The following is a 72089-nucleotide window of genomic DNA, read 5'->3' on the forward strand; positions in this document are numbered from 1 at the left end:
ATGCACATGTATGTTTACTGCAGCACTATTTACAATAGCAAAGTCACAGAACCAACCCAAATGCCCATCAATGATAGACTGAATAAAGAAAATGTGGTACATATACGCCATGGAATACTATACAGCCATAAAAAGGAATGAGATCATGTCCTTTGCAGGGACATGGATGAACTTGGAAGCTACCCTCAGCAAACTAGCACAGGAACAGAAAACCAAACACCTCATGTTTTCACTTATAAATGAGAGTTGAGCAATGAGAACACATGGACACAGGGAGGGGAACAACATGCACCAGGGCCTGTTAGTGGGTGGGGGGCAGGCGCAGGGAACTTAGAGGACAGGTCAATAGGTGCAAAAATTACATGTTTTTTAAAAAAGGAAAAAATTATATATGCACTCACATATTTTAAAAAAGGAAAGAATAGTACTCTGTGTTATATTTTCAGTATAGCTTGTCACATAATTGTTCCTTGGATACTGGCCATTCATGTATAATATTTCTCTAGTAACCAGGTTATCTAACCAAAATGTTTAATTCCCTCACCATAATTGAGTAACAGTTTAGTTTACAAGTTATGATAGTATCATTTTTTAAAATTTCAATATCTACCACAGGGGAAACCTGCAATCATTCTTTTCTACAGTTAATGGCTAATTTATTTTATCCCACTTTTTCATTTTTTGATCCCTTCCAATTTCCAGGAATTTAGGGGTTCCTTCTGATTTTAGAATGGAGAAACAGAGTTCATTTCCATGTGGTACTGATTTTTCACATAGGTAGTAGCAACATTTTACTACAATAAAAAGAGCAAAAGTCAGCAATAGATTCACGTAAGTGTTTAGCTAGAAAAATGAGACACAGCTAATGGGTATGTGTCGAAGCAATATTAGATAAAAGCAATTACAGAATAAAATGGTTCAAATCATAATTCCTAATGAAAAAATAGATTACTTCATCATAAATGTATCTCCACGAAATTTATTAGATGCACATCTCTTGGAGTATACATATCACTAGAAATTCTCTCTCCAGTGGACTTCTAAAATCACTGAAATGTTACTAATCCCTTATCTGCCGGTGTTGTTCAAGAAGGCATCTCACCCCTTTTCCTTTTCACATTCCTTAAAAAGCTGGAAACAGTCCCAGTCCTCTGTGTGACAGTGAACCCTAAGGCTGCGAGTGTTTTCATTTATGGGGCTTGAATACCTGTTTTTAACTCCCTAGAGATAGTTGCCACAAAATTCACCCTCAAACACACAACCTCTTTCTACCTGGTTTCTTTATGCGTTTCGAGCTGGACTTGGAATGAATTGTCTGCAAGCCACCATCTGACAGCCTAACACACCATCTTAGGGTTTCCTCGGCTCTCCAGACTGCTGTCTTGCATCCTCAGAGATGGCTTGGGGATAAAAATGAGTTTAAAACAAAACTTTCTTTAGCTGGTCCAGCGGCTAAGGGCAGCTCTGATGCATCCAAGCACGGTGCCCCCTTCTTTCCCAGTTCTGCTCTGTGCCCATGGAAAAGGGGGCGGAGGCGAGAGAGAAGACGAAGAGGCGGAGGTCACTCGCGCGCCCCATCCCTCCCAGGCTGCCAGCGCAGCTAGGTACAGAGGGATCCCAGGAGCGGAGCGCACCCGGCAGGTTCCGCGCTAAGGGAACGAGTGCGCGGAGGGGACGAGCTGCAGGACCACAGCCGGCGCCCGAGCAGGATCTCCGCGCTGGGCTCGGTGGAACTTGAGGTGGCGGCGGCCCAAGGCGCCATGGCTCACCGAGCGGCTCGGTCTTCTCCTCTGCAGAGAGCCTGGTTGGCGGCCTGGGATGACAAGGTACCACCCCTCCAGAGGCTGATCCCAACGCATGGGCCTCCGTATGCTATCCAGACCCAGGTTTAACCAACTCACCCCCTGGGACACCCGGCCGCAGCTTCTGCCAGCTGCGCCTGACACTGAGTTTGGACCAAATTCCCCAAGCTAGGGAGACGCGTAGAAAAAGAAGGGTACTCGGGCTAACCCATCCCCATTCTGAGCTGCTCGGGTGGGGACCGGGTAGAAAGGGTCTCAGAAGAGGGAAATCGGCAGAGATCCCGCTTCTTGCCGCTGCAGGGTTCCCTGCGGGCGGCACTTCGAGTTTGTCAGCCGGGGACCTTCTCACGCCCCGTGCCGGGATGAGGGAGAAAACAGCCCTTTGGCGTTTGAGTAATTGCAGAAAGTTTCAGCGAGTGTGTCAGTTTGGAGAGGATGTTGTGAGACCAGGCCAAAGGGCGGCGGGGGTAGTAACGGGCGAAAGTCGAACTGTGCGTAAGACCTGGAGGAGGTGACCGTCCTGGGGGCAGCCTAGGCAGTCCCACTCCGGCTGGGCGCAGGAAAGGCTGGTTCCGGAATTCCCAGCCTCCGGGAAAGCTAGCTGCTCGGGAAACGCCAATTGAATTAGCTCGGAGCAGAGTGGCTGTGGCCTTCTGTATCCAGTGTCTGTGACTCAGGCTTCAGCCCCCTAGGGGAAAGAGTGACAAATAAATACTTCGCCTTGGATGTTGCTACTTTGAAGCTGTAATTGGACAGTATCTTGGCGGAGGTGCACAGTGAGCGTGGCCCGCCCCCTTCCCTATGGCGAATCAGAATTTCTGCACAGGGGCAGCTAGACCAGAAAACCTTCCTAGAGACTCACCACTCTGCTTTTCATGGGTTCAACGTGTGTGTGGTTTGCTATTCTTTGATTTAGGCTTAGGAACATATTCAGAAAATCTGCATTTAACATCAATGAACTTGCTAGTCTCCTTCCAAAGTTTGGAGATTGTTATGTCTGCCTGACAAGGAGGTCATTCAACTGAGGAATAATCTGCAGTTTGGGGACAAAGGTTTTTTTTGTTTTGTTTTGTTTTGTTTTGTTTTAAAATAGACTTATGATTTTAAAAACCTTATTGGGTTTAAATCTAATATTGGTAGCAATTTTGTAAAACCTGAAAATTATAAGGTGTCAGTGATGTGTCAGGGGGACATACAGGAGGAGGTGCTCATTTGCAGAGGGGCCACAGAAGTTAACCAAGGGGTCTCAATTTCGACAGTTTCTTCACCTTGAAAATGAAATGTGGAACCGCAGGCAGATATGAGCTGCTTTCAGTATGATGCAACCTTGCTTGTGATAGGCCAGATAAAACCTACCCCACCACAGGGTGCTGGGGCACGTCAGTCATAAACGTCAGATGAGCAGTAATGCGTTGTTCATGATTCCTCTCTCTTTTACCTACAGATGTCTGGACTGCAAGCTTGCACAGTTTTGAGAGGGAGATGACTTGAGTGGTTGACTTTTATCTCCACAACAATGTCCATGAACAATTCTAAACAGCCAGTCTCTCCTGCAGCTGGGCTTCTTTCAAACACAACCTGCCAGACGGAAAATCGGCTTTCCGTATTTTTTTCAGTAATCTTCATGACAGTGGGAATCTTGTCAAACAGCCTTGCCATTGCCATTCTCATGAAGGCATATCAGAGATTTAGACAGAAGTCCAAGGCATCGTTTCTGCTTTTGGCTAGTGGCCTGGTAATCACGGACTTCTTTGGCCATCTCATCAATGGAGCGATAGCAGTATTTGTATATGCTTCTGATAAAGACTGGATCCGCTTTGACCAATCAAATGTCCTTTGCAGCATTTTTGGTATCTGCATGGTGTTTTCCGGTCTGTGCCCACTTCTTCTAGGCAGTGTGATGGCCATTGAGCGGTGTATTGGAGTCACAAAACCAATATTTCATTCTACGAAAATTACATCCAAACATGTGAAAATGATGTTAAGTGGTGTGTGCTTGTTTGCTGTTTTTATAGCTTTGCTGCCCATCCTTGGACATCGAGACTATAAAATTCAGGCGTCGAGGACCTGGTGTTTCTACAACACAGAAGACATCAAAGACTGGGAAGATAGATTTTATCTTCTACTGTTTTCTTTTCTGGGGCTCTTAGCCCTTGGTGTTTCATTGTTGTGCAATGCAATCACAGGAATTACACTTTTAAGAGTTAAATTTAAAAGTCAGCAGCACAGACAAGGCAGATCTCATCATTTGGAAATGGTGATCCAGCTCCTGGCAATAATGTGTGTCTCCTGTATTTGTTGGAGTCCATTTCTGGTAAGAGCCTGAAATTTTGACCTCTGCTTTCTTGTGTTAATCCATATTCAATTCAAGGTTATCTTTTTCAAAGTTGTTAGTCTGGAAGTTCGGTCTTTTAAATGCTGAGAATGACCCCTACTCAAAATTTATTTCAGCACTCAGCTCTGGCATAGAATTACATGGGATATGACACATATGGTTATTTTCCCACAAGCCCTGAAGTGAAAGAAATGTATTGCTAAACAATTCTAACCATAGTGTTAGCTGCTTCAAAGCAGTGTAGTTCTAACAGAAGTTACATATTTTTAATATACTGAATATGATTATTTCTAAAATGTGAACAAAATGACCAACTATAAAACAACATTTGAACAGATTGCAGTAAGTCTTGATAGAAAATTACATGGACTTTTAACTTGTAAACAGGGCATATTAGCTACTGGGTTCTCCTAAGCATGTAATGACCAGAACTGCAAAGGGTGGTGCTGAATTGAGATAGCTGGATAGTTCAGGTGCACTGCATGGATAGTTCAAGTGAAGAAATCAGTAGTTCACTAACACAGGGACAATGCCATTAGTCCAGGGAGTGGTACGTTTGGCAGGAAGGCCAGAGATTCCTCCCTTATTGTTTCATTCATTTAACATTTTAATTTAACCAGCATCTATATGTGATAGCTTAATAGTTTAATTTGGAAATGAAAGCTAAAGTGAAGCTATTAGAAACAAACATAAATCATGTCATTTTCCAGATAGAAGACAAAAATCATATTTATCATAGATAAGTAAGACCTTAACTCTTTCTAACATTTTGCTTTATAATGTAAGAAGTGACAACATGCCATGAAAGAAAACAAAAACAAAACCCTCTGTAGCGAGCAAGCGAGGCAAAGATTTTCTTTTTTCCCTCGTCTCTAACAATGGGGAAGTGGGAGGGCATCCAGAGATAGCAATACAGGTGGGGTGGAAGTGAGGCAAAGGTAGAGGTAAGACAAAGGTAGTGGTTGTGTCTTACCCAGTAGAATGAAGGTGCTTGTTACTAATGCAGTTTTCCAAGGCTCCAAACAGGCTGATTTCCCAAGAATTGATGCTAGTGCAATTTTTTTTTTCTTTTTTGAGACAGAGTCTTGCTGTGTCACCCAGACTGGAGTGCAGTGATGTGATTTTGGCTCACTGCAATGTCCGCCTCCTGGGTTCAAGCAATTCTCCTGCCTCAACCTCCTGAGTAGCTGGGATTACAGGCGTGCGCCACCACACTCGGCTAATTTTTGTATTTTTAGTAGAGATGGGGTTTCACCATGTTGGTCAGGCTAGTGTCAAACGCCTGACCTCGTGATCCACCTGCCTCAGCCTCCCAAAGTGCTGGGATTACAGCCGTGAGCCACCGTGCCCAGCCCACTAGTACAGTTTTAATTAATGATCCAGATGATTTTGATACACATAAAAGTTTGTGATAGCTGCTACTGCAGACAGATTCTATGACAGAGTTGAGTTTATTTTACAAAGGGAGTTCTACTTTTCTAATATTTAAAAAATTGCTATTCATATTATTGCCTCACAACCTGAATTTGGCTTCTTGAATTGTTAAGTCATTTAAATATTTTTTGTGTTGTTCCTGAGTTGGCCAGGTCATAAGAGCTTACCCAACGGGAGAGTGGGTCTATCAATGGCAAGTCAACCTTTGGAGACCTGCTTATTGTCAATTGACAATTACTTGGGTGAACCCAGTAAGAATCTGATCTGTGATTAGAGTATAGTTGTGTGAATTGAATAACAGAAACCATTTCTAACAACACTGGAACCACTTCATTGTTTATTTTTGAGGAGGTTAATGTATGTCACGTGACTAAAGAAATTTCCTGAGTATAATGCTTTTTTAGTTTTCTGTAGTTAAGCTTTGAAGTAAAGTAGCTTTTAAAACTAAAAAATGAGTCTGAATGAGTTGAAATGAATTTGGGGGTGGTGAAAGAAACACAAAGAAAGTGAGAAAAGAAGTGGCTAAAAATGTTTAAATAAACTTTTACAATGAAGGTTGTGTCTCTGGAGAATACCTCAGAACAGTGAAATAGTGAAGCATTAATAAATGAGAGACATAATCTGGACAACTGAGGTAATCACTTGTATTTTGTTTTTTGTTTATTCTGAGGCAACTTAAAAATTCTGTTTAGTTACTGGATTTCGACTTTGAGGAATAGGAATCATAGACTTACTCCTGCAAGACTATGGAAGGAAGCAACATTTCAGACTCTTGGCATGGATGTTTTCCCCTAATTTCTCCATTCCTGGATTTTTGGTTCGGTTTGGAATAAATATCACAATGTAATTCATATTTTGAACATATTTCCTAGTGGAAATAAAGTTTCATTTTTTACAGAACATTTTCTGAGGTCCACTTTCTCTTTAACTATGAATTACTGATATATCTATGTCACAACGTATGAATGCTTTTGGCATGAAAATTATTTCTGTGTTAGATGGGTAGTAGATACACCACGGGTATTACTTAATGGGCTGATATTTTGAGTTATTTTAAGCATTCTTGGCTTCCTGGCTTCTTTTGTGGGGATTTGAGTCTTCATGAAAATTTCTGACTAAAAGATTTCATCAGAACTTTGGTGTTCTGGACACAAGTGCCTTGGGGATTAAGTTAAGGTCCTCAGACAGGTATAAATAACCTTATAAAAATACAGGCTTGAGAATCTCAAAATAACATTCAGTACTAATACTTCAGTTGAAAATTTTCTCTTTTTCTGTCTCACACATCTAGGAGGATTTTAATAGATATTAATTACTGAGCCATCATTTTCCTGTCCATCTTGTATTTTAAAAGCTTCTGATTTTTAAAAATACCTCTGAAACCAAGCTTCTGGATTCCCACAGATGCACTGTAATAGTGACAGCTTCCAGGTCAATGCCCCATTTCATACCATGTGCCTTTTCTCTCTGATTGTGAATTGTTGGATTTTGAATGAAAATCTGAATGATTTTTTCAGATTTTGAATGAAATGAAAATCTGAATGAAAATCTGCACACACTCTTTGATCAGTGTTCACAGTCATTTTCAAGTCTCAAGCTGGAACAAAGGTAGAGGTACATACACTAAAAGGAGGAAAGGAGTAAGGTGGAGATGATGGTGTTTGTGCTTGACAGGAACTACTGCATCAAAACTTATCAATAGTGGCATAATTTCTAAAATCATTGAAATTTATAAATTGAAATTTATATTTAAGTTAGTGTCAAAGGTGATACTTTATGAATTTGTTGAGTTTTAATCAATACAAAGGTAAAATGATCATAATGTTTGAATTCTCTCTCATGTTAATAGACTATTTTACTTTTTTGAGTAGTTTTGGGTCTACAGAAAATGAGTAGAAAGTAGAGAGAATTTACAAATACTCCCTTCCCCTCCTCCCACCCATCATCTTTATTATTAACATCTTGCTTTGGTGTGGCATATTCGTTACAATCGATGAGTCAACACTGCTATATTATTATTAACTAAAGTTTGTAGTTTACATTAGGGCTATCTCTTTGTGTTGTACATTCTACGGGTTTTGAAAATCTAGAATGACATGTGTCCACCATTACAGTATCATGCAGAATAGTTTTCTTACCCTAAAAATGCCCTGTGGCATTATAATGTGTTTTCATTTTTCCAAAAGGGGAAAATGTGCTTTCCTCCTCCTAGTAATTGAAATGTAGAAATGTAGTACAAACATAACATTTATTTAAAATATAACTTGTCATTTACTTAAATTTTCACAATATCTGGGTTTTGTAGTTTTTAAACACAGTTAATTCATTCACTTTCATTTAATTATAATGCTAACCAAAAAATACAGGAAACTACAACCGATGCTTATTATATTACAGTTCCATTTAGCAACAAGTTAATTCTAAACATCTTTGAAAGTGAAACAGCAATTATAAAATTGTCTCGTGTTCTTCCTAGATGAATCACTTTTCCTTAATAAATAAATCTTGAACACATTCTCCTGATGTCTCTATTGTGAAGGGGAAAAAAGAGATTTACCAGCACTTTTGAGAAACATTTTCTCAATATTGTTTTGTTTCTACTTTTATATGGGTAATGATTCTTTGTAATGCTCTACTTCTAGAATATGCAACCCTAAAAGGAATTAATTATTAGTGCTATGTGTAGTTCACCTATTTGGCAGAGCAACAAATACTTGTTGACTGGTTGACTGTAACTTAAGTAGTATGAATGTCAAAAGATTGGAAATGATTGACCAGTATATGGATTCTGAGTTTTGTAGGTTAACAACCAAGCAAACTCTGAAACCAAATGGTAATTTTAATCTGTTCCCTAATCACCAACGGTAGACCTGGGACTCTATTAAACTTCAGCTGTCTTTTACTGGAAGGCCATATGTTTGTTTTACCTTCTCTTCAGGGATACAGAATAATTTTCAATGGGAAAGAGAAATATAAAGTACATGAAGAGCAAAGTGATTTCTTATGTAGGTGAGTTTACCCAAGAAATGTGTTCTCTTGCAAATGTAGAGTTGGAGCTTGATTTTCCTAAGATTACTCTTATGCTAATATTTCTAGTCAACATAGTTAAACATTGTTTGGTCACTAAGGTGTTTGTCAGATATAGATCAAAGAACAGGGTGGCTAATTGAACTTTGCCTGAAATTACTAAAGGTATTGACTTCATAATGACCAGGTCTTAAAGGGCTAATGACAAATGATGGAGTAGCATGACACATTTTGACTATTAGTGAAGAATATTTTCTTTGAAAGGCTGACCCCCATCATCGTATTTAAGAATGGTGTAATGGAAATCTATGTATGTGTCTTGAGCACTTGCCTCAATACCCAAAGGATGGTGAGTGGATGTACGTTTATATGTTTTAAGTGAAGAGATAATGTGGAAAATTGCACATGTACAATATAAATGTGTACATGTGTATATGTAGTGTGTATATTGCTTATGTATTTAGGTACATACATAAAAGTGTAGATGTGTACATACATACCTGTGTGTGTATGTATATATACAAATACACACATAAATGTTAAATTACTTCCCAAATTTAAAAAATTAACCAATTGCCATTGGATCAAATAAGAGAGATTCTAGTGGGTGGCATAGCTATCAGATACTGTGTTCACTACTTGGGTGATATTAGAAGCCTAAACCTCAGTATTGTGCAATATACACATGCAACAAACCTGTACAGGTATCCCCTGACTCTAAAAACAAACAAACAAACAAACAAACAAACAAAATGGACTGTTCTATAGTCTTATATTAGATCTTGGAATGTAGGTCTTTCAGGTTTAACCTTGGATTTCTGCTGATTTCAGAGGCAATATTTTCATAAATCGTTTTAGCTAGTTTTCTTTGTGAAGAGGGAGTGTCCCTCTGTTTGGAATGTGGAAGCAGCAGTGAAGTTGTCTGGATACAGGACTGATGACACCTGGGTTCTACTCCTGCGAAGTTTGTAACTTAGACCTAAATGACTCAAAATTCGTATCTAGCAGAAAAGACATATTTTAGAGATATGTTAATGTACTTTAATCATTGGAATTCAGATGGCTTTCTCACATTGGGGAAAGCATGAAGTAAGTGCCATGGGGTGAATGACCAACCATAGCTAGCAGAGGAGCTGTTCTGGGAGATCAGGGAGCACGTTCCTGTCCCTGAGCCTTGGTGTTCTCCTGCCTGGAACACTCTCCTCTTGACATCCATGTGACTCTCTCCCTCTTTCTTCTCTGTTTTCTCAAATATTCCCTCCTCTAGCCAGGCTATCTTAAAAAGTTCCTGTTCTCTTTTCCTGTCTTCCTTTCCTCTGCTTTATCTCCCTCATAGGACCTAGCAGGATGTGATAACATAATACACATTTCTCTGTTTATCTGGTTGTTGCTGGGCTTTTGCCCCTAGCACACAAGCTCCTGAGGGAAGGGCCTTGCTGATTGTTCTGTGTTCAGCTCCTAGACCAGTGCCTGGCATATAGTTGGGGTCAGTAAGGGTCTGTTAAATGAATCCTACGTAAAGGAGGGCCCAGTTGTTGACTACACTCATTTCCACTTTGGATTAGCTCTGCTGAGGAGGTCAGGACCTGGTTGATAGGCCCTGGGAATACTTCTAGTACTTCGAATTGTGATTTGAGCTGGAGAGGTCTGAGAGGGAGAATCTTGGACTTTCTGAAGTTTGAGTCCAGAATAAGAATTTAGGAATTGTGTCGGCTTCTAGAGGAATTTCATGGATATACTAGGCTTGGTATTTTATTTTATGATATTACAATGATTTATTTATGTGTTTTCTCTGTTATTCCAAATGGTGCTGGGTGGCTTTACTCTACCTTATTAGTTTATGTTTTAATTTCAAATATAATGAGCCATTAATCAATGTTTGTTGAATGAATAAGATAATGAATCAAGTATTGAATGGGAAGTATCAAAGGCAAAGGAAAATATTAGGTAATAGAAATTTGGATTATTTTCACCCCAGAGTCTGTAACACTGTTATTTTCTCTACAGCCACACATTTTTTTCATAATGTATTTTTTTATTAGTATTTTATCTCTGAGAGAATCATGTCAGGGGACAAGAGGAGAACTTACTTTGAGTAAAGACCTCCAGATATTGCATGTGCCTTGCCATAAAATGAAAGCTCTGTGGTAAATGTGGAAATTTGAAATGGGCTTGCTTACATCATGTCTTTACCAGCTGATTAAGTGAATGTATGTGCCTTAATTTGTACTGTTATCAGACTAAAAGATTAGGTAGGTTTTATATTCACAGCGGATTAATTCTCAAAAAATTCTGACAGACCTTTTTAGTGGACACTGTGGTACTCCTCCCTGATCTTCCTTTTCTCAAGGAAATTTCCTTTAGCTGAAAGTGGCTGCTTTGTCCAAGATTGTGTCCCTATCTCTTGGGGTCAGTCTATGTGCAGTGACTGGTGGATGTGGGGATACAGGGAACTTGTTCCTTTGCCTTGTTGGGATATTTCTGAAGGTCCATTCATGTTTCAGGACTTGCTGAGGCATCTGCTGAGGAGTTTCCTTGCAACTGCATTGCAGCTCCTCTCCTGCCCAATCCTGCTTCCTTCCCCACTTCACTCTTCCCCTGGGAAGCTTCCTGCATGCAGATCTCTGCCCCGAAGTCTATTGCCTCCACAGTCTACCTTAGGACAACTTTTCAGAAATCTATTTGTGTTCATGTACTATCTGCATATAAAGTGCATTACACATTGATTTACAGTATTATTTGATAAATATATGAGCTATGTATAGGCTATGTATATGGAATTGAGCTCATTTAAGTATAAAACTATCTCCCTCCATAAAAGTGTATAGTGTAAAATTGGCAAATGTCAGTCCAGTTTTAAAAGACATTGCCAGGATGAGAATCTACACAAGAATTTGTTGCTTTGGATGAGCACAGTGATCTGGAATACTTTGTTATTTTAAATTTACTTACTCTTGGAAAAACATGACCTTTTTTTTTTTTTAAGAAGAAAGACTTATAAAAATGCCCAAAGATATCATAGACATCGAGACGACACTTACAAAACATTACTTGAATGACTTAAGTGTAAACGAATAAGAAACGTGTATTAAATTTATACCCTCATGGATATAAAAATCTTCTGGCTTAAAGGGTTTTGGGCTTTTTATTAAGCTCCAAAACATTTGAAGAACAATTCAAGATGTTGATGTGTCCCAAAGCTCTTTGGGTTGCCAGTTTTAGCTTTATTTGCTTAAGACTTATCTTTATAGGAAGTATATAAAATGCATTCCGTTTGTTTTGGAAGGCATGTATAGCCACCCCAATTTTACCTGATACATCAGTGTCATTTATCTGTACTCAGAGAGGACTTCATCCAATAGGATAAATTTGTCTTGTGATACTTGTATCAGAGCTTGTGTAAACCTGTCTCCTGTCTCTCCTCTTTTCTGGGTGTAATACAGCTAATGCCATAGAAGAGTGAATATAGTTGTGGTTTTACATAGGTAGGGAGGTGTTTTTTCTCACTCCTCCTCAGCTATTGTATCCCAAATGAAATTCAGACTGTGGAATGCTGAAATGGAGTGTGGCTGTGGTGTGATGGTGAAGGAGACAGAGACAATTGGATTACGTAAAATGAATTATTTTAGGGTTTTGTGCATAGTCCCAAATCAAGGCTTCCTTTGAGAACAGTGTAGTTATTCAGAGTACAGGCGGGGAACATGAATCTCAGCCTCACCACTCCTTAGCTATGACCTTAGAGTTACTCTAAGACAATTGTGCCTATCTGTGATTAAAATCATAGTATACTCAGATGTACTGTCAGATTAAGTAACTTGACTTCCCTAAAATCTCATCACAGAGTGATTGGTGCATAGTAAATATACAAGAAAATCCATAAATACTCAAAAAGTTTATTGGTATTAATGCTGCCCACCATCTCAATGAAAAATAATCATCTGTGTTAGTTCAGATGTTTTCCATTTTCTCTTCCATTAAGAAAGATTGGTTGCAGTAGAAAGGAAGAGAGGAAGAAGCTCATAGCTTCAGAAAACTTGAATGTTTCCACTCCAAGTTTCAAATTATAGGTCCTTATTTCACTATCTCATCAGAAGTGAAGATTTTGCCTGCTAACCTCCTAAATATTCTAATAATTTGTAAGATATTAATTATTAGATCAGAGTTGTGAGTGGTACCAGGGAGTAAAGGATACAGATCTTTCCTCAAGGAACTTATAATTTAGTTGAAGCAAAAGATGTAAGATATTGGCCTTTGAAGAAGCAATATAGTGTAGTGGTTTAAGAATCTGGGTTCAAGTCCTGTTTCTTTCACTTCCTGACCATGTGACTGTAGCCACTCTGTGCCTCTGTTTCCTCATAATTAAGTAGTAATAAAGCAAAGTAAAATAAGTAAAATAAACTGAAATAAGTAGTAATAGTACCCACTTTATAGGGTGGTTGTGAGAATTAAATAAATTAATGTATGTAAAGCACTTAAAATAGTGTTTGACATATAACAAGTACCATATGCTTCAGTTATTATACTATTCTCATTGTTGTTTCTGTTACTATTAAATAATAATTTTGCCTGCTAATCATTTTGTCAATGAGATGATCAAAGGCACTTTAAAATTATTTATTAAATGAATAATGAGACTTATAAAAGGGATTTGTCACTTCTAATTTGATGATCCATAAGTTATTATTTGTTTATTGATCTGACAAATATTTATTGGGCATCTAACATGTATCAGGCACTGTTCTAGATTCTAGAATAACAATCTCTGTAATTTAACTGTTTATAATGTCTATGACCTTAAACAATTGTACTTATAAGATAAAAAGAGAAGAGATATGCAGGAAATTGAAATATAACGATTCTGTCTTTTGTTACAACAGAATAGCAGGTATTTTATCATGAATGTTTGTGGATGGGATTATTTGTGACAACTTATGAAAAGGAAAAAATTTCTCTGGGCTATCATTTACAAAGAAAAATTACTGGAAATAAATGTAATTGAAAGTCAGTTAATGTAAGCTATAAGAACCAATGAGAAAATAATGCATATAATTCCCGGAGATACAGAAGTGTGAAAATGAGAAGAGAAACTCTTTAGTATTTGGGCCAGGCTTTAACAGGATTAGAATACAGCAGGTTATAATAAGTTAATATTAAAAGAAAAATTTTTCAAGTAATAAAATATGAGTAGTAGAAAAATTAAGTTAGATAATACAAATTTAATAATTCAAATTAGTATTTTGTACTATCTTTTGATAAGGAGAGTGACTCAGGATATAGAAGAGAAATAAATTTTGGGTGAAATGAAGCATTACAAAAGCTTCTAACACTTTCTAAGAATCCAAGGAAGTTTTAGAAATAAAGAAAAACAATTAAATCATTATATTGCTGTGAACATGAGTAATAGGAAGAAAACCAAAAAGTTCATTTATGCTTTCATTTACTCATGAATAATTTACTCATTGATTTACTCTTTCAGCAGACTTTGCTGAGGAAATGGGTGGGTGTCTCTCCAGGTGGAGGGTAAAGGATAGAGACAGAGACATGACCTGGGAAAATATTCCTGAGACAAATTCTAAGACTCATGCTTTCTGTCTCCTTCATTTTGTCTGTGACCTTGCATTCTCTTCTCCAAACTCCACATGCATCCTCTGCCTACTTTTTCCACTTTTACTATGGGGTAAACATAGCTATTTGTATTTTTCTGGCGTTGCTTTGTAGCAGGTCAGGGAGGTAATGTCTTAGTAATACTGAAGGAACCTCTGATCACAAAGGTGAATTAGTAAGTACTAAATACACAGCAAGAACATTGTTGTAGCAGCAGTGGCAGCAATATTTGTTGTTATTGTTATTGTATCACCCTTTATTTTGCTTCTTGCATTTATGACCGTGGCTGTGGACCAGAAAATAGAAGGAAAAATAAAAGTCACATGAGTGAAGGAGAAACAGAATGCAAGGGTGAAAACAAGGCAATTAGGGCAGCAGAAAGCCGGTAGTGTGAGGGTGAAGAGAGGCACTCTCATGTTTCAGGAACTCTGTTGGAAAGATGAGACCTTCTTTTATTTTCACAGACATCTTCTCCTTTATTGAGGAATATTAAATTTCATGTATTATATTCCCCAAGCTATTTGAAAAAATATAATATTTTCTTTAGCTATAAAATTTCATTGTAAAAAATTATAGCAAACTACCCATTAAGGTTTTAAAAAAAATCTTCCAAATCCCACTATCCAGAGATAACTACTGTTAGTATTCTGGGTACATCTATCCTTTTACCTAGCTAATGGGGAAAATATATTATTTTAATTCTTTGATTAATAGAGTAAACATTTTTTATTACAGTTGTTGGGCATTATCCCTTTTACGCATGTACAGGTATTTGTATTTTTCTAAATGATGTTCAAGAACTCTTTGGATAGCAAAGAACAGATAATTCTGATATATAAAAATACTTATGAAATAAATTGTTATAAAAGCAGTTGCTTTTCCAGGTTTATTGTTTGCCTTTTAATTCAGGATTTGAGTTTACAACAGTAGTGAATTAATAATTTCTTTTGTGGTTACTACTTTGTTTCATGTTTAAAAAATGCTTTTCTCAGGCTGAGATGATATCAGCATTTATCTCTTTTCTTCTTCTAGCAATTTTCCCCATTCATCATTTGTATTTATGTTTTAATACATTTATGACTTACTTTGGTTTGATTTGCAAGTTAATGATCTGAATTTTCTATTGAATGGTTAGCCAGTTGTCCTCAAATTATTTATTGAATGATCTTCCTGCAAACTGTTTTAAATTCCTACATTTAATATATATAACATTCTAACATGTGCTTGGATATTTTTGGATACTTTATCTTATCCTATTGATCTTTACATACAATTAGTATTAGCTTTATGTACAATTATCATCTTTACATTTTATTTAGACTTGGGTTCAATTTATCAATTTTAATATAGAGTGTTTCTTATCTTGATAACAATCTATCTTATTATCAAAGTCACGTTTTGAATACAAATTTTGTAATTTTCCTCATAATAGTGAGGCAAATTAGTTGTGTTAGTTTTATAACACTTTCATTCTAACTTTCTTTTTTTTTGAGGTGGAGTTTTGCTCTTGTTGTCCAGGCTGGACTGCAGTGGTATGACCTTGGCTCACTGCAACCTCCGCTTCCCAGGTTCAAGTGATTCTCCTGCCTCAGCCTCCTGAGTAGCTGGGATTACAGGCACGTACCACCACACCTGTCTAATTTTTGTATTTTTAGTGGAGATGGGGTTTCACCACGTTGGCCAGGCTGTTCTCAAACCCCTGACCTCAGGTGATCCACTCACCTCGGCCTCCCAAACTGCTGGGATTACAGGCATCAGCCATTGCACCTGGCCTATTCTAACTTTTTAAAATTTTTTGTTTCTACTCTAAATATAATCATATTATTTTCTTTTACATATACAAGTATATAAGAAAGCAGTGATCTTGATACATTTGTTGTTTATTGTGGTAAAATTTGCATAATATAAAATTTACCATTTTAACCATTTTAAAGTGTACAATTCATTCACAACATTGTGCAGTTGTCACCACCATCTTGTGCAGAACATTTCTTTTTTACCCGCAAAGAAAACCCCATATCCAACAGTAGTCACTCCCCACACCCCAAAGTCCATGGCAACCACTAATTTCTCTCCTTCTGGGTTTGTTTATTATGGTTATTTTGCATAAACAGAATCTTACAATATGTCATCTTTTGTGTCTGGCTTCTTTTGGTTAGCATAAGGTTTTCAAGGTTCATCTACATTGTAGCGTGTATCAGTATATCTTTCCTTTTTGTAGCTGAGTAAATTCATTTGTATCAATATACCACATTTTGTTTATCTTTTCAGAAGTTGATGAACATTTGGGCTGTTTCCATCTTTTGGCTATTGTGAATAATAATGCCACTATGAACATTTGTGTACAAGTTTTTGAACACCTATTTACAATTCTTTTGGGTATATAACTAGGAGTGGAATTCTTGGTAATATAGTAATTCTGTTTAACTTCTTGAGAAACCACCAAACCTTTTCACAGCAGATGCACCATTTTCCATTCCTGACAGTAATGTGTGAGTGTCCCAATTATTCCACATTTTTTTTTGCCAACACTTTTTATTTTCTCTATTTTTATTTATATTTTATCATAATGGCTCTAGTGGATGTCACAGTAACTCATTGTACTTTGAGTTTCATTTTCTTAACGTTGAGCATCTTTTAATGCACTTGTTGGCTATTTGTATATATTTTTGGAAAAAATCTTTTTATTTTTGTGTGTAAAAAAGTTATATTGGTCTGTAATTTCCCTGTTTTATTTTATTCTTTTACTTTTAATATTAGAATTATTCTAGTTTTAGAAACCAGTAGGGAAATTCTTATTTTTCCAGGTACTAGAATAAGTAAAATAATTTGGATGTTAGTTGCTTTATGATTTGACATTATTTCAGCATTTTTTTTGACAGTTTTAATTTTTTTCCTAGTGATTGGTTTGTTTGATTTCAGTACAAATTTGCTACTAAATTTATACTCTCAAGGATACTGAGTATATTCTAATAAAATATAATAACATAATAAATATAATAGCATATTTGAATAAGATATAATATCTTAATATTCTAAGAATATAAAGTTCTTTTTGGCTAATTCCAGCATTTCTGTATCCTGGAGTCAGTCTCTGTTGATTCTATTTTCTTTTGAGAGCAAGTCACTGTTTCCTGTTTCTTTGTTTATTGAACATTATTGAATTGTATCTTGGGCATTGTGAATGTTATGTTAGGGAGACTCTGCATTCTGTTATATTCCTCTGAAGAGTGTTAATATTTCTGTTTTAACAGGAAATTAACCTGACCAGAATCAAACTTCAAACAGCAGCTCTAATACCAGTTATTTTATCCTTAACTAGGTTACATGGAATCTACCCTAGACATGCATGGTTCAAAGGTCAGCCCAAGATTTGGTCAGAGTTTATATATAATATTTGGGGCTTCCCCTCTCTGGCTCTTTTGTTTCCAGGAGAACTCTGTCCTCTGGTTCTTCAGGCTGGAAAGACTGTGGGTTTAGTATCAGAGTTTAGCTACTCTGCATGGCACAGACTGGGGTGTGTTTTCAGACTGGAAACTGTGGAACAGGAAACTCATCCTTTTTTCCAGAGAATAATTGATTATTCTCTAGAATTTTCCTGCTTTTGGTTATTCTCCAGGGTCTTCAGGTAGTGTGTTTGTTTTTGTTTTTGGCAGAGTTCATAGCTATTGAGTGAGGGTTGATTCCATAGGAGCTTATTTGGCCGTACTGGAATGAAACAGCACATTTAGATTTTAGATTTGAATTGTTATTTTTTAGAAAAATTCTAAAATTTCCATTTTAGAAATTTGGAAAATTCTCCCTTTTCTAAAATTATTTTTGACATTTTTGGAAGTTCCATAGGAACATAGTCTATGTCTGCTTTGCTAATCATTGTATTTGCAGAGCCTAATACAGGACATGTCACACAGTGAGTATTCAAGAAAATTTGTAAAATGTTGAATAAAATAAGTTTCATAACCATACTATAAACAATTGAAAAATTATGTAGAATTTGACTGATATTTTGTTTTATTGGCTTTGTTATTTCTGCAATTTCTTTTTGATCATACTGTCTCCATTCTAATGTTTGGTATTTTGATTGATTTCTAGATTGCTGAAGTATAAAATTAAACTCTTAATGTGAAGAATAAGGATGAGGCGTCAAACTAGAATGTTCGAAAATGTACTTATCTTGGCCAATAGTTTTGCTGATTATTGAGTTGTTATATCAAAATTATTTTCCCTTAAAGACCTTGCTGACCTTATTCCATTTTGTTTTCTTCATTTACTTCTACAAAGAAGGAGTTTGAAACCAATTTAATTCTTTTCCTTCCTGTGTGGTTACTTATCTTTGGAATTTGTTTCAGTGTGGGAATACTTTTATTACATTTTGCTTATACTCAGGATACTTTTTTAACCTGATTTTTTTAACCCCACAGAAATGTTCTATTTTCTTTTTTTCTGTTTGTGCTTCTGAAATACTGAAGCTTCTGAAAAACAAAGTTTTCTGCTTGTTTTTCCTTATGAAATACTTATTACAAGTATATCAGAGCTTCTTGATTTATTACTCATAATACTTATCTTTTCATGCATCATACATATATATATATATTTATTCTTTTCTACAAAAATTGCCTAGACAGATTTGGTATTCCACTTTTATTGCATTCATTATATTTTGAAATTTAATAATAGTATTTTTCTTCTAGTCTGTGGCTGGAAACTTCATGGTTTTGCCGAACAGCTTCTTTTCATGAGCATTACTGTAGTCCAAAGTTACCTGAGGCACTGCTCTCTTTTGAATCATCATGCCCTTCATTAGGAGTGTGCAGCTGTCATGACCCCCTTTACTGCACCAAGTACAGCCTAGAAATGAATGTCACTGTCCCCATAGCAAGTGCTAGTGCCCTGCTGTGTACCTCAGCGAAATTCATGTGGTTCAAACTCTCCCTTGACCTCTATCTCTGACCCACTCTCAACAGTCTGGCCTGCCTTTGCTGGCATTGGTGGGTATATGTGTTGTTTCTGAGTTGTTCAAATGGGAATTTGGGGAGGAAGAATGCAAAATGTAAAGGTAAAATTACCTTCTTAACCCAGAGGGATCATTATTACTTTAAAATGCATATTTCTCATCATATTCTGTATAAATTCTAAAGGCAAGCCTTAAAGTGGAAAATCAATCTAGTATATAATTTTTGTCATTTCAGTCATTTTGGCCACAAGATACTGATATGAATGTTACAGTCAATTCTTTTTACTGAGCTGATTTTCAAAATTGAATTAGTGAGATGTTTAGGTACTTTGGTATAGTCTAAGGAATTTTAGTGCCATTCTTATTAATGGAATATAGGCCATCAAATTCGAACAGACCAAATAGAGATTTTCTTTCATTCTGTCTCATGCTTGCAGTGACTCTTGGCTGGACTCCAGAATTCTGATATTAAAAAAATTTTAACATGGAGAGTAACTTTACTACTTACCTTCTCCTGCCTGTATTCTGGTAGCTGTTTCAGTTCTACTAAATCAGAAAGGAATCAGTGGATGAAAGAGTATAGCTAAATTTCCACTATAGAAGGTAGGCCCATTCTGCCTAGTGCCAGGAATATGATGCTGACAGTGGTGGTCATCAAAACCTGTAATTGGCCTATCCCTCATCCAGACCTGTCTAGTGGTTTGGAATTGCTCAAAACCTGTGCATTCAGAAGAAACTTCTTAGAATACTTCTCCAAACTAGCATATCCTTTGTGTCTGCTTACATTAGAAATGCACCTTTTGGGGAAATGCTGGACTAGAATTGCATATAAAGAACAGTATGAGTGCTGTCTTGTTCTTTATTTCCTAGTATAAAAGCTTATTTTTAAATTGCAACAAAAAGTAGCAACTGATATCTCTGTCATTATGCTTGTATTCATTGCGGTGAAAAGATAGTTTCTGATACATCTTAATTTTTAAATGTTTCTATAATGACACTTTTTTTTTTGTTACTGAAATATAGCTTTCCTGGATAGCAGAGAAGACAGCAATCTATCTAGGAGTAATTTCCATTGTGTGCTATTGACTTTCTGTTAGTTGCCAAATTTAGATTGTCTGTATAAACTAAATGGTCATAATATAAAAGCTAGCCTGCTTATTTATATAGTTTTACATTTATGTGGGTTTCCAATTCATTGATTTAGCAAGCCATTTTATGTTTGGTAGTAAAGGTGACTGAATGACCTGTGTTACCTATATCAACACTCTGATCTTAAACACCTCCCTCAGGTATGAATTGACATTAGAATGTAACCACAGCATTGGTGCCACCTTTCTCTTGGACTTCTTGGGTTGTTTTACATGGTTGCTAAAAATTCAAACTTAAATCAGTTCAACCCATGCAAAGATTACCTGCTAAATGGTATAAAGAGATAAGCAGCAACCAATTACAAATCATGCGTCACAGTGATGCCTCTGAAAGATGTCCTGTTCATTCAGGTACTAACCCAGTAAGTCCTGAGGGATTTCTCTGCTATCCCTCTCTTCTAGAAGGCAAAAGCTCTCTTAAAGTACTGAGCATGCAGGATGAGTGCATTAGTGCATTTTTGTATGATGAGAAGGGAATTATTGAAACTGGGTAATTATGAAGAAAAGAGGTTTAATTGGGTCATGGTTCTGCAGGTTGTAGAGAAAGCATGGTGCTGGCATCTTCTCAGCTTCTGTTGAGGTCCCAGTGAGCTCTAACCCATGGCAGGAGGTGAAGTGGAAACAGGCACATCACATGGCAAGACAGAGAGAGTAAGAAAGAGGAAGGGAGGTGCACACTCTTTTAAATAACCAGATCTCATGAGAACTCAGAGTGAGATCTCATTCATTACCACAAAGAAGGCACGAAGCCATTCATGAGAGATCCACTCCCAGGATGCATTCACCTCCCGCCAGGCCCCACATCCAACACTGGAGATTACATTTCAATATGAGGTTTGGAGGGGACAAACACACAAACTATATCATTCCATCCTTGGCCCCCCAAATCTCATATCCTACTCATACTGCAAAATACAACCATCCCCTCACAGTAGTGCTCAAAAGTCTCAAGGCATTCTAGTGTCAACTCAAAAGACCCAAATTCTTGAATATCATCTGAGACTCAAGTCAGATTCCTTCCACCTATGAGCATGTGAGCGCAAGGAAAAGTTATTTACTTTCATGATACAATGGTGGTATAAGCGTTAGGTAAACATTCTCATTTCAAAAGGGGGAAATAGGTTAAAAAAAAGAGACAACAGGCCCCACACAAGTCCAAAGCCCAAGACGTCAGTCATTGAATTTTAAAGCTTAAATAGTCCTTGACTCCATGTCCCACACTCAGGGCACACTGGTGTAAGAGGTAGGCTCCCAAGGTTGAGGAAAATCCATCCCTTTGGCTTTGCAGGGTGCAGCCACCATGGCTGCTCCCATGGGTTGGAGTTGAGTGCCTGTGGCTTTTTCAGGCTTATGGTGCAAGCTGCAAGTGGCTGTACCATTCCAGGGTCTGGAGAGTGGTAGTCCCCTTCCCACAGCTCTACTAGGCAATGCCCCTTTGGGGACTTGTTATGGGGGCTTCAACCCAAAACTTTTCCTCTGCACTTCCCTAGTAGAGACTCTCTTTGGGGGCCCTCCCGTGAAGCAGCCTTCTGCCTGGGCACCCAACTTTCCCCATATATCCCCTAAAATCCAGGGGGAAGTCACCAAGCCTCCTTCAGTTTTGCATTCTGTGCACCTATAGGTTTAATACCATGTGGAAAATGCCAAGACTTATGGCTCATGCCCTCAGGTGTGATGGCAGGAGATTTATCTGAGGCCCTTTGAGCCATAGCTGGAGCTGAAGCAACCTGAACATGGCGAGTAGCATTGTGAAGCTGCACAGGGCACTGGTGCCCTGGCCCTGGCTCCTGAAACCATTATGTCTTCCTAGGCCTATGGGCCTGTGATGGGAGGGAGATGCCTCAAAGACTTCTGAAATGTCTTTGAGGCTTTTCCCTCATTGTCTTGCATATTAGCACGTGGCTCCCTTTTAGTCATGCAAATCTCTCTAGCAACTGGTTGCTCCCAGCCCACATAAATTCCTCTCCTGAAAAATGCTTTTTTTCTCTATCACGTGGCTAGGTTGTGATTTTTTTCAAACGTTTATCCTCTGCTTCCCTTGTAAATATAAGTTCCAACTTTAAGTCATTTCTTTTTCCCTGTATCTGATCATAGGCTGTTAGAAGCAGCCATGCCACATCTTGAACACTTTACTGCTTGCTTCTTCTGCCAGATATGCCAGGTTATTACCCTTAAATTCAAACTTCCACAGATCCCTAGGACATGAACACAATACAGTCAAGTTATTTGCTAGAGGGTAAAATGTGTGACCTTCACTCCAATTCCTAATAACTTCCTAATTTCCATCTGCTACCTCATCAGCCTGGTCTTCACTGTCCATATTTCCATCAGGTTGTGATTTTGGTCACAACCATTTAATCAGTGTCTAACAAGTTTCTAACTTTCCCTCATCTTCCTGTGTTCTTTTGAGCCCTCCAAACTCTTCCAACCTCTGCCCCTTTCATAGTTCCAAAGCTGCTTCCACATCTTCAGGGATCTTTATAGCAATATGAATTTTCAGTGTTAGCTCATTTTTTATATTGCTATAAAGAAATACCTGAGACTGGGTAATTTTTAAAGAAAAGAGGTTTAATTGGCTCATGGTTCTGCAGGCTGTACAGGAAGTGTGATGCCAGCTGTGCTCAGCTTCTGGGGAGGCCTCAGAGAGCTTTTGCTTATGGTAGAAGGTGAAGCCAGAGCAGGCACGTCACAGGTGAGAGAGGGAGCAGGAAAGGTGAGGGGAGATGCTACACTTTTTTAAAGAATCAGATCTTGCATGGACTCAGAGCAAGAAATTACTCATTACCATCTTGCTTGAACTCAGAGTGATAAATCATTCATTATCATAAGGAGGGCACCAAGTCATTCATGAGGGATCTACCCCTATGACCTAAACACCTTTCTCCAGCCCCTGGTTATGATATCTGGCATGATATCTGGTTGTTTCAAAGTGTGGGACCTCCTCCTTCTCTCTCCTGCTTTTGCCATGTGACATGCCTGCTCCCCCTTTGCCTTCCTTTATAACTATATGCTTCCTAATATCCTCACCAGAAATGGGTGCTGGCAGCATGTTTCCTGTTCAGCCTGTAGAATCTCGAGCTGAAATAAACCACTTTTCTTTATAAATTTCCCAGTCTCGTCTTGGCTATTTTTTATAGCAATGTGAGAAAGGACTAACACAGAAAATTTATACTGGGAGTGGAGTGTTGTTATAAAGATCTCTGAAGATGTGGAAGTGGCTTTGGAACTGTAAAACGGGCAGAGGTTGGAAGAGTTTGGAGGGCTCAGAAGAACACAGGAAGATGAGGGGAAGTTAGAGACTGATTACATGGTTGTGACCAAAATGCTGATAGAAATATGGACAGAGAAGGCCAGCTGATGAGGTTTCAGATGGAAATGAGGAAGTTAATGGGAACCGGTGTGAAAGTCACCATGTTATGCCCTAGCAAATAACTTGACTGCATTGTTTTCATGACCCAGGGATCTGTGGAAATTTGAATTTAAGAGTGATGGCCTAGGGTATCTGGCAGAAGAAATCTCTAAGCAGCAAAGCGTTTAAGAAATGGTGTGGCTACTTCTAACAACTTATGATCAGATAGAGAAGCAAAGGAATGACTTAAAGTTGGAACTCATATTTAAAAGGGAAGCAGAGGGTAAAAGTTTAGAAAATTTGCAGTTTAGTCCTCTGGTAGAGAAAGATTCCAAGCAGTCTGTGGAGTAATCACTTGCTAGAGATATTAGCATGACTAAAAAGTAGCCGTGTGCTAATATCCAAGACAATGGAAAAAGGCCTGAAAGCCGTTTCAGAAGTCTTTGAGGCAGTCCCTCCCATCACAGGCCCAGAGACCTAGGAGGGCCTACACAGCCTTGCAATGCTGTTTCCCACATCCAGGGTGCTCTGGCTTCACCTGTGGCTCAAAGGGCCTCAGGCAGATCTTGGGCTGCCACTGCTAAGTGTGTAAGCTTATGGCCTTGGCATCTTCCATATGGTGTTAAGCCTGTAGGCACACAGAATGCAGAAGTGAAGGCGGCTTGGTGGCTTCTACCTAGATTTTAGAGGATGTAAGGGGACAGCTGGATCCCCAGGCAGAAGCCTGTTGCAGGGGTGGAACCCCCACAGAAAGCCTCTTCTTGGGTAGTGTAGAGGGACAATTTTGGATTGGAGCCCCTACACAGAGTCCCCAGAGAAGCACTGCCTAGTGGAGCTGTAGGAAGGGGGACACCAATCTCTAGACCCCAGAATGGTACAGCCACTGTTTGCTTGCACCCTGTGGCTTAAAAAGGCCACAGGCTCTCAACCACAACCTGTGTGAGCAGCCACAGTGGCTGCACCTTGCAAAGCCACAGGTGGATCTTCCCAAGACCTTGGGAGCTCACTCCTTGCATCAGTGTGTACTCGATGCAGGATGTGGCATTAAGGGAGATTCATTTAGGAGCTTTAAGATTTAATGACTGCCTGCTGGGTTTAGCACTTGTGTGGGGCCTGCTGCCTCTTTATTTTGGCCTATTTTTCCCTTTTGGAATGGGAAAGTAAACCCAATGTCTGTACACCCTCGTATCTTGGAACTAAATAACTTGTCTTTTATTTCGTAATTTTATAGGTGGAAGAAACTCATCTCTAGATGAGACTTTGGACTTGGGACTTTTGAGTTAATGCTTTGGAGGACTATTGCGAAGGCATGACTGTATTTCGAAATGTGAGAAGGACATGAGATTTGGGGCCCAGGGGTGGAATGATATAGTTTGGATATTTCTCCCCTCCAAATTTCATGTTGAAATGTGATTCCTAAGTTGGAGGTGCGGCCTGGTGAAAGGTTATTGAATTATAGGGACGAATCCTTCGTGAATGATTTAGCATCAATACCTTGGTGATAAGTGAGTGCTCACTCAGTTAGTTCATATGAGATCTGGTTGTTTAAAGAGTCTGGGACCTCCCCCTTCTCTTTCTTGTTCCCCTCCTCACCAGGTGATGCACCTGTGCCCCCTTAACCTGCTGCCATGACTGTTAGCTTTCTTAGGCCTTTACCAGACCAGATGCCAGCACCATGCTTCCTGTAGAGCCTAAAAACTGTGAGTCAACTAAACCTCTTTTCTTTATAAATTACCCAGTCTCAGGTATTTTTGTTTTATAGCAGTGTAAAAATGGACTAACACAATGGGGATCACATTGCGATGTAAGATTTTGAGAGGACAAACATCTAAACTATACTGATAAAGTTTTCTCTTTTGGAATTAATCTCATTTTTCTGTCAATTGAAGCACACTGGAATGTGTGGGAAACAGTGAGGAGGCTTCTTTGTGGTGGGTAGAGGGAGAAAACTGGTTTTAGGTTTCTCTTCTCAATGACTGGCCTATACCACCCAACCTGCAGAGGGGAGGGGGATTAATGTGCTATCATGACTTTAAGAACAGGTAAATACCATTTATTAACTGATTATTTTATAATTAAAATCAGAACACTCAAATATGAATACTGGTTAAGTAACTAACATTTTCCCTCCAAATTTTCTTAAAGAAAGTCCAATATTTTGTAAATGAAATGCCAAAATTACATGACTTCACATGAAGTGTAGTCAAATGTATATGTGACTGGTGGCTAAAAATCACCTCTCTAAAAAGAATATGTTACTCTAGCACATTATACTGATTCAAATCTGAGTTTTTTTAATTAGAGAAATTACAGTTCTGGACACTCTTTGTCTTTATTTATACATGTAACATTCTCCAAGAAATCTGCTCTGATTATTCTACCTTATATTTATCTCTCTTTCTGTAGATAAAATATAGCATCTAATTCTATACGATTATAGATTTTGTGCTGTTTGTTTTGTGACTAATCTAATCTGTCAAGTGGCTAGAAAGCTCCTCAGTGACAGAGTGAATTTCATATGTTTCTACTCTGTTTCCTATGCTGCCTCACACACTACTTGGAAAAGTTCAAGAAAAATGCAGCTCATCCTTTAGGATCCTTTAGAATCCTTTCACCACAAATAAAATTGGTGAATGAAACAACATCCTTATAGCTGTGGTTATGAATTGCATTTGAATGTCACATAAGGATTTTATTTTTAAAATGCTATTTCTTGTAAAAAGAGTCAAGATTTTTGAAATGTAACTATAAAACTGTAATTGTGATGATCGTTTTAAATTTAAAGTTCTTGCTTAAGAATTTTTCTGTAAGAACCAATCAATTTTTTTTTTAAAAAAACCACATGCATAACTCCTACTATATGCCAGACAAGATTCTAAGTGCTTTACAGATGTTAACTCACTGAATCTTCAAGACATTTTGTAGAACGTAGATTTCCTTAGATGTGGAAAATATTTATGACTATGTATGTTCAGAGGGTTCACCTAAGGGATGCAATCATATAATACAACATCGTGAGCAGTTGCACAACATTATTGGCCATATATTATATTTGAAATTTTAGTTAAAATTAAAATGTCTTCAGATATAAGTCAATATTCAAGGAGAAAAACTCTGACATGAAGAAAACACAAAGACATGAAGGTGGTTGTGATATGTAGGAAAAGTAAACATTAAAAGGAGGATGATTTTTGTACTCTGTCGTTATGCTGACACAGGGCTGATTGAGAGCAATCTTTAAGCAAATTTGCTAAACAAGGTTGCCTTTAATAGTGTTTTAAAAGTAATTTTTGCCTCTGTTCTCCCTTCCAGAGCATTGACAATGCCCTCAGTCTCATACCCTTTTCTGTCTCCAACCTAAATAGGTATTAATTTATCTGAGTAAATTTTAGAACTCAAAATTTAAAAAATGGACAGCTATGTTAGTTGGCAATGAGTATTAAAAATAACCTAGATTTTGTACAGAATTTTTTTTTTACCTTGGAGAAGTCGTTTTTCTCTCCTATTCTGTCATTGAAAGGTTAAAACCACATCCAGGGGAGAGAGAAGTCACTGCTGAGTGTTGTGAGGAACCAGTCATCAGGCTTTGATTAAAATCAGAGGGTGCAAGAAGGAGCCAGTTCCAGAATGTTGATAACAACCAAACAAACTTTTGTCTTGAAAATGTGTTCATCTCTCACTGAGCAGCCTGTTTATCCTAAGTGTCTTGAAAAATCTGACGTGTTTGCTATCAGAACACTACTGTTTGCAATCCTACCTAAGCATATTTGCAGCTGCAGGATACCATAGTTCTTGATTTTTAAAGAACCAAAGATAAATGTCCTTAGTAAAAATTCACTATATGAAGGCACTTAAAATATTACCATAAATACCATACCTAGGCACTTAAAATATACCATAAAATGTACCATAAATGAGTTTAGAAATACTCATTCAATTATTCAATAAAATTTTTTATCAATGCCTTCCATGTGTAAGATACTGCTCTAGATGCTGGGGCTATGGTGCTGGCTGTGTTGCTGGACAAAGCAATATCCCTTCTCTTATGGGTTACATTCTTCTAAAGGTGGTGGTCAAAGAGGGGTAAGGATGATTTGGAAAGGGGTAGATAATATGTAAACAAATACATTTACAGGATGATTTCAAAGAGTGATAAGTGCTGTGATTGTGGGTGGGAATGGAACTATTTTAGATTAGATATTCAAGGACATCCTCACCATGAGCTTAGTCCTGGGTGACAAAAAGGAGCCAGGCATGGGAAATTATTGGGGCAGGGTGGTTGAGCAGAGGAAAAATCCAGCACAAAAACCCAATAGCAGGGATGAACTTCTTGTAATGAGGAACAAAGCAAAGGTCATTCACTGGAGCAAGGGGAGTATAGATGAAAGTGGTAGAATTTGAGGACACAGAAGAAGGTAGGAGTCAGATTATCTAGGACTTTGGAAGCTATGGTGAGTTTCAATTAAAATTTTTTTGGAAGCCATTAGAAGGGTTTTTAACAAGGGAAAGGTATGATCTAATGCATGATTTAAAAAGATCATTTTGGCTGCTTTGTAGAGAATGGATTATAATGGAGCAGGATATAGCAGAAAGTTTTATTTTGGAAAAATTTTTTGTTAGAAATTTCATTTAATGCATGAGTAATAAGTGATTGCTTTTCTGGAATTTATATTAGGAAGTAAGACAAATAATAAATTACTATTATGCCAAGATTAGTTTGTAAATAACAAAGAAAATGCTTTCAACCTAGATGACGGGTTGATAGGTGCAGGAAACCACTGTGACACATGTACACCTAACAAACCTGCACATTCTGCACATGTATGCCAGAACTTAAAATAAAATAAATTAAAAAAGAAAATACTTTCAAAATAATTTTCCTTATGGCTTAAAACACAATTATGTTTTGTGGAAAAATTTTAATGGAAACATTCAGATATATCTTATCTATTCTACTTGGTTAATAATCTCAATATAACTTCTCTGTTAGTTTAGCAAAGAACATTTTGATAGACATTCATTTGGCTGAGAATATAAAGTTATGTATCTACATTTTTCTTTTTTTGAGGTGGAGTTATTTGACTCTTTTTATTACTCTTTTATTATTTCTTTTTGGCTTTGGTTTTGCACAGCTTTGTACACACAAAAAAAATTAGGCAGCTCCATGTTTTAGCTACAAGTTGTTCTATTTTTTTGACCCTAGAGAAATCAGTTTTGAAGTGTCCTAATAATTATTTTAATACAAAAGAGAAAGGTTCCAACACTACAGCATTTGTAATTACAGTATGAAAGACACACACACACATGCATTTATAGCAGAGCATGTATTCCATGTTAGATGGACAATGAACCAGGAATTTAGACACCCTTATTTGGGATTCAGTTAGGGTTTAATTCTGGAATTTAAAAAAACATTTTTTCACGATTGATTTTAATATCTCATCTCCCATTATTTCAAATGTGTAAAACATGAGCAGGGGTTATCATTTTATTTTGCAGCACTTTTCCATAAGGCCTTAACATATTTTAAAAATTGAGTACCCTGCAGAAGCAAATCTTTCTGGGGAGCAAAAGAGACAGCCCCACTGTAGCTAGCCTCAGTGAATTCTGACTTGTCTGAGTCAAGGTGCTTAACTACTCTTCAGCTTCTGTCACTGGGAAAAAGGATCAGTATTCATTCCCAGTTGAATAGAATTCCTTGACTTGGGAAACTGTTTAGGTTTCCTAATTTGGCTCTGAAATCGCCTATCAAATATTTATAAGGCACTTACTATCTGCAAAGCTATCTTGATTTTTGTCTCTATCAATAAGCATCTTCATCATGGCTACTCCACAATATGTGACTACACTGAAACCATCTCTGAGAGTGAAAAGCTTGTCTCCCAAGTCTATATTTGAACCTCTCCTTCTAATTAAATAAGTTCATATAGCCTATTGTAGCGTGCAGAAATTTCTCACTACCTGAGTTTGAACATAGTAGCCACGTGTCTTTGGCAAATTATTAAGGATATTTGTGAGCTTCAGTAAAATATAGATATTAGATAATAGATAATAACCTCTGTAAAATATAGATGATATTTTTGATTCTATCACTGATTTAGTCAGGTAACAGTTTTCACATGATATCTGGTAAGCATCCAGTGAAAGGTGCTGTGTGATTGTTATTGTTACTGTTATGGCCATGATTCCATTTGGTACTCTAGTAAAACTCAGTAGTAACATATGAAAACGTTCAATGAGTGGCTACCACCGGCCTGTGCACATGTGCTACAGGGTATACAAACATGACTAAAATGGAATACTAACCTCAAAGGAATTTGTAGTTTATTTGGGGAGGCATGAACAGAACCAGTTTTGTTACAAAAGAATTCTGTGAACAAGTGCCCTTGGCCTTCCAAGGAACAGCTTTGCTAAGAAACTTCATTTATGTTTAATCTGTGCCAAGCAACTAAAAGAATTCTGGACCAAAGGGCTCCTGAGTTCATATACATTGTGGTGTCTGGTGGTCCCTGGGCTTAGTGGAGTAGGTTCTTACCTACCAATTATGAGAATGGATTCTCTTCTAAAATTGCAATTCTTCTCTTTTGACTTAATTGGTTTATAAATTTCCTTTTTTCTTTTTTCCATGGGTTAAATTATCTCATCTTTTCTTCACACTGATTTCTTTTCCATAAACTTGTAGTAAATGTCATTTCAGGTCTATACCACTTCCTTTCTTTTCATGCTGTGCTTCCTAATATGAATGTGTTTAATAAGGTCAATTCTCCTCCAAGATGCCAACCAGACACCATTACCTTTTGGGATTTTGGGCTTATGCCATTCTGAGTTAGGGGGTTTTGGATCTTGTGTCTTTCACTGGTTAAACAACCAGAGAAATCTTAAAGTTAGTTCAGCCCATCTTCTTTATGAAACAACTTACCCAAATACAAATATATACTTGTTGGTTATATATATTTATCTCCTCTTATTTCTTTAAAAAGTCCTGTTCTTTTAAGTGAGGACATTTTTGTGGTATTATTTGTAAAACCTCTTAAGAATACAATATCTTCCCTATAACCACAGAGAATGGGTTTGGCTTTCTGGCATTGGAAATAATACCACAAAACTTGGTAGCTTAATGGAAAAAATAAGAGAATTTATATACTGGAAAGAGAATTGTGGAATTGGAACTAAAGTTTTACAGCAGTGCAATAAAGAAATTTCCAGAGCTTTTGCTGACAATCTCCTAAGAGCAGGACAGTCTTTGGTGGTCATTTTCAGATCTACTCTTCGGATGACTTAGAGCTTTCTTAGTTATGTGAGTGAGTCATTAGTGTAATTTGGTGATGATTTGCCATCGGTTTGGGATCGATCATGGTTAAAGTATACAGAGAATATCTCCATTGCTTATCTTGAATGTGTTATAAAGTCAAAATAATTTGACCTAGTAAGCTGTTTTTTATGTTAAAATTCACCTACCACTGTGGTGGACTTTGTCAAGTACTTGTTAGGTAGGTAGATATGTTTTAATTGCTGTTTTTTGTTACTTGGGGTGTGAGAATTAGTTCCGTGAGGGACTTACAACCTTGTCATTTCATAATTTGAAGGCAAGTAATGGCAAGGCCCCCAGCATTCACATGCTTGCAACAACTCTGAGTTCATGCAGGGGAGGAAATCTGAGCTACACTTCTTAATCTTGTCTGCTCAGGTAGGATAGTACTGTCACATGCGGCCGCCAGGCTGGCTCCTCTCTCTTAATTTCCCATTCGCCAGCCCTATAGACACTCCACTCCCTTCTGTACCAGCTGTGATTTTTGCTCACTGCAACCTTTTAAGTAAGCCACCTTGCCTTGTTGCTTTATACACTCCAGAGGAATTACTTTCCTTTTCCCCCGACTATGGGAAAAACAATTATTGAGAGAAATTCTCCTTGGCAAAAGTGGGTAGCTAAAGTTTGCCCTCCCCAGTGATTTCAAAAAGAGAAATATAATAATCACTTGACAATTATAAGAAATGATGCTCTTATTCATCTGGTACATACATATATGGCTGAACTACTTGATTATTGCCTGTGCCATTCTGATTGATCGATAACAATGTTCTAAATATTTTGACAATGACCATTGATAGGGCGTGTACTTACTAACAGTTATATGTGTTCATTATGTAAAATTTGAAAAATACAGAAATAATTGTTTTATTTTATTCTATAGTTGGTATTGTTAGCGTAGATAAGTGATTTTGAGTTTTCTAAGTTGGTTATATATTCAGCAACAGGTTGAACTCATTGGTTTCAATTGTTTATTGAGTCTAATCATTTTTTTAGGTAACAGAAGTTTATCTCTTTTCTCCTGATTCTTATACTTCATTTTTTGTTTCTTATAGCATTGTCAATACTATGTTAGACAGTAGTAGTAATAGTGGGCACCCTTGTCTTGTTCCAGATTTTAAAGTGCATCTACACTTTGTCCATTAAGTGTAGTGGCTGTTGTAGGTTTTTGATCTACTATATAGAAATTTCACTGTTTCCTAACTTTAAATCACTTATAAGTACTGTATTAGTTTTCTATCACTGCATAACAGAGTCCTATAGCTTGGCAGTGTGAAACAGTGCTCCTCTTATCTCACAGTTCTGTAGGTCAGAAGTCTGGGTGCATTCAACTGAGTTCTCTGCTCAGGGTCTCAACAAGTGTCTGAGATGAAGGCAGGAGCAGTGTTGGGCTGTTACCTGGAGGCTTGGGGAAAGAATCATTTTCAGAGTTCATTCAGGCAGAATCCATTTCCTTGTGACTGTAGATCTGAGGTCCTTGTTTCCTGACTGGCCCTCAGGTTGGGGCTGTCTTCTGCTCCTAGAGGCAGCTTGCATTCCTTCTTCTGTGGCCCCTCTATGCACAAATCAGAAAATGTGCAAGGATTCTTCTCCCACTGGGAATCTCTCTGGCTTCTCTTGCTACCAGCTAGAGAAAGTTCTCTGCCTTTAAAGGGACTCATGTGATTAAATTAGGCCCACTTACTCACTATCTTAAGGTTGGCCATGCCATATAATATAACACAAACATGGGGATCATATCTTATTATATTCACAGGTTCCAGAGACTAGGTTGGGCATATTAAGGGGGTCATTTTTGAAATTCTGCCTAACACAAGTACATACCCAACTTTTGTTATCTACTGTTATATTTTTGTTCATATTCTTCTACTCCTTTCTCAAAGCATATACACATGTATTAGAGAGGCTCTATCAAGCTTGCCCAACCAGACTAATTTTGTTATTGTTGTTCTATTTTGTTTTGTTTTAGGCTTTTAGCAGCCTGAAGCCATGGTTTTTAGCTTCTGTCTCTAGTGATAAGCAGAAAAGGGGGATGAGGAAGGGGCTTTACTGGCCCAACAAGAAACAGAAGCTAAGAATCCATGACTATTCTCTCCTGTGGACACCCCTGCAAATCTACTTTTTCTAAAAAAATTGGTTTGGCTTTGTGAACCCAATTTATCTTTACTATCTGTTTGGCCTTACTCAGGTTAATTAACTTCCTTTTGTCTGCTTTTCCTTATCATTGAAATGGGAATATTAGTAGTACCTATCTCAGAAAGTACATAGGAATTTTGCAGTAAGTCTTAGCTATGTAATTATTACTATGTTAACCAAACTAAAACACTTTTACTTCGTAATCTTCTTTATTTTCTTAACTACATTATAATTATTTTCCCTTATATTCAAGCATTCCTAGATGACATAATTTTAATGGCTGCAAAGTATTTCATTGTGTAGGTGTACTGTAATCTCTTTTTAGAAATCCCTGCTTGTTGGAGATTGCTTCTATATTTTTTCATTTTATAAACTACACTGAGATGAACAACTTGTAGGTTGTTGTACACTATTTTTCTTTGATTCCTTAGAATAAATTCATAGACATGGAATTGATTTAAGGAGAACTGGCTTACAAAGGCTTGTGATATATTTTTCCAAATTGCTCAAATTGCTCTATAGAAAGATTGAACTAATTGGCACATTTCCTTCCTCTTAGTCCCAGAAATATCATTTACTTTTAATGACCCTTTTTATATTGTAGAATAATATCTTTAGAGACTGAGTCATAGGTAGTCAGTACCTTGAGACAGTGGAAGAAAAAGGAGAAATAATTCAAGTCAAAACTCATGGGGGAAGTGGTCATGAAAAGAAGTCTGAGTTGAAGAATAAGTTTTGTGGGAAAGGAGAATGTGAAAAACATGTATAAATACTTTTGGACTAACCAGGAAATAGGGAGTCTGGCACAGGTAGGGTGGATAGGATCTACACGTAGCTCTCAGATATGACAAAGGTTTTGGTAAGGATTACTAACACTGCAACAGAATTTTATTTAATTTTTATACATGGCACAATATTTTAAACTAGCTTATATAATAAAGAGATGCCACATTATTATGGTGAACCATATTCTGTGGCTTAAATGATAACTTATAAATGAGTGATGTTTTAAAAGTTTGTTAGGTGGGGTCTGTCTGCATTTCATTGTTTAAAGAAGAGACCCAAAGGGTTTTTCAAGTACTCTGGTGATTACTTAATTTAAATGTTGAATGATACACTCCTACCTTTTGGGAACTATATGCCTAGCATCTAATCCAGCTAATATCTCAGTATCAGATTTCTGAAAATAGAAAAGTGAAATTTCAGCAACTCCTTTGGAATACAAAGATCTAGTGCAACTTACATAATACAACAATGTGTGGATTGCTTAATGTTAATGTTGCCTTTTGGGCAGCTGGTGTAGTTGCTCCTATTGAGTATATCCATTAGCTTACTAGAAAAGAATGACATCACATGATGAGGGCACTTGTTCAAGGGTGTGAACCTGTCTCCATCCCTGTATGCATCCTTCCTCTTTAAACCCCCATCCCTTCCACACCATACTCAACAACTGCACACACATAGGGCTTGATGAGTTGGTTGGCTTCACAATGCACTGGAGCAAGAGTAATCCATTTGGTATCAACAAAATGAGGAAGAGGATAAATACATGTTATCTAGAGGATTACTGGACTTTTATTAGTTCTTGAAGTGACTTCAGAACCAAATATCTAGATTTGATTTATAATAGATGCCTTATAAATGCTTCTGGAATGAATATTTGCATAGGCCAACTGTTCAGTTATGTAAGTCAGCAAAAAAGTTAAAAAGACATTAAAAGTTCTATTTGAATTACCAGTAAAAGAAAGGCAAGACATTTAATTACATCCTGCATGCTTTCTTTCTCACTGGCAATACAACCTGATGAGAATTTATCTACCTTAGCTAGTGAACAATGTCCTAACTAAAGGAGCTTGGGAATCACAGTGTAATTTTAGATGTTATAGATCTGATGTAGTCCCAGCTCTGATACTAAATGGCTATTATCTTGGGCAAATCACTGATCCCTCTTGCTTTGGTTATTTTTTCTCCTGTGAAATGAACAAATTAGACTACACAATTTTTATATTCTTTCCAGTTCTAACCTTTTATATCTTTCTCTAATAAAATATTTGTCTTATACCAATCAGAGGGAAATGTGGAATAACTTCATCTAAAGCTCTACACTTTGGACAAATGCAAGATTTTTTTTTTTTACTGTTAATGTATTTGACCTAAGATAACCACCTTGGCTTAATTAAAGTTCACATAAATCCTCCAACTGCTTCTTAATGGTATGAAAATTGTTACCCCATCCCCAATTCCAACATGCCAGATGAGTATCAGGAAGCCTAAACTGAAGCAGCCCAAGACTATTGTAATACTTCCAGCCTTACTTAACCTCTGTCATACTGCCATGCTCAAAGATGTAACAAGGAACCAGCAGTGCAATTCTGACACTAACTACATGGACTTAGTTCAAATTTCATAGATATACAGCCGAGTCCCCCACAACACTGCCCTGACTTCAGACACCATCTGCAAGCCTGGGAGATTCCCAACCACCTGCACTTCTGACAAACTGGCTACAAATTCAGTTTTCCCACTATCCTCTTGCATTTGATGATTTACTAGAACGACTTGTAGAACTCAGAAAAGTACTATACTTACAATTTTATTATAGAGGATACAAATTAGGACCAGTCAAAAGTAGAGACCCCCATGGCAAGGTCTGGGAGGGTCCCAGACACTGAGCTTCCATGTCCTTAGGATTAATACACCTCCTACTGTATTAATGGGTATCATCAACCAGGGAAGATCATCTGAATTGTGGGTATCCAGGGTTTTTAATTAGGTTTCAGTCTGTAGACATAATTGATTGAATAATTGATCATGTGACTGAACTCAGTCTCTAGAAGGTCAGGCTGATATTATGTAGTTCAAAGCCCTGACCCTCTAATCACATGGTTGGTCTTTCAAGTATGGCCAGTCCCCATCCTGAAATTCTTTAGGGTTCCACAATGAGTCACCTCATTAACAGAAATTGAGACATGGTCCAAGGTGTCCACCAGAACTAATAAAGACACTCTTATCGTTAAGGAAATTCCAAGGGCTTAGAGACTACCTTCCAGGAACCAGGGACGATGACTAGTCAAACTCTATTACACAGGAAGACTTAAAAGTAGTATCAGAATGTTTTGTTTGTTTTAAAATCTTAGAAACTGTTCCAATTGGAAGTAGTCTTCTGGAATTAGCATATTCTTATATTAATAATTCTTCACATAATGATCATACCAAGGAAACACAGTTGATTTTGGTTGATTGCTGAGACTTGTTTATACTAGATTTACAGCATGCCTTTAAAAACAAAAACAAACAAGTGAAAGAAAGGTCCTGCCCAACACTGCAAGAATTATACACAATTTGTGTTATTCACTGGGACTAAAAAATTATTGCTAGATCTTTATTTTAAAGTGGTCTCCTATTCAGCAGCAGAAAATTGAAGATAATTAATGCTTTCTTTATGAGAGGCTGTGGAGTATGGGATTGCTGTGGCATCAAGTTCAACACACTGAGAGCTGAGATTTGATGCATTTCTAGAGATAGTGTTAAATGAGATCACTGGATCCTGCTAAGCATTTTCTAGTGCTCTTTTGCTGTATGTTTGGTGTCATTCGTCAGCAGGGAATGGTTGAAATGTGAGGTATAAATTGGCAGAGTAGAGAGAACCTATGCAGTTTTAACACCATAGCCACAGACATCCAGGGCTCCTAACATTTTCTCCTAGATCTTCCTGAACATGGAGGGCAGGACGAGAACACCAGTGATTTTATTGGAATGAAGCCAAGACAGTAACATTTTTGTATGCTCTTTATAATATAGCTCTGAAGAATGAACAAATAAAAAGAATAAGGTCACCATGTATATCATTGTTTGGCAAGTGAAAAATGAGACAGTAAGCAATCCTCAGTCAGTAGCATGACAAGGAAATACTCAAGACAGACTCTGACCTGTATTGTGAATGAGGTACCTTGATGAAGCAAAGGTTTGGGCCCAATAGTGAGTCAAGGAGCCATTTCAAAGATGGGCTACAGTCACTCATTAAAAGGGATAGAACACAACTGTGCTGATTGTAGAATTAACTGTGACTTGTCCATAAAATAGATGGAGGATACAATCTGTTTTATAGAAGGCATATCTTGAAGGGCCTTGTAGCTTTGTTAAGGACAGATGATAGTCAGCAGGCTGAAATTTTCTCTGTAGTGGACTACTTTGATAAATTCTCAAGGTTTTATTTGTATACATTACCACAAGACATAGACTTCAGTTACAATGGCAGCAAATATAATATGTACTACCGACTATGAATTTTTAGGTAAGATAAAATGCTTCTTAAAAGATTGTTAGTCAGAAATCTGGAGATTGGTACTTTTTTTTCAGAAAGAACGTCAGCTCAGCCTATGGCTGTATACTGCATTGTGACATTTATTTTTATTTAAAAGTTGGATTTTTGTGATTTAAAAAAGTAATGTAAATCTTCAGTTAAAAGTTTAAATGGCATAAAGACAGTCAGTTTTCATATAGTAGTAAAATTGTTTGAATTTTAGACAATGATTGATGGCCTCTCTTGATTGTATCTTAAACAAAAGGACTTACTACACTTTTTTGATTATCAGTATTATGCAAATATACCAGTAAACAACTGCCTTCTGAGATCTTAGGGAAGTAATGATTAATGAAGTATAAAAATGTAATTGTAATTGTATCACCCAAATTATGTCAATGAGATACATTAGTGACATACTTATGCTAAAAAAAAGAGAGAGAGAAAAATACCTCCCTCTCTCCCCAAATCTTACAACACATTAAATCTGTCTTCTGTTGCATGTTGAACATAACAGTATCAGGAACTTGATGAAAGTTGGTTATTCATTTATGATGATGATGAGGCTGCTGAAGCAATTGGTATAGTTTTGCGCATTACAGAGAAGGTTGTATGCCAGTTAACAAATAGATACCCACTATGTGCCCAACACATAGGAAAAGAAGAGTCATGGTTTGTGACCTCCATGGATTCTAACATTTCTTCTCATTAATTAATTCCTTCACTTGATATTTATGGAATGCCAGTATGTACCAAATATTGAGCATGGCACTGGGAATAAGGGTGTCCAGAAGACAAAATCTTTTTCTTGATGGAGTTGACGGTTTAATGGAGTCATGGCATATGCTTCCGAAACAGTAGAAGGGTCAGTAATACACAGAAAATTGTCAGGAGAAAATTATGTGGGATAAAACCATTACACCAGATTGTTTTGTAGAGGAGAGAGATTGGCACTGAACTTTGTGGCTAATATTTTAGGCCATGAGATAGGAAATATATTCAAAGAGCTGAAAATTACATGGGAGAGAGTATGATCAGAGATTTAAGCCATAGGCTATTACCTAGAGAATGCTTGGGTATATATTGACTTATAATGAAGAAAGATGAATTTCAATTTGCTGCTTTGGTATGCTGAAGAAAAATTAAAATTGTAACTCCAGAGAAGTTCAGAAAGTTAACAACAACAACAACAAAAAAGCACAACACTCAAATTGTCTTATCCTCATGACCAAACAACCAGACTGACTCAAGTACCAGCATTACACTGAACTAATTTTAATGAAATTGACTGGATTATCAGGAAGGGCTGACTCTTTTGTCCTGACCAGAAGCATATATGGATTTTATCTTTAAGTAGACTCATATTATGCTTTAGGGTTAAATAGACATTTTTTATTAATTCTGGCTCAGCTCTTTTCTGTGTGTTCCATGTGCCTTAATTTATTGGTCTTTTAGTATCTTTGCATTTGGTCTACAGGTTTAGATTGGCTTTTTCAAAGACTGATTTTCTCTAAAATGTATGGGTATCTTTTATTTTTGAAAGGACACTCTTCTCATTAAAAATTTCCATCAAATAAAATAGGTAGATGCCGAGGCACAGGGAACAAGCACATACATTTCAGTAAAGAGCTAGATCCCCAAACAGTGAAGCAACAAATGCATTTTATACATAGTTAGATGTCCAGGCACAGTAAGCAACACACACAAACTTCAATAAATAAGTAGATGCCAAGGCACAGAAGACCAACACATACATTTCAATAAGTAGCTGGATGCTGAGACCGTGAACTAATACACACAGTTTCAATACGCAGATAGAGGCTGAGGCACAGCGAACCAACACACACATTTCAATAATAGATAGATGCCCAGGCGCAAAAAGCCTATACATATTTCAATAAGTAGATAGATGAGAAAAAACATTCTCATTAAATAATTAATTATTGTACTACAACTTTGAGAATGCTTTGGAAAATCTTTCCAAACTACCGTAACAATAAACTAAATGGGCCAGTTGGAAATTTCTTGCTGGAAAAAACATAATGTGTTATAGGAGGGATGGTTTACTGAAACACCTAACTGGTACAGTCTGCTTTTGCTATTAAAACAACGTTGCCAGCAGTCAAATAAAGTAGTCTTTTATTCCTGAATCATTGTACCTCCAATATTACAACTAACTACTGGACTAGCTTTTTCTTTAATTCATAAATGAGACGCTAATAATTACTTCAGTCGTAATAAACATTTTTTATTAGGATGAAAATGTCTTATGCATCTATTATTACCAACATTTGGAGCATAACTGATATTTTCTTAGTGTAACTATATGTTTGATGTAGGTAATCATATCTGGAATGAGCTAGAGTTTATGATGATACTACAAGCATGAAGTAAAATGCCTCAAATTCCTTTTGTGACAAAGCAAGGCATACATACAAATATAAGATTTCATAGATGTGTTTTCTTCTTCTAAGACTTTGAATTTACCTACTGAGTTTTTAATTTCCACCGCTGCCAAGGAATAGAAATGATAAAATAAGGATAACTCTTGGGTGAATACAAAAGTTTGGATTAAAAAAGTAAAAACAAGGTCCAAAAGGACATCTGAATATTAGTCTAAAGCAGGGGTCTCCAGTCCCCAGGCCCAGGCCTTTTAGGAAATGGGCCGCACAGTAGGAGGTGAGTGGCAGGTGAGCAAACATTACCACCTGAGGTCTGCCTCCTGTCAGATCAGTGGCGGCATTAGATTCTCATAGGAGCACAAACCCTATTGTGAACACATGGGAGGGGTTTAGATTGCACACTCCTTATGAGAATCTAATGCCTGATGATCGGAGGTGGAACAGTTTCATCCCAAAACCATCTCCACCTCCAAGGAAAAATTGTCTTCTACGAAACTGGTCTCTGGTGCCAAAAAGGTTGGGGACTGCTGGTCTAAAGAATGAGAGAAAAAGAACTACTGAAATGAAAATCATGCCATTTATCATGGGACAGATAAGAAGAAGGAAGATAAAAGGCACTGAGCATTGTTTTTTTCCATCTATCACTATTAGTGAATCTATTGGTGAGACTTTTTTACAATTACCTTTTCATTCTGGGACAGATAGCTGTCCTCTGCACATTCATTGTTTTGACGTCCATCCTTCTGAAGGACACCTTGGTTATGTGGTGTTTACTCATTTGATTTTCCTATTGGTTATATCTGTTGTTATGGGCACAGGAGATTTGGAGCAAAATATTTATTAGCACCAGATCCTAATTTTTTAAAGAGATGCTAGTAAAAATATAATCATAGAAATATTGGATGAGAGAGGGCTAGAATCAGCTTGAAAGACAAGTAGACATAGGCAGATGGAACTAGAATCATAAAGAATTAAAAATGAGCTCTCCTAGTGCCACGGAGGCTCTCACACAAATCCTTAGTCATCATCTCCAACTATTCAAATCTTGACTCCACCACATTTTTGTTAGGCCTGACCTAGGGCAAGTTAACCACTCTGTACCTCAGCTTCATCTCTCAGAGGTGTTAGCAGGATTAAATGAGACAATAGATGTAAAATATTAAAATAGTGCCTGAAACATACTAAGTAATAAATGTTAGTTTTTAAAATAATCTTATTTGTAAATAAAACGTAGCACCACTGGCCTCATTACTGGGAATGGTGTAGTGGAAGACAGACTTGGAATCCAGATAGACTTGGGCTGAAATTTTGCCTTTGCCACTTACCAGCAGTGTGAACTTGGGCAAGTTAATGTGTCTGGGACTTGGCTTTCTTTTTGGCAATATCAGAAACACAGCAACCACCTCTGGGGGTTTTAGGAGGATGAAATGGGTTCATATTTATAAAGTGTTAACACGACTTTCTCCTTCCCTTTCCTCCTTCCTTGAAGACACACTGGGGTAAAGAAATTCCATGATCCCTGCTGTGCCTAAGCCACGCCAGTGGACCTAGTCTTCTTGCACCACCCCTGTGGCTGGAGGTTTGAGACAGACAGGTATATTTGATGACCAGCAGTAGGTGGGTCAAAGCTTTAAAGTTGAATCAAATTAATTGATTAGTCAGTGAGTTTGATTTAAAAAGATTGAACTAACAACCTATTATGCAGAGGATGCAGGGATGGCAGAGTTTCTTTAAACAAGAACAAGTCGTCTAAGACAGAGGTGTCTCTGTTGTAACACCTTGAATCCCACCACCTCCATCCCAGTTCCCAAACCCTTCTGGGATCTGGCTCAGGTAGGAGTCTCTGCACCCCTGCCTCTTTCTCTTCACCTGCTCCAGTGATCTTCAATTGTGGCCCTTCCTTAAGAACAGCAAAGGCTTATGGGGAGATGTAAGGTTTATCACCATAACAATTAAACAAGTTAAAACTCACTTTAACTTTACTAGGATTTCTTATCTTGAGTAAATAGAAACTTCTGTGCAGACTAGAAGTTAAAGGTTACAGAGAATCTGAGGCGTTCCTTGAAACAAAAGTTCATATAAGTTTTCTTTCCATATATATATATATATATATATATATATATATATATATATATATATATATATTTTAACCTTAAATCCAACTTGACTCTTTTGACCTGAGGTTGCCTGGCCTACTTTTTGTGTAACCCTCCTAACTCCTGTACTTGTAATTGCCTGTTTCTTCTTGTCTTCCCCAATTCAACTGTAGGAGTCTCTTCCTAAAAGATGTTGTACAAAGCAGAGGAGAAGGATTTGAGAAAGTTAAAGACATAGTTCCTACCCTCAAGACACGAGGGACTATGATACACATACTGACATTATCTCATTTCAATATGTTCTACATATTATACTGATACTATGTTTATCAATGTTAAAGAAGTGGTGTCACACATAACGGCTGTATAGAATGAGAGATTACTCAGCTACAGAGAGATCAAGAAACGTTTTCTGCAGAAGATGGGACAGGAAGGATGGGAGGATTTAGATAGGTAATTTTTAGTGAGGGACGGGCAGGAAAAATGGCATGTTTTTGGCATTTGCGAAATATTCTGTAACTAGAGTAAACAAAATGAAATAAGAAGAACAAATAAATAGAGACTAGAAAACCACTTAGGAGTCTATAATACTATGTTTGCTTTTAAAGTGATAAGACACTCAACGAGAAAGGACAGAAAAACAAGGTGTGGGTTGAGAGGCAACATGAAAGTGGATCAAACAACTTATACATGGGTGCTGGCTCACATGTGACATCTGAGGCTCCAGAATTGGAAGTTTACAGAGTCTCACTCTGTTACCCAGGCTGGAGTGCAGTGGTGTGATCTCTGCTCACTGCAACCTCTGCCTCTCAGGTTCAAGTGATTTTCGTGCCTCAGCCTCCTGAGTAGCTGGGACTACAGGCAGGTGCCACCATGCCTAGCTGCTAAATTCATTAATATCAAGTCACAGATATGTCACTGTAACTCCACATATGTATGTACAAATATTTATATATCCATATTTTCTAAGTATTTGAATAATTTGAAAAATAAGCAGGGAAAATTGAAGCTTGTTTTACTCTACATATCCACTGAGTAAAATTATTAAGTAAGAGAGTATTTTCTGTAATACACTATGAACTAGGATCAATTCACAAGGGAATATGCAAGGGAGAAAGTAGCTAATGTAGTCCTGGAGGCACAGATAGGAGTAGTTTGTCCAAAAGGAAATGATGCTCCATTGAGCTTTGTAGTTATTGGACCATATATAGAGTTAGGTTATTTCTGTCCAGTGTATTTTCTTAAAGAAAGATTGAGAAACTAGAGTATAAGACGTAGGGGTTTGCAAACCATTTTGTATGAACAGCAGCTGAAGAAATATAAGACTAGTATTATTTTAAGATATGTGAAAGGCTGACACTTAGTAAATGGACTGATTATCCCATGATGCTCTAGAAAACAACATTAAAATATGTTGAGTAAATTTTAGTTCCTGGTAACAGAAAACATTCTACAACTCATACAGCTCAAATGGAAAAGATTTTTTCCTGAGTAGTGCTGAGACTTTCTTCTCACATACTTAGTGGCATCCCTAAGTAATTTCTGCTTTGTATAGAAGTCTGGACTAGATAACATTTTCCTGCACCCTGTAAGATTTGTGATTCTGTCTTCTCATGAGAGGTGATGTAGATGGTCCTCTATGTGCATAATAAATGGAGCCCATTTTGCTTCCTTCTGTTCTCAGAATCCCCTCAGTTACATTTCTGTTTTATTCACATTAACTTGGGTCTTGGTGGTAGTGCCATCTAGCACAATGCCTAGATACAGTAGACACTCAAAACTACTTGCTGCTGGATTGATTTACATTTATAAATATGCAAAGGAATGGAAGCATAATTATTGAATTTACCATTGCTTTGAATAGTAAACAGCCACAGAGCCTGACTCTGGCCAACACATGTGCAGACATGGGGGAGAGATGATGGGATAACATCCAGAATAAAACCTTAGCAAACATAGGCTCTATTATCTATGAATAAAGTAGCCTGGCATATTCATTAACTTTAGTGACCTTAACAGTTGATAGAATTGTTTTAGGTGGCCCAAATGAATGGAGATCCATTGTATTACCAACTATTTTGTTCTTTGCAACCTGGCAATAAACATATACTCTCCTTCCTCCATGCTTCTTTGACCTCATTATTTCTCTTATGTTAGTGTCCAGTGTTTTACAGTCATCAGGTGAATTGACTAATTTTTTCATAGAATATTCAAATACTTTGTCCTCTCTACTTCTCAGAACTCTAATCATCAACAAAGATATACAACTGTAATGTGCCAAGGTTCGCAGGAAGATATTTTGGAAAATAACCCATATTCCTTTAGTTCCATGTACTGGGTAGCTCTTGGAAACTCTATGAAAGGCTGTGTGTATGATGAGACTCTCTACATAAGTGTCTGGAATACAAGTGCAGGTGGGCTAGACAGATAATAATGTTCTCAAGGCTTGTCAGGAGGCTGTTGCCAGAGACCAGAGAAAACGGCTTCCGACTGCTTTTGATGAACCAGCTTGCAGACATCCTTGTTCTGACCCGGGTTCCCTCATGTCCCTTGCCAGTCTTATCAGGGCTTCAGTTTTCCGGAGATTCTGTGGTAACTTCAGTGCTGCTCTACTCACATCCACAGAGATGTACACAAATAATCCACATCAGTTTTGATTCTTTAGTAAAATAGTATATTTCCACACATTTCTTAGGAAAAAACATGATTTATAAAAGTAATGCATGATCTATGTAGAAAATTAGTGAATTTGAGACAAACAAAACGAGGAAATCAAAAGTCTCTGTAGTTCTGCTGTCTAGAGTTAACCAATGAAAACAATGACATACGCGCTAGGCTTTTATCTGTGCACAAAATTACATATTTGAGTTTTTTTCAAAAATGGAACCACATAATCAATACAGTTTGGCAGTTTGCTTTTTAAAAAGTTAACACCGAATCACAAACATTAAAGTCTGCCTAAATCTCAATTATGTGAAAGTACTATAATTTATCTTCTGTTGGATACTTAGGTGGTCCTGAATTATCAATATTATGAATATATTTGTTATTATTAATATACTAATGATAAATGATATTTCTTTTACAGAAATACTCTCCCCACATTTATTGGTGGCTAAATAATTAGTGCTTCTTCCAAGTCAGGCTGTGGAGTAACCCCTATCCAAGGCTGGGGTTGGGCGTTAAAGGTGGGGAGAGAGTAATGATGAGTGCTGGGCAGTGCCCCACTGTTCTGGGGAGAAACCTGGGCACTGGGACCCCTCAGAAGAGGACTCCATGCCTTTCCATATCTGGTGACTACACTGCTGTTTATAGGGGAGAGAGGAGAATCAGAGAAGTGTGCACCATGTAACTCAAAACAAAAGGAGTTATACAAACAAAAGCTCAGAAGGGCATGGTGCATCTGGGACAGATGAGACCTTCACAGTGGTTGTATCATAGGGAATTTGCAGGGGAGATGAGAATATAGAAGTAGACTTCAGATGCATCATCAAGAAGCTAGCTGAGGAGTTTGTACTTTATTGTGTAGACAAAGAAGGTTTTGATAAAGATCTTCAACCATTGGTATCATTGGGTCAAATTAAGATGTACATTTCTTTCTAGTAATGGATCTTGATTTTCTTTTTACTTGTGTTTTGGTCTTTGTTACATCATCTTTTAATGGTGGCAAATTGACCCAAATTTCACTTTTCAGTTTTACCCTTTGTTTATTTATTTCTTATTTGTTTGTATATCCAAGATGTTTTCAAAGTCACCTTATATGTTCCACAACTGTTTGTTTGGAAGTCAAAGCTGGGACCAGTGATTTGCTTAGTTCTAACATGTAGCTGGGACAATTTTATAGAACTGATTCCATGAAATGATCTCTTCAAAATCATGGGTGGTCAGGAAATGGACACATGAAACCACGAAATACATTGGTACTGTTAAGTCACAATGGTAGTGTAGAGAGAAACTCCTTTCCTCAAAGTCCTTAGAAAATTCCATTGCATACTTTCTGAAATGTTTTAGCCAAGTTAAGGCTAGGGCAAAGAGATGTAGAAAAAGAAATATAAAATTGAGGAGAGTGGTATCCTTGTAGTTAACAAGCAGAAAATCTAAAAGTAACATTCATCATATACCATTTACAAATTAATATCAGATGGTCTAAATTCATTTTGTAAAACTATTTGTTAGCTTATCTATAATTTATTTATTTAAAAATACTTCATTGAAATAAAACAGATGTGTGTTGGCTTTGCATTTACTATTCTCAGAAGTATGAGAAGGCCAGTTACTGATATCAATGTTTGTCCTCCCTTAGGTGATTCTGTTTATGCATATTTGACTTTCTATAGAAGTTATCAATTTTGTAGTTCTAATGTCAATTTGAATTCAAATGATTCAATTGTCTCCATGAGTGTTTCTGCTATCATTCATTTCTTTCTATCAGTATTTTGCACAATAGCATCACTCTGTGGAAAGTGAAATGAATGTCATCCAGCATAGCTAGTTAAGTTTTAAAAAATTATAGGATTGAAAAAAGGCTGCATCAACTAATTTCCCCGTTTTCTTCTTTTCCAGGTGACAATGGCCAACATTGGAATAAATGGAAATCATTCTCTGGAAACCTGTGAAACAACACTTTTTGCTCTCCGAATGGCAACATGGAATCAGATCTTAGATCCTTGGGTATATATTCTTCTACGGAAGGCTGTCCTTAAGAATCTCTACAAGTTTGCCAGTCGATGCTGTGGAGTGCATGTCATCAGCTTACATATTTGGGAGCTTAGCTCCATTAAAAATTCCTTAAAAGTTGCTGCTATTTCTGAGTCACCAGTTGCAGAGAAATCAGCAAGCACCTAATTTAATAGGACAGTAAGTCAGTGTAGGGCTAGAACAAAATTAAGACATGTTTGGCAATATTTCAGTTAGTTAAATACCTGTAGCCTAACTGGAAAATTCAGACCTCATCATGTAGTTTGAAAATACTTTTGTCAGATTCAGGTTTTGAAATTTGTCAAATAAACAGTATAATTGTACATTTTTCACTTGTTTTTGCCAATGGGAGGTAGACACAATGAAATAATGCCATGGGAGTCACACTGAAAGCAATTTTGAGCTTTATCTGTCTTATTTATGCTTTGAGTGAATCATCTGTTGAGGTCTAATGACTTTATTTGGCCTGTTTGCCAGAGAACATCTTATTGTGGCCTGCATAGTGAAATGGTTATTTTGAGATCACTGCTCTGTAGCTAATCCTTATAAATTAGGCTCAATAAAATAAAGCACTCTTATTTTTTGATCTGGCCTATTTTGCCCGTCATTATGTAGCCTTAATTAATACATGCATGGTCATGACACCCGGAAGTCATGACGGTTTATTGTAACAACCTTTGCATATTCCAGGTCTGGCAGACAGGTTGCCTGATCTTGCAATCCTATCTAGAATGGGCCCATTCTTGTCATATTTGACAAATAGGATTACTTACATTTATTATTATGAAGGTCGATTGTTGTTGGAAGTGTTTTTTGATGTCACAGATTAGCGATTTTCAAATAATCATTTTTTTCTCTGAAAATTTTGCGCATGATTGCGCAATAAATAATTTTTAGAGAAACAAAGGCTCTATCTCAGCACACTGATGGACAACTAGAATTACAGCAGTTTCAAAACTCTACCACGGATAATGCAAACAAACAGAAGCTACATGTCAGTGATAGGTGCAAAGAATATTGGCAAAAGGTGCTTTACTTTGAGCCATTATTTGTGTCAGAGAACAAAAGAAACATAATCAATATACAATATTCAAAGACTATCTGCCGCTAGTATGTTTCTTCTTTACACACATATACACACAGACATCAGAAAATTCTGTTGATAGCAGGTTCATTAAATTTGTAAGATGGCATATTCTAAAGCCTGTGCTACCAGTACTAAGAGAGGAAGAATGACAATTTGCCAAGTACTTGGGGATTATTATAACGATTAACTAGGCGATCAAGAGATAATCTCTCTCCAAATTTTCCAGTAATAATTGAGACTTTTTCTTTGCTTGTTTGTGTAATTCAACCAAAAGAATTTCAGTACTCTTTCAAATTGTCCTAGGTCTATCAGAAATAAGGGTAGGTAGTCCTGCTTTATAATAGGAAAATGCATTTCTGTATAAGAGTTCTTTGCTTTCATTAACTTGGATTCATTTAAAAATTAATCTTCTCTGTTAGGCTGATTTCAGATTCTCTAGGAAATCTGTGTAATTCAATGAGACTTAAATTATTATGCTCATAAATATCTGCTTTTGATTGGTAATTTACATTGGAAGTCATGTTAATTTTTAGTGATTTCTTTGTAAATTCCCATAAGTAAATTAAAAGGAATTAAGCAAATAGCCTCACTGAAGATTTAAAGGCAATACTTTTCCAGTAAGTTTAAAGAAGAGAAACACAAACATATTGGCACATGATATTCTGATTTTAAGGCCAGTAAATAATTAATAACACAAATTTAGGTTATTCTCATTTATAGAGCACATAGTACATGCTCGGTAAATACTTGCCAGGTTGAACTACAGACAAGAACCTCTTGGTGCAAAATGAACACAGAATTGCAAAGTTTTGTGCAGTTTTAATTTAAACTGATGGTTATAGATTTTTGTAGTATATATGAGTGTATGTATGTATATACACAAATGAATATGTGTGTGATATGTATTTCTATAGTGCATATACTTTTTAAAAAGCTGCTGCAATTAGTGACTATTACATTACATAAATGCTCTCATTTGTTTCAAGAAATCTTAAAGCCCAGAAGACCTTTCAGATGGTTTATTTGCTTTCAGAGGAGAATTTATTTCATACAGTTACTTAAGAGTGTTGATATCTTGTGAACAGAGACATAAGGAACCATTCTCCATCCTTCCTCATCATGCTAGGTACAATGCTTCCATGAATATTTCCATGTATTTTGACTGGGGAGAGGCATGGAGAAGGAACTCTCATTTAGGGGCTCCAGGCTCCTTCTCCTTGAGGCTTCTAAACAAATGGCAGAATTCTTGCTGTAGTGCCATGATGTCACCCTGGCCATGTGTACTGACTTGGGGAGATCTTGCAACATGACCATGTGTGAGAATGTATGAGCATGTAAGACTTTGAGGAGTGAGAGAGAAGTGTACATATCACAGGAGGGTTATCTATGTTATCTGAGCATAGGTTTGGGTAACCAAATTGGTCTTAAAAATGATGTTAAACCCAAGAAGTAGACATCAAAAATTAAAAAAAAATATGTTTTCATTGTTTTAAGTTTTTCTTCTGAGTAAAACAAAATTAAAGAAAACAAATGCAACAATGTGCACACCTGACTTCAGAGTTTTATTTCTGTTATTATATGTGTTGCATGTAGCTTGGCAATTTACTGTATAATGTATAATAGACTGGAATATCTACCAATACCTTTCATATAAATGTTCAAAGTAGAAGTATATTTGTTCAGGTTTCTGGAAATAAATTGTAAAATAAATAGTACAAATAGTTTCAATAAATTTACCAATTTGAGTGTTTTCAGCTCTATTTCAAAACTCATAACTGATCTTCAGAGTTACTGAATTTCCTTTTGAACTGGGTAAGGCATTATCCAAGCAACTTCACATACTATTTAAACATGATTTCTGGGTAATTATATTATTCTGGACAAATAACCTAAACATGTCAGGATTTTTACAAGTGTTAGTGAATTTTTCTAAAAAGATGAGACAAAAGCAAAATCATCACACATAAGTTTTTATTACTATGAATACAAAGATAGATAATGCTGATTTACAATTAGCTATGGGTGTATCCAAAACAGCAGACATTTTACTGATGGGTTTAACTAGGTGATAGAAATGTGTGCTTAATTTTTTTTCCTAGAGGCAGAAAGTTGCTTCTAATTATCTATATAGCTAAAATGAAAAATACCTGAAAGTTAATACACACTTATGTAGATATATTTGTGTTATGTGATAAATGTTTCTTTCTTGCACACTTTTGGACTTGAGAAATCTGCTTTTGTTTCGTGCCTACTCTGAGTTTAGAACCCAAATAAGAGCACTTGTTAAATATAGAGTGAACTTTTTGTTAAAACTCTTGCTAGCTACACCTGTATACCATCATTGCTCCAAATTAAATAACTGTTTTGGGTCAGAATATAAATGCTGGAAATATACATTTTATTACTTCTTAATCTAGGTGTCAAAGATTTTACCACCTGGTAAATAATGTTGGACTTCAACTTGTTACTGGCACATTTTAATAGTAGATGAAACGTGTTTTTCTTTGTTGTGTGAATAAATGTATGTTGTGCTCTTTATACTTGTTGGATTGTATAGAGATTAAATAGTGATATGTATATATTGTTGTTTGCTTTGGTATGCAATTCATGTAATTTCAGTGCTTTGACTAGCTTAAAACTTCAAATAAGTAATTTTATAATAAAGTTGGACTAATGTTTTTCAAGAGTGATTATTTTTAGGAGGGCCATATAAAACTTGAAACGCTTGAACCTAAGCTCCCGTTTTATCTGCTACTGGATGGGAAGAATTTCAACTTGTTTTCCATTTACTACCTTTTGCTCTCCCACCCTACCCACTCTTCTGTGATATCTTCACTCTTTTACCTGTGTCTCAACTTACCTAGGCAAGTCATAATTTAGATATAAATCTGATTATTTCCCAAACCTCCAGGTTTAGGTATATCATTCAGAAAAGCCTAGATATGTCTGTAATAAGAAACAACCTCCAAATTACAGCGCCATAAATCTCACAAAAGTTTATATCTCACTTATGGCTCCTGTCCACTCTGAAGGGGAGCTCTGCTGCCATAATCACTCAGAGAACTCAGGTGACAAAACAGCCACCATTATATGTGGCTGTTCCTCATGCAACAGAGCATGGTGAATCACACACAGGCTGTTAAAATTTCCATCTGGAGGCAACACACATTTGCATACACTTCTCCAGCTAACATAAATAATGTGGCTTTACTAACTTCCCAGGGGGCAACTAAGTGCAATACTATGATATGTTAGGAGGAAAACAGAAACTAATTTGTAGACAGCACTAATGATTTCATTGTCTTCCTAATAGCATTTAAACAGAAACCATTTTTAAAAGTTGTGTTTAACATTTAGGAACATCATGGCATAAAAACATTTGGGACTCACTCTTTGTAAGTACTGACAAGCATGGTCTTGTAATCTGTAAAGATAAGGTAGAATAAATGAACTAAAAGAAATTTTAGATGACTAAAAGGACAATATAATAGAAAGAGGGAAATCTTGGTTCTTAAAAATTCAGACAATTGAAACATTTCTGTACAATACCAAGCATTGTTGCAGTATTGTCTGAAATGGATGCTTTTCTAATAAAAGAAAATGACTAAAACATATTTTGCCTTTGCACTTTTAATTTCCCTATAATAGCATATATTTACCTTGATATAAAGGCAATTCACTGAGTTCTATCAAATTATTGGAAAACTTGAAGTATAATGACACTAGAACAAGATAAAAATGTAAATTTCTTTTCTTTTTCTCCAAGTGGGAACACTGCCTTCATTTTGAACTCAAACATGACAGTACATGAAGTAAGTCAGAAACTTGGTAAAATTAAATCATAGCAATCTTGAGATGTAGGTTCATATAAACCAAATGTTCTGTTCTAAGCCTCAACTGAAAGTTATTGCACAGAATTTTTGGCAGAGCTGTTTTTCTGCCCTGCATAAATATCAACTGAAAGCAATATGATGAAGATAAGATATGCGATTACGAGAAAGTAGTTTGAAGGTTTTTATGCTATTAGTCTCATATTTGCTAAAGTGTATTTTCAGTAAACAATCTAGATAGTTTATGAGAAAATCATGAACATTTCACTTTATCTTATAATAAAGAAGAGGCAGATTACTGAAATCCGAAGGAACTATATCTTAAATTTGAAGTGCACTTTAAATTTTAACAAGGATCTAAACTCAGTCTTAGTGTTTCATATTTAACTTGATTTGAATTATTTTCAATGCCTGAATTGTAAAACCCCAAATTAACAAAATGTATTGTGTTGTTGTAGTGCTAAATTCTATATTAAATGAGGTAATCTTGTACTAGTATATAGTTACACAATTTTAGTTTTAGAAAGTGAGGCCATGCTAGACATACTGTTGTACTGAAAATTTTTATTTCAATAGTCCATGTCAGTACATAAAAGTATTCTTTTCAAAAGCTAAATAGTTGTATTAGTCCCTTTTCATGCTGCTGATAAAGACATACCTGAGACTGAGAAGAAAAAAAGGATTAATGAACTTACAGTTCTACACAGCTGTGGAGGCCTCACAGTCATGGAGGAAGGCAAGGAGGAGCAAGTCACATCTTACATGGATAGCAACAGGCAAAGAAAGAGCTTGTGCAGGGAAACTCCCATTTTTAAAACCATCAGATCTGGTGAGACCCATTCACTCATGAATAGCATGGAAAGATTCAATTCAATCACCCTCCTACTGGGTTCCTCTCAGAACACATGGAAACTGTGGGAGTTAAAATTCAAGATGAGATTTGGGTGGGGACACAGCCAAACCATATCAAAAGTATTACATAACATGAATGTATCATAATTTAAATAACAATTTTTGTATTGATGGAGAGTTGTTTTTATTTCCAGTTACTTGCTTTTTTCTTGTTTTTTTTTTTTTTTTTTTTTTGAGATGGAGTCTCTCTCTGTCACCCAGGCTGGAGTGCAGTGGTGCAATCTTGGCTCACTGCAACCTCTATCTCCTGGGTTCAAGCAATTCTCCTGCCTCAGTCTCCCAAGTAGCTGAGATTACAGGTGTCCACCACCATGCCCAGCTAATTTCTTTTTGTATTTTTAGTAGAGATGGGGTTTCACCACGTTGGCCAGGCTGATCTTGAACTCCTAACCTCAAGTGATCTGCCCACCTCAGCCTCCCAAAGTGCTGGGATTATAGGCATGAACCACTGTGTCCAGCTCCCTCTTTCAAATAACGCTATTTCAATACGTATGTTCTTATATTTCTATCTATTTTTGAAGTTTGCAGAATCACCAGATTAGACGTGCTCATTTTCAGTGTCGATATGTTCTGCTAAAATAGGTATTGTGTACTCCCATTCTCTTCTAAGAAAAAACGTTTGATTCTTGGTATCACCCACTGTGTATTTTAGCAATCTTTCTGTTTTTACCAGTTTAATAGACTAAAATTAAATCATATTTAAATCATACTTTATGTTACTTGTATTTTCCATTGCTAATAAAGTTGAGGCATCTTTTCATACATTAGTAAGTCATTTATACCACTTCTATGAATTTCCTGTTCTTGACTTTTTTCCATTTTTAATTTTTTTTTTTTTACTTGCAGTAAGACTATGTATATTAAGGATATTTACCTTTTTTTAATATATATGATATTGTTTGGCTGTGTCCCCACCCAAATCTCATCTTGAATTCCCACATGTTATGGGAGGTGCCCAGTGGGAGGTAATGAAATCATGGGGTCAGGTCTTTCCCATGCTGTCCTCATGATGGTGAATAAGTCTCAGGAGATCAGATGGATTTTAAAACGGAAATTTCCCTGCACAAGCTCTCTTTGCCTGCTGTCATCCACAAAGATGTGACTTGCTCCTCCTTGCCTTCCACCATGACTATGAGGCCTCCCCAGCCATGTGGAACTGTAAATCCAATAAATCGCTTTCTTTTGTAAACTGCCCAGTCTCAGGTATGTCTTTATCAGCAGTGTGAAAATGAACAAATACAATATATGTTACAATTTTTTTTTCCAGGCTGCCATTTTATTCTGCAGTGAGGGTGTTTTGTTGGTTTGTTGTTTACCATGTAAGAGTTTTACAAAATTTTACAAAGTTTTAAGGAAGACATCTTTTGTAGATTCTTTGTTTCTTGTTTAGAAAACATTTTTCTCCTCAAAGATTATAAATATATTCCCATTGTCATTTTCTACAATTAGAGTTTTATCTTTAGATTTTCTAGATTTTATGGAATTTATTTTTTTGTGCCTCATGTGAGTTAGAAATTTTGTTTTCCCCTAAATGTATAGTCAATAGACACCCCAATAGTTTTTAAGTTACATTCTTGAAATCTTACTTTAGGTAGTATATTAGTCCATTCTCACATTGCTATAAAGAACTACTGGAGACTGGGTAACATATAAAGAGGTTTAATTGGCTCACAGTTTCACAGGCTATATGGAAAGCATGACTGGGGAGGCCTCAGGAAACTTACAGTCATGGTGAAAGGGGAGCAGGCATGTCCTACATGGCTGGAGCAGGAGGAATAAAAAGAAGGGGGAGTTGCTACACACTTTTAAATAACCAGATGTCATGAGAACTCACTATCATGAGAACAGCAAGGAGAAAATCTACCCCCAAGATCCAATCACCTCTCATCAAGCTCCTCCTCCAACCCTGGGGATTAAATTCAATGTAAGATTTGGGCAGGGACACAAATCCAAATCATATGAGGTAGGTTTTTGTGACAGTCACTATGGGACTGAACAAAGGAGGATGAACGCCACTTGTAACAGTTACTACGGGACTGAACGAAAGGGGATGAACACAGAAATGAAAACTTAAGAAAAAAGAATCTGTTTAAAGAAGGAGTCAGGGGGCTCCTTCTAGTGGAGCAAAGGCCTTGAGCTTCCACAGCCTTCCATATTTATTGGGTAGAAAGAGCAGGGAGGAGGAGGTAACAATTGGTCAGCTGCTTGGTTGATCACAGGTTCACATTATTGCTAACAGGCTTCAGATGTGCCTAATCACAAGAAACACCTGCACCTAAGGCATGATTGCCCTCAGCACCCCCTGTGGACAGCAGACACAGTTTGTCAGTTTGCCAACATTCTGCATTTATGAGAACAGTTTGCTGTTTACTCATATAGCCTCCAGTGGCATACTGAGCTGATCACGACCCTCATTCTTTTGGCCCCCAACAGGTTTCCATTAGTCTTTTTGAAATATTGAATTTATCTCATCTGGCCTCTGTTATTTACTCAGATTGGGAAACACTAGTAAGACCATAAAATAATAAAAATAATACTACCCTTAGTATTCAACATTGACCTTAAGACCTATCACGAGTTTTTCTAGTAAAGAACATAATTTTGTGCAACACTATTTTCCCTTTTTGCCAGATGTCTGCTATGACCAACAGCATTGAGTTTCCAGATGGCTAAGTGGGGGTAGTTAGGAGCTGTATTGGGTTGCTAGGGCTGCCATAACAAAGTAATGCAGACTGGGGGATTAGAATAGAAATTTATTTCCTTACAATTCTGGAGGCTAGAAGTCTAAGACCAAACTGTGGGCAGGTTTGGTTTCTTCGGAGGCCTGTCTGTTTGTCTTGTAGATGACTATCTTCTCCCTGTGACTTTATATGATCTTTCCTGTGTGTGTGTGTCTATGTCCCAATCTTTTCTTCTTACAAGAACACCAGTCACTCGATTAGGGCTTAGTCTAGTGGCTTTATTTAATAAATATCTCTATAAAGATCCTACTTCCAAAAACAGTCACATTTGGAGGATTTGGGATTAGAACTTCAACATATAAATTTGTTATATGGACACGATTCAGTCTGTAACAAAAGTATAGTTAGTGATGTTGACATAAAGCTATGCTAACTGGTCCACACAGGTACTGAGTCTGTTAATTTGGGTTTATTGGCCCTACAGCTAATCTAGTTGCTCTCATACATTATCATGCATCCTTTTTAGATGGAGGATTTACTAAATCAGATGGTTGGGCCCCACATCAGTGACTTAATTCAGTTGGTCTAGGGAGGGGCCAGATAATTTACATTTCTAACCAGGTCCCAGACAATGCTAATCTTAGGAACAGACTTTGAGAATGACTGGCCAAATCAACTAGGCTAAGCAGCTATATGGCATGATAAGAAATATGTAATAACCATGAAGATTTTTTTTTTTGAGACAGGTTCCACTCTGTTGCCCAGGCTGGAGTGTAGCGGCACAATCATGGCTCACTGCAGCCTTAACTTCCAGGGCTCAAGCCATCTCCCACCTCAGTCTCCTGAGCAGCTGGGTACAGGTGCACACCACCATGCCTAGCTAATTTTTAAAAAGTTATTATTTATTTTTTGTAGAAACACATCTCACTGTATTACCCAAGATGGTTTCCTGCGCTTGAGCAATCCTCCCACCTTGGCCTCCCAAAATGCATGAGCCACCTTGCCCAGCCTCATGAAGCTTTTTGATAATGCAAAGTTGCTAAACTCTTTTAGTACTGGCAATTTTATCAGTTTCCTAAATTGTATTTTTTGCCTCAACACCAAACCATTTAGACCTGAAAAATGTAAAAGCTGTGCATAAAGGGACAAGAACCTGAGATGATATCAATTGAAAGTAAAAAATGAAAAAAACCAAAACACATAAGTGAGTCAAGGGTTAGCTGGTCTAAAATCTCTTATTGGTTTCAAAATGATTATTGTCATCATGTAGACAGGCAAAATTCCCATAGTCATCTCTGGAAATATTGCTTATATTTTATTATTCTAACCAAAGCTTTTCTTCTTTTTAAAAATTCCAGGTCATTTGGATTAATTTTACATTTTCATTCTTACACTTTCAATGTTTATAATCTTCTTTGATCCTTGTATTTTCCACTCTTGTTTCAGTCCAGTTGGTCTTAAGATAATTTCCTACTCTAGTAAAATGTCTTTAATAAGTTGTTGGCTCTCCAGGGGATACCGGTCATTTATTTTCCAAATAAAATACAATGTCAACCCTTTTCTTCTGGAACAAGTAAATTATTATAATGGATTTTATTCAAAATAATTAGAATGACAGTTGAGAATAAATGAATCAAAACCAAATAAAAGTACTTGGATGCAAAATGCCACTCTAAAGACATTACAAATACAGAGTCTTTTATGTAATTCCAAACAAATGGTATTTCAAAGGTAAGGAAAAACAGAAAAGCTAACTGCAGAAGCAAAAGTCCAGGCTATGCTTTTTCAAGACATAGTTCCATCCAGGACAGTTTCTCTCCTTCCTAAGAAGAATATGTCATTGGCTCCTATGAGGTTTACAAAGAATATTAAACATAAACACAGATTAAAATGTTTTAATTAGTCACTTTAAATGTTATTGTTCTGAAATCTCCATGTAAAGTATCCTAATTCATAAAACTGGAACTATTCAAGGAGCTGAAAATGGCAATAGTATACAGTTTTTTGAAGATCGTGACATTTGTCATCACTTACAATTTGGGTTTTATAAGATTAGTGATTTCCTCACAGAGCTACTCAAAAGAAAATGTAAAACAGAGAGCTAAAAAGTGTCCTGAGAATTAAAGAAGCTAAAATTAGATGTATTACACAGTTATTTGCTTTCCAAACTGTGGTTAGGCAGATATTAAAATTGTGCTTTAGTGATGCTTTCAGTGATGTCTTAGGAAATAATGGCATTTTCCGTGAGGTAGAATGCTCCAGAAACTAGCTATGGCTCCTGAGGCTCTTACCCTTTTTCTGACTTGTGGCATACTTCTTCCAACCCTTATTAATCACACTAATCAGAAACTTGTGATACTCAGAAAAGGTTTTACAAGACCCCATGTGCCAATGCCCGGAGGTGCGATGGAGCTTAGAATTGTGATGACGTGCTTTTGGGTTGTAATATAGTCCAACTGTAGAATCAACTGGCTTTTGCCTTCTGTGTTCCCTAGTCATGTTGTTAGCTCATCGTCTGTGCCTGTGAAGGTAGATAGCTAGTCCTCTACTGATTTAAGCTGATTTATGGCTTATGTCCTACTAACTTGTAAACATATTTCGAATCAGCTGACCCTTAGCAGAAGAATCTACCATGGATTGTAATTCAATTCAGAATTAAGACAGCAATTCATTCTGACCCAATGAGGCAACATCAACCACGGGCTGGCAGTGCTATCACTCACTTGTACATGTGTTAAGGAACTTTCCAGATTCCTGGAGGAGGATAAGTATGGGGAAAGATAGAGGGAAGGATTTTAATGTCTGTAGTCTCAGAAGAAAAACTTGCAGATTTCAAGAATAGATGATGATCTGTCATCATATTACAACATTGCCTTTGGAAATAATTTAACTTTCATAAGTATTACTAGTAATTCTTTACAAGATTATAACCACCCCCTGAAATTCAACTTTCAATTGTAATTCTGAGTAAATTTTGCAAGTAGGTAAGAGTGTCATTATCAAACTTTAAAATGTTGACTCCATCTGAAAAAAATGCCTGTGGTTAGACCTCTGCTTGACTAATGACATTTTTATTTAGAGACATAAGCTCTTTGCTCTAATAATTAAGAGATGGTAGATGGTTATTGAGTTCCAACATGTGAGCTTCTAATTTTGCTTCATTGCATTGGTCACTGCAGGCAAAGTATCATCATGCTTTAATTGATGTATAGCTGTCTGGGTGTTTTTTTTTTCCCCCTATCTTTTCGTTCCCCTTAGGGTTACCACTGAGTTTTGAATTTTCTCCTAAAACATAATTTTGACTGTTGTACTTACCTGTTTTGAATTATTTTTATTCTTCATTGTCTACAGAATAAGATCCAAACTACTCAGCATGCTAATCAAAGATCTTCAGTATCCTGTCTGAAGATCCTTTCAGGATCCTTTCTGGAGAATCTAATCAGCCTATAAATCATCCTCCCCTCTCTGAGATTTCTGAGTCTTTTTCTGTTATGATCAGAGGTGTTTACCAGTAACTACGTTTATACTCTGTGACTGCCTGGATTTGACCATGTTTACACCTCTTTATCAGCCATAAAAATAAGATTCTCTTGCCTGGAAGTTTTAGATTTGCAACCTTCACAATTATTTAATTTGATTCTTACTGTGGTATTATTGTATCACAGTATTATTATGTCATTTTAAATAGACAAAAACACCATAGCTTGAAGAAACTATTTGCTGAAATCCCAGAGAGAGGATTAAAACGTCAGCCTCTTAAGATCCAGGCTACACTGCTGCCATGAAAAAAAAAAAAAAAAACTTAAAATATGGTGGTATAATTAAAGAGCCTAATTTATAGGTTGGACACTGGTACCATTATTAAGAATTCCATTTGTCTAATGTTATTTAAAAGTAACTGGGAAAGCCTAGCCAGAGCAATCAGTCAAGAGTGAGAAACAAGAGGCATCCACATAGGAAAAGAAGAAGTCAAACTATCTTTCTTCATAGATAATATGATTTTATACCTAGAAAACCCTAAAGACTCTACCAAAAGGCTCCTAGAACTGATAAATGACTTCAGTAAAGTTTTAGGATACAAAATCAGTGTAAAAAAACATAGCATTTCTGTACACCAATAATGTTTAAGCTGAAGGCCAAATTAAGAACATAATCCCATTTACAATAACCACACGCACAAAATAAATCACCTAGGAATACATCTAGCCGACGAGGTGAAATATCTCTATCAGGAGAACTACAAAACATGCTAAACGAAATCAAAGATGACACAAAGAAATGAAAAAAACATTCCATGCTCATGGATTGGACAAATCAATATCATTAAAATGGCCCTAATTGCCCAAAGCAATGTACAGATTCAACACTACCCCTATAAAACTACCAAAGTCTTTTTTCATAGAAATAGAACATAACTATTATAAAATTCATATGGAACCAGAAAAAAGCCCAAATAGTCAAGTAATCTAAGTAGAAACAAGAAAGCCATAGGCATCACAGTACCTGACTTCAAATTATATTGTAAGGGTACAGAAATAAAAACAGGATTGTACTGGTTAAAAAAAAAAAAAAAAGACACACATAGACCAATGGAAAAAATAGAAACTCAAGAAATAAAGCTGCATATTTATAGCCATCTGATGTTTAACAAAGTCAACAAAAATAAGCAATGGGAAAAGGACACCCTATTCAATAAATGGTCTTGGGTTAGCTGGCTAGTCAAAAGCAGAAGATTGAACCTGCATCCTTATCTTTCACCATATGCAAAAATTAACTCAAGATGGATTAAATATTTAAATATAAAACCTCAAACTACAAGAATCCTAGAAGAAAACCTAGGGGACACCACTCTGGACATAGGCCTTGGGAAAGAATTTATGACTAAGTCCTCTAAAGCAATTACAACACAAACAAAAATTGACAAGTAGAAGCTAATTATATTAAAGAGCTCTGCAAAGCAAAATAAACTATCAGCAGAGTAAACATATAACCTACAGAATGAGAGAAAATATTTGCAAACTATGCATCCAGCAAAGGTCTCATATCAAGAATCTATAAGGAACTTAAGGCAACAAACAAGAACCAAATAAACCCATTAAAAAAGAGCAAAGAACACGAACAGACATTTCTCAAAAGAAAACACACAAGCAACCAACAAACATGAAAAAATGCTCTATATCACTAATCATCAGAGAAATGCAAATCAAAACCACAATGAGATACCATTGCACACAAGTTAGAATAGGTGTTATTAGAAAGTCAAAAAACAACAGATGCTGGCAAGGGTGAAGAGAAAAGGAAATGCTTACGTTACCAGATGGAAGGTCTTATCCGCGAGTTGTCCAGGTCCTTGGTGCATCCAACAAAGAGTTGAACAAAATGCAAAAACAAGGCAACAAAAGAATGAAGCAATGAAAGAAGCATCATCAAAAGTGCAGATTTATCGAAATGAAGGTACACTCCAAAGAGTGGGAGCAGGCTTGAGCAAGTGGCTCAAGAGCTCCGATTACAATGTTCTTTAGGGTTTTCACTAAGCTAAAAGAATTTGGTAACACTCCTAAGTGCCCTTTAGAGGCCTCCAATTGGTTACACCCCATGAAGGATTGGCCAGTGACCAATCAGAGGCTAAGCAGAGACTTGGCCTGTGGTTAATCAGAGGCTGAAGTGGAAACTTCTGTCTTGTTATACAGGAGCAGCCTGTCTGCTGCCTAAATTCCTAGAACTAGATGTACCTGCTGTTCTTTTGATTCCACCTTAACCCCTGGTTATCCTAATTCTCTATTCTCCTACCTCACTTACGTATACACTGTTGGTGGGAATGTAAATTTGTTCAGCCCCTGTGGAAAGCAGTTTGGAGATTTTTCAAAGAACTTAAAACAGAACTATCATTCCATCCAGTGATCCCAATACTGAGTATACATCCAAAAGAAACCAAATCATACTACCAAAGGACACATGTGCTCATATGTTCATTGCAGCACAATTCACAATAGCAAATACCTGGAATCAATCTAGGTACCCATCAACAATGGATTTGATCAAGAAAATGTGGTACGTATACATCGCAGAATACTACATAACCATAAAAAATAACAAAATCATGTCATCTGCAGCACCATGGATGCAACTAGAGGCCATTATCCTAAGTAAATTAACACAGAAACAGAAAACCAAATACAAAATGTTATTGCTTATAAGTGGGAGCTAAACGTTGGGTACCCATGGACGTAAAGATAGGAGTAATAGAAACTAGAGACTATTAGAAGGTGGGGGGAGGGAAGGGGGCCAAGGACCGAAAAGGTAACTGTTGGGTACTATGCACAGTACCTGGGCACCTGGGTGATGGGATCATTTGTAACCTATACTTCAGCATCACACAATACACCTAGGTAAATAAACTGCACATGTAACCCCTGAATCTACAATAAAAGTTAAAAAAAACACATGTATTTTATGTTTAGTATACTACCCCAAATACTACTCATTAAATTTTTTTTCTTTCCTGAAATATGCCTAGCCACTTGTTTTGTTTGTGACAGGGTCTCACTGGAGTTCAGTGGTGTGATCTTGGCTCACTGCAGCCAAGACCTCCCAGGCTTGACCTCCCAGGCTCAAGCAGTCCTCCCAGCTCAGCCTCCCGGGTAGCTGGGACTACAGGCACGTACCATCACGCCTCGCTAATTTTTGTATTTTTTTTGTAAAAATATGGGTTTCACCATGTTGCCCAGGCTGCTCTCGAACTCCTGAGCTCAAGCCATCTGCCCCTCCCCAGCCTCCCAAAGTGTTGGGATTACAGGCATCAGCCACCACTCCCAGTCTCATATTAATTTTTATAAATGTTCTATGTGTGCTTTAGAAGAATGAATATTTTCACACAGTTGTATATAGGATTCTATCTTCACATAATAAATTAAGGCTGTTAATTACTGTGTTTACAAAAATTTTAAGTATTTACAGGTGAAATCATATGCTGTCAGAATTTCCTTTAAAATACTCCAGTTCCAGGCTGGGCATGGTGGCTCACGCCTTTAATCCCAGCACTTTGGGAAGCTGAGGCGAGCAGATCACTTGAGGTCAGGAATTCAAGATCAGCCTAGCCAATATGGTGATACTCTGTCTCTACTAATAATACAATAATAATCAGCCAGGCATGGTGGGATTACACCTGTAATCCCAGCTACTCAGGAGGCTGAGGCAGGAGAATTGCTTGAATCTAGGAGGCAGAGGTCACAATGAGCTGAGATCACATCGTTGCACTCTAGCCTGGGTGACACAGCAAGACTCTGTCTCAAAAAAAAAAAAAAAAAAAAAAAAAAAAAATCCAGTTCCTTTCACTCACCACCTCTACCCTCTGAAAAAAAATTGGGGAAATATCTGAAACAAGATTGCCAAAATGGATGGTAGCATGGTAATACTTAGAGGTTCATCATCATATGAGAGTTTCTCAAATTGTGGTCTCTTAACTATTAGCATCAACATTACTTGGGAACTTGCTAGAAGTGCATTGGATCCCACCTGACACCTACTAAATCAGAAACTCTGGGGACAGGACCCTGCAATCTGTGTTTTAACAAACTCTCCAGGTGATTCTGATGCATGCCAAAGTTTGAGAACCACTGTATTATACTATTCTCTCTATTTTAAACATTTTAAACATATTAAGTAAAAAAGTCAAGATAAATGTATATGTAAAAATATTCATTTCCAGTTCATAATTAGTTTTAAGAAATTTTTGAGCAATAAAGTCACTTGACATTATTAATGCAAGTGTACTTCTATACCAATTGCAAGAGGCAGCTGGGAAAGGGAGATACGGATATGTGTTTGTAAAAGGAAGAGGGGTGGGAAATATATTTTAAAAGTATACTCTATCCTAGTTATTGTACTAGGTGTAATTTCTTAATCCTCAAAAAAAAAAAAAAAACAAAAACCACACAACACCATGAGACAAGTATTATTATCAGTATTTAACAATGAAACTGAAGAAAAGTGTCTTGTATATTTCTAAAAGGATTTTTACTTTTTAATTTTTCCCAAGATAGCAGATAAGAGGCTTTTAGTGTGCCTCAGTCACTTGGAAACAGCAAAATAGTGGGAAAACACCAACTTATATGGTTTGGCTATATCCCAACCCAGATCTCATCTTGAATTGTACTCCCATAATTCCCATGTGTTGTAGGAGGAACCTGATGGGAGATAATTGAATCATGGGGGCAGTTTCCCCCATACTGTTCTCCTGGTAGAATAAGTCTCATGAGATCTGATGGTTTTATCAGGGGTTTCTGCTTTTCCATCCTCCTCATTCTCTCTTTGCCTGCTGCCATTCATGTAAGATGGGACTTGCTCCTCCTTGCCTTCCACCATGATTGTGATGCTTCCCTAGCCACGTGAAACTGTCAGTTCAGTTAAATCTCTTCCTTTTGTACATTGCCCAGTCTCGGGTATGTCTATATCAGCAGCATGAAAACGGACTAATACACCAACTCTATTTGCTTTAATTAAAAAAAGAAAAAGGGAATTTACTAAAATAGCAAAGGATACCCCAGATCCTGGGGAGGTGACAGTTGATGAACAGCTCCCAGGACAGCATCAGGCTGATAAAAGTGAGTGAAGCTCCAGCATGAGCGAGGGGCAGAGGCTCCCTTTGTGACTCACCTTTCCACTAGGGATCCAAGCAACTCAGGCCAAAGGAGAGCACCTTGTTTCTCCAAAACCCTGGGGGTAATGTTGGGAGAGACTTGGAAATGCAGAGAGGGAAAGACACTGGGAAAACTGTAGACATTTTCCCAGATCCAGGACTTAAAGCAGGACGCCAGTTTTCACCTGAGCTCATGCAAAGTCAGCCCTTTTTTGGCAACCCAACAGTGTGGCCAAGCAAGCATTCCAGTCAGGTCAGAGATTGGCGCACTTACTGTGGAGTGGGACAGGACCCCACAGCCAGAATTGAGTGACAAACGTGGAAAGCATCCCAGCAGTAGGCACTGGAATTGGGCTTTCTTACATCACAGGTCTGAAGTGGGAGGAGCGTTTCTGAAGCCATTATTTCTGCTAGATGGTGAGATCTGCAGCCAGGCTCAGCTTTGCATCCTGGAACCAGTCTGCATGTGTCATTGCTAGGTGCCCCAGCCCACTTTCCTGAGATCACGGTGCAGCAGCAATCTCTCTGTTCCACACACACCCAGGTGTACCTCCAGGTGCTTGGAGCATGCTCTCACCAGGATTAGCAGCCTGAGCTGCCCCTCCCTTCCTGTTCAGAAATCCTGGTGCAGTAACACACTCTCTGTTGCACGCATAGCAGGCCTCTGGTGCACCTGCCCTCCTGGAACAGGAAGTTGAGCTGCCATCCCCTACCCATGTAAAAAACTTGGTATAGTGGCACTCCCTCCACTCTATACCCAGATATAATGTCAGGCATTTGGCACACCTGTTCCTGTAGATTAGGATCTTGGGCTACCTCTCCCTTCCCATGAAAATACCTTGTGGCAGTGGTTTCTCTGCTTCTTCCATTGGACGTATCAGCCAGGATGAGGTGCACCTGCTCCCCTAGAGTAGGCGTCTGAGCCACGCTTCCCATCCCCTGCAAAGACCTTATTGCAGCAGCAGCTTCCTCCTTGCCAGAGCAGATTTCTAGGCATTTGGCACATGCACTAGCTTGGATTAGGAGCCTGGGCTACCCCTCTTTTTAGATGCAGAGATCTTGGTGCAGCAGAGTTTTCTCCTCTCAATGCCTAGAACTGTCTCCAGGCATTTGGAACACCCATTGTTTTAGATTAGAAGTTTAGGCTGCCCCATCATCCCCATGCAGGGAACTTGGTGCAGAGGATGTTTCTCAACTCCATGCCTAGGCACACGTCTGGGTGCTAGGTGGCTGTGCACTGGATCCCTTGGAGCTGGTATTTGTGCCTGCCACTGGTGGACTATGGGTGGGCCAACCTGGTCCAGCTCTGCCCAGCTTTGTCCCATTTTCCAGAGTTGAGCAGGGAGTCCAAGGCAGCAGACCTTTTCTCTGCAAACAAGGACCAGGTATATACTCATCGGTATTGGCTACACAGCCAGGTCTTACCCAGAAAAGCCACCAACTGGCCTGCAGGTTGAAGGGTGCAGCACAATAGGAAATCTGCTAACACAAGTGCACAGCACTGTGGAATGAGATAGGCTCCCTGGGACCACTGCCACCTCAGTCCGCTAGGAGGCATTGAGCCTGCTCACATGCCCAGTACATCACTACTGCAATCAACATTTGGGAAAGCCACCATGCAAAGCTATCTGCAACCAAGGAACTTTATGCAGACTCTTTGCCATGGAGAACACTCAGAACCAGAGATCTAACCTCCAGCACAGTCTTCACCTAACTGATGGGGATTACAGCCTGCCGAAGTCCATCCTGGGCCAAAGGAAATGTGGGCACAACACCAGCTGCTGAAGATGGTGCCACCAAAGCTCAGGAACCGATGTGGAGAGGGGTTCATCTCTTGCCCTCTGCCTGTCTCCTGAGTGCACTGCTGATGACTTGGCAGTGGCTCTTCCCACTGGGGCCCAGAGAGGGTTGAAAGAGACTGCTGGGGTTTCTAAGGTGGCTTTATAAGGCAAACACAGTTAGGGGAGGAAGCTTTTCATGCTTCTCCTTTGCCTCCACCCCTACCTGCTCTTCCTGCCACCTCCTACTCTTAAGTGCCACCTACTGGATTGAAGCCTGACATATTGCTATAACAAGCACAGTCTGAGAAAGTCACTGCATGAACCTATCTGCAGCCAAGGAACCTGCACAGAGACTTGGCACACTGAAAGCACCCCAAAATGAAGCCAATCCATACACAAAATACTCTACAGTCATATTCCCAAGAGAAAAAAGAACAGAAAATCAAAAGGCTTTATCCAGAAGATAGCAAGTTCAATAAAAAGTATCAACTTTCTAAGATGAGAAAGAACCAGCACAAGAACTCCAGCAATACAAAAAGCCAGAATATTTTGTCACCTCCAAAGAATCCCAGTAGCTCCCAAGTAATGGATCCTAATGAATGAAATGTCTGAAATGAAAAATATAGAATTCAGAATACGGGTGGCAAAGAAACTCAATGAGATCCAAGAGAAGTTGAAATCCACAGAAAACCAGAAAAACAATCCAAGATTTGAAATAGAACATGGCTATTTTCACAAAGAACTTCTGGAATTAAAAAATTCACTGGAGGAATTTCTAAATACAGTTGTAAGCCTTAAGAATAGACTAGACCAAGCAGAAGAAAGAATTTCGGATTTCAAAGACTGGATCTTTGAATCAAACCAGTCAGACAAAAACAAAGTAAAAAGAACTTTTAAAAATGAACAAAACTCTCAAGAAATATGGGATTATGTAAAATGACCAAATATATGACTTACTGGCATTCTTGAGAGAGAAGAAGACAAAGCAAGCAACTTGGAAAACTTATTTGAGGGTATAATCCTGGAAAAATTTTTCAATGTTGCTAGAGAGGTCAACATGCAGATATAAGAAATCCAGAGAACTCCTACAAGATAATACACAACATCACTATTGCCAAGTCATATAGTCATCACATTATCCAATGTCGATGTGATAGAAAAAATATTAAAGACAGCTAAAGAAGAGGGTCATGCTATCTGTAAAGGGAAACCCATAAGATTAACAGCAGAATTATCAGCAGAAACCTTGAAAGCCAGAGGAGATTGGAGGGCCCACTTTTAGCACTCTCAAAGAAAATAAATGCCAGCCAAGAATTTCATATATCTGGTCAAACTAAGCTTCATAAATAAAGGAGAAATAAAGTCTTTCCCAGACAAATAATGGTTAAGGGAATTTTCACCCTCCAGACCAACCCTACAAGAGGTGCTTAAGGCTTAAGGGAATTCTAATTATGGAAATAAAACAATGATACTTGCCACCACAAAAGCACATGCAAACACATAGCCCAATAGCCTTATAAGTAACTACATCATTGAGACTACAAAGGAACTAGCTAACAGCACTGTGACAGGAATAAAATCTCACATATCAATATTAATCTTAAATGTAAGTGACCTTAATGCCCCACTTAAAATACATGAAGTAAAAATTTGGGCTAAAAATTCATCCCTTTGCTGTCTTCAAGAGACCTACTTCACATATAACAACACCCATAGACTCAAAGTAAAGGAATGGAGAAAGATCTATCACACAAATGGAAAACGAAAAAGAGTAGAGCTCACTATTACTCTATCGGATAAAATAGACTTTAAACAAACAACAATAAAAAAGGGATTAAGAAGGGCATTACACAATGATAAAGGGCTCAATTCAACAAGAAGATTTAAGTATTCTTTTTTTTCCTCAAGGAAAGCTGTTGAAGGCAGATTTAAGTATTCTAAATATATATGTACCCAATATTGGAGCAACCAGATTTATAAAACAATTACTTGTAGACCTAAGAAAAGACGTTGAAAGCCACACAATAATAGTGGGGGACATCAAAATTCCACTGATGGCAGTAGATAGATCACTGAGGCAGAAAACTAACAAAGAAATTCTGGACTTAAATTTGACACTTGACCAATTGGACCCAATAGTCATCTACAGAATACTCCACCCAACAACCACAGGATGTACATTCCTCTCATTTGCACATGGAACACACTTTAAGATTAACCATGTGCTTGGTCATAAAGCAAATCTCAATAAATTCAAAACAATTGGAATCATATCAAACATCTTCTTGGACCACAGTAGAATTAAAATAGAAATCAATATCAAGAGAAACTCTCAAAACCAGACAAGTACATGGAAACTAAGCAACTTACTCCTGAATGACTTGGGAAAACAATGAAATTAAGGCAGAAATAAAAGAAATTCTTTGAAACAAACAAAAATAGAGACACAACATATCAAAACCTCTGGGATATGACAAAAGTGTTAACATGAAAGTTTATAGCCCTAAATGCCTATATCAAGCAGATAGAAAGGTCTCAACTTAACAACCTAATCTCACAGATAAAAGAACTAGAAAAACAAGAACAAATGAAACTCAAAGCTACCAGAAGAAAAGAAATAACATCAGAGAAGGGTTAAATGTAAGTGAGACCCAGAAAACCATACAAAGGATGAATGAAATGAAAAGTTTGTGTTTTGAAAGAATACACAAAACAGATAGACTGCTACTTAGATTAACAACGAAAAAAGAGAGAAGATCCAAATAAACACAATGAGAAATAAGAAAAGTAACATCACAACCAATTTCACAGAAATATAAAAGATGCTCAGAGACTGTGTGAACATCTCTATGCACACAAACTAGCATACCTAGAGGAAATGAATAAATTCCTGGAAACACAATCTCCCAAGATTGAGTCAGGAAGAAATGGAAATCCTGAACAGAGAAATAACAAGTAATAAAATTGAATGGTTAGAAAAAAAAACCCATCAATCAAAAAAGCCATTCAGATGGATTCACAGCTGAATTCCACCAGATGTACAAAAAGCTGGTACCAATCCTATTGAAACTATTCCAAAACATTGAGGAGGTGGGACTCCTCCCTAATTCATTCTATGAAACCAGTATCATCCTGATACCAAAATCTGGCAAAAACATGACAAAAAAGAAAACTACAGGCCAATATCACCAACGAACATAGATGCAGAAATCCTCAATAAAATACTAGCACACTGAATTTGGGAGCACGTCCAAAAGTTAATTCATCGTGATCAAGTGGGCCTTATTCTTGGGATGTAAGGATGGTTATATATGCAAATCAGTAAGTGTGATTCACCACATAGAATTAAAAACACAAATCGTATGATCATATCAATAGACACAGAAAAATCATTCAACAAGATCCAACACTCCTTCATGATAAAAAGCTCTCAAAAGACTAGGCATTGAAGGAACATATCTCTAAATAGTAAGACCCATCTATGACAAATCCACAGCTGACATCATACTGAACAGACAAAAGCTGGAAACATTCTTCTTGAGAACTGGAACATGACAAAGATGCCCAGTCTCAACACTCATATTCAACATAACACTGGAAAACCCAGCCAGAATAATCAGGCAAGAGAAAGAAAAGACATCCAGACAGGAAAAGAGAAAATCAAATTATCTCTGTTTGCTGAAAATATTATTCTATACCTAGAAATCCTTAGAGATTCACCCAAAAGACTTCTCGACTTGATAAATGACTTCAGCCAAGTTTCAGGATACAAAATCAATGTACAAAATACAAAACCAATGTACAAAATACAGGAGCATTTCTATATACCCATAACATGCAAGCTGAGAGCCAAATCAATAGTTCAATCCCATTTACAATAGCCACAAAAAAGTACCCAGGAATACATCTAACCAAGGAGGTGAAGGATCTCTACACAAAGAACCACAAAACAATGCTGAAAGAAATCATAGATGACATAAACAAATAGAAAAGCATTCCATGCTCATGGGTTAGAAGAATCAATATGGTTAAAATGGCCATACTGTTCAAAGCAATGTACAAATTCTATGTTATTCCTACCAAATTACCAAAGGCACTTTTTCCCAGAATTAGAAACAAATGGTAAAATTCACATGGGACCAAAAAGAGCACAAATATCAAAGCAATCCTACTAAAAAGAACAAAGCTGGAGACATCACGTTACCTGACTTCAAACTATACTACAAGATTACAGTAACTAAAACAGCATGGTACTGGTACAAAAATAGACACAGACCAATGGAACAGAATGGAGCTCACTGAAATAAAGCCACACACAGTACAACCAGCTGATCTTTGACAAAGTTGACAAAAAATAAACAATGAGGAAAGGACACCCTTTCAATAAATGGTGATGAGAAAACTGGCTAACATAATAAGCAGCAGAATAAAACTGGACTGTCTACGTATCACTATATAAAAAATTAACTTGAGATGGATTACAAACTTAAATGTTAGACTGTTACATTCTCGATTTTATTTATCTGGAATGGAAATTATAGAAGAAAACTTAGGAAATACTCTGCTAAACAGTGGCATAGGCAAATAATTTATGATGAAAGCCCCAAAAGTAAATGCAACAAAAACAAACACTGGCAAGTGGGACTTAAGTAAACTAAAGAACCTCTGCACAGCAAAAACAAAACAAAACAAAACAAAACAAAAAACAAAAACCAAAAACCGAAACAAAACAAACAACAACAACAACAAAAAACTATCAACAGAGTAAACAGACAACCTACAGAATGGGAGAAAATATTCACAAACTATGCATTTGACAAAGGTCTAATATCCAGCATCTATAAGGAGCTTAAATAAATCAACAAGAAAAAACCAAACAACCCCATTAAAAAGTGGGCAAAGGTCATGAACTGACACTTCTCGAAAGAAAACATGCAAGCAGCCAACAAACATGAAAAAGTGCTCTACATCACTAATCATCCAAGAGATAGAAATCAGAACCACAATGAGATACCATCCTGCATCAGTCAGAGGTTATTATTAAAAAGTTAAAAAAAAAAAAAAGAGATGCTGGTGAAGTTGTGGAAAACAGGGAATGTTTACACACTGTTGGTGGAGATGCAAATTGGCCCATCCTCTTCGGAAAGCAGTTTGGAGATTTCTCAAAGAACTAAAAATAGAGCTACCATTTGACCCAAGAATCCCATTATGGGGTATATATCCCAAGGAAAATAAATCATTTTAGCAAAAAGACACATGCACTCATATGTTTACTGCAGCACTATTCACAATAGCAAAGACATGGAATCAACCCAAGTGCCCATAAAAACCAATAAAGTCATGTCCTTTGAAACAACATGGAAGTAGCTGAAGGCTGTGATCCTAGCAAACTAACACAGAAACCGAAATGCAGATATCACAAGTTCTCACTTACATGTCGGAGTTAAATTTTGGGTTCCCACGGACATAAAGATAGAAACAGTAGTCACTGGAAACTCCAAAAGTTGGAAGGGAGGAAGAGAGGCAAGGGATGAAAAAATTCTTATTGAGTACTGCCTTCACAATTTGGGTGTTTGAGGTTTGGGAAGCCCAAACCTCAGCATCATGTTACATACCCTTGTAACAAACCTGCATGTGTACCTCCAAATCTAAAATAAAAATGGAAATTAAAAAAAAGGCAAATGGAAAAAAATAATGAAAGGCTTTGCACATTCATTACATCATAACTTTGCTATTAGTGTTAATTTTGTAGAAAATTATGTTAGCAACAAGTAAAACAACAAACAATAACAACTAAGAAACTAAAACAAACAAACCATTATTTTATGTTCTGATAAAGTTTTGGTAGTCAGGATGTGAGAGATTCTAAGGTAGTCAAGTCTCTCCAGTGAGATATGAATTTACCTGATGTCTTCGGAAAATTTAGCGACTGTGAATTACTGAACTGTGGCATGTAAATGTGATGGCCAAAGATTGAAAATCCAGTTTTAAACTATCTGCATCACCATCTGCACCACTTTCATGGGTGTAGATGGAAAAGGTTATTTAGAGAAAAATCACACAGAATTTATTAGTTCAGCATTTGAGATTTCAGTTACAGAAATCACTCAGTCCTAGTTATTTGGTAACATTCTTATGCACTGGGAATGGCTATAGTGCAATACTCATGTTCTTTCTTTGACTTTGCTATTTTGTGCCTTTGGGAGCCCTATATTCATACACTGGATTTTTAAACTGTAATATATGAAAAAATTGCTCTTAACTGAAGCTGTTTAAAGAAAATTTTCCTTGGTCAAAAACGTTTGAGAAATTCATTCTAATTTTTTTTTAAGGGCATGTCAAAATCTACACTAGGATGAAAACCTGTTTAACTTTGTTTAAAGACTTGACAATATATTAGCTACAGCAAAAAATGTTTTGCTTAACATCTTAGGTTGATGTAAAAGTAATTGCATTTTTTGCTATTAAAATTAATGGCAAAACCACAATCACTTTTGCACCAACCTATACTTACTGTAATTTCTTAACACCACTTTGGAAATAACAGTCCTTGATAAGAAACA

The 72089-nt window shown here is 37.2% G+C and overlaps 1 protein-coding gene across 2 annotated transcripts; it reads left to right on the forward strand.

The window, feature by feature from the left end:
• The first annotated feature begins 393 nt into the window (after positions 1–393).
• Positions 394–50363, forward strand: PTGFR (prostaglandin F receptor). Of its 2 annotated transcripts, none has more exons than XM_009211498.4 (3): positions 394–1826; positions 3247–4116; positions 8510–15693. In XM_009211498.4, the coding sequence occupies exons 2-3, from the start codon at positions 3319–3321 to the stop codon at positions 8582–8584; spliced, it is 873 nt and encodes a 290-aa protein (XP_009209762.1). In that variant the 5' UTR covers positions 394–1826; positions 3247–3318; the 3' UTR covers positions 8585–15693. The 2 variants fall into 2 exon arrangements, with proteins under 2 accessions (XP_009209762.1, XP_003892152.2); XM_003892103.5 differs by lacking the exon at positions 8510–15693 and adding an exon at positions 46463–50363 and having other exon boundaries at positions 403–1826.
• Positions 50364–72089: the final 21726 nt, after the last annotated feature.

The sequence above is a fragment of the Papio anubis genome, chromosome 1 (assembly GCF_008728515.1).
Source record: "Papio anubis isolate 15944 chromosome 1, Panubis1.0, whole genome shotgun sequence".
NCBI lineage: Eukaryota > Metazoa > Chordata > Mammalia > Primates > Cercopithecidae > Papio > Papio anubis.

Coding starts and splice junctions, on each gene's coding strand:
- PTGFR (XM_003892103.5), top strand. CDS start 3,319: ATGTCCATGAACAATTCTAAACAGCCAGTCTCTCCTGCAGCTGGGCTT. Junction 4,117..46,462: donor TTTGTTGGAGTCCATTTCTG/GTAAGAGCCTGA, acceptor CTTCTTTTCCAG/GTGACAATGGCCAACATTGG.